This window comes from Glycine soja, chromosome 6 (genome assembly GCF_004193775.1).
Source record: "Glycine soja cultivar W05 chromosome 6, ASM419377v2, whole genome shotgun sequence".
Lineage (NCBI taxonomy): Eukaryota > Viridiplantae > Streptophyta > Magnoliopsida > Fabales > Fabaceae > Glycine > Glycine soja.
Window position 1 is genome coordinate 17,475,999 of NC_041007.1, and position 72,089 is coordinate 17,548,087.

The 72,089-nt window shown below is 32.6% G+C and overlaps 7 protein-coding genes and 1 pseudogene across 7 annotated transcripts; 4 read left to right on the top strand and 4 right to left on the bottom strand.

The window, feature by feature from the left end:
* Nucleotides 1-4,418: 4,418 nt before the first annotated feature.
* LOC114415888 lies at nucleotides 4,419-5,285 on the bottom strand. The gene is made up of 2 exons (XM_028380748.1): nucleotides 4,678-5,285; nucleotides 4,419-4,595 (listed from the first exon to the last, which is right to left on the bottom strand). Exons 1-2 carry the CDS (start codon nucleotides 4,927-4,929, stop codon nucleotides 4,419-4,421), a joined length of 429 nt encoding a protein of 142 aa, XP_028236549.1. The 5' UTR covers nucleotides 4,930-5,285.
* Nucleotides 4,949-6,501, bottom strand: LOC114415890 (protein MAIN-LIKE 1-like). Its single transcript, XM_028380749.1, has 5 exons — nucleotides 6,166-6,501; nucleotides 5,721-6,044; nucleotides 5,388-5,636; nucleotides 5,126-5,294; nucleotides 4,949-5,004 (listed from the first exon to the last, which is right to left on the bottom strand). The coding sequence occupies exons 1-5, from the start codon at nucleotides 6,499-6,501 to the stop codon at nucleotides 4,949-4,951; spliced, it is 1,134 nt and encodes a 377-aa protein (XP_028236550.1).
* Nucleotides 6,502-9,873: 3,372 nt separating this feature from the next.
* LOC114416560 (photosynthetic NDH subunit of subcomplex B 4, chloroplastic) lies at nucleotides 9,874-16,687 on the bottom strand. The gene is made up of 6 exons (XM_028381464.1): nucleotides 16,496-16,687; nucleotides 16,363-16,407; nucleotides 15,949-16,111; nucleotides 15,794-15,849; nucleotides 15,634-15,705; nucleotides 9,874-10,171 (listed from the first exon to the last, which is right to left on the bottom strand). Exons 1-6 carry the CDS (start codon nucleotides 16,592-16,594, stop codon nucleotides 10,055-10,057), a joined length of 552 nt encoding a protein of 183 aa, XP_028237265.1. The 5' UTR covers nucleotides 16,595-16,687; the 3' UTR covers nucleotides 9,874-10,054.
* Nucleotides 16,688-17,996: 1,309 nt separating this feature from the next.
* LOC114416561 (uncharacterized endoplasmic reticulum membrane protein C16E8.02-like) lies at nucleotides 17,997-20,411 on the top strand. Its single transcript, XM_028381465.1, has 4 exons — nucleotides 17,997-18,564; nucleotides 19,809-19,871; nucleotides 19,941-20,012; nucleotides 20,094-20,411. The coding sequence occupies exons 1-4, from the start codon at nucleotides 18,235-18,237 to the stop codon at nucleotides 20,205-20,207; spliced, it is 579 nt and encodes a 192-aa protein (XP_028237266.1). The 5' UTR covers nucleotides 17,997-18,234; the 3' UTR covers nucleotides 20,208-20,411.
* A 2,430-nt stretch (nucleotides 20,412-22,841) lies between these two features.
* Nucleotides 22,842-25,720, bottom strand: LOC114415891 (annotated as a pseudogene).
* A 1,956-nt stretch (nucleotides 25,721-27,676) lies between these two features.
* Nucleotides 27,677-29,830, top strand: LOC114416562 (NAC domain-containing protein 100-like). The gene is made up of 3 exons (XM_028381466.1): nucleotides 27,677-28,284; nucleotides 28,454-28,731; nucleotides 28,875-29,830. Exons 1-3 carry the CDS (start codon nucleotides 28,092-28,094, stop codon nucleotides 29,475-29,477), a joined length of 1,074 nt encoding a protein of 357 aa, XP_028237267.1. The 5' UTR covers nucleotides 27,677-28,091; the 3' UTR covers nucleotides 29,478-29,830.
* A 30,957-nt stretch (nucleotides 29,831-60,787) lies between these two features.
* Nucleotides 60,788-63,428, top strand: LOC114416563 (transcription factor MYB51-like). The gene is made up of 3 exons (XM_028381468.1): nucleotides 60,788-61,184; nucleotides 61,679-61,808; nucleotides 62,297-63,428. Exons 1-3 carry the CDS (start codon nucleotides 61,052-61,054, stop codon nucleotides 63,219-63,221), a joined length of 1,188 nt encoding a protein of 395 aa, XP_028237269.1. The 5' UTR covers nucleotides 60,788-61,051; the 3' UTR covers nucleotides 63,222-63,428.
* Nucleotides 63,429-65,652: 2,224 nt separating this feature from the next.
* Nucleotides 65,653-66,198, top strand: LOC114415892. The gene has a single exon (XM_028380750.1). It carries the CDS (start codon nucleotides 65,653-65,655, stop codon nucleotides 66,196-66,198), a length of 546 nt encoding a protein of 181 aa, XP_028236551.1.
* The last annotated feature ends 5,891 nt before the right edge of the window (nucleotides 66,199-72,089 follow it).

Below are 72,089 nucleotides of genomic sequence, written 5' to 3' on the forward strand. Positions count from 1 at the left end.
AAAATTAGATCCAATTGATTACTTAGTATTTTTTTAACCTTTATAGTGCTTGGATTTGTTAGTTTGGTCCCTATTTAATTGTATTTTTTTTCATTTTAAGGCCATTGATAAATTATTATTATAATTGTAATATCAGATATGGTTTAATTTTTAACTTCAAATTAAACATATTCATATTAGCCTAGTAGTTTAAAATAGTTTAAAATAAATATATTAAATTACATACTATTAGACTTATTTTCCTTTTTTATTTTTTATTATTTTAATAATAAATCTGATGATTTGATTTCATTCAATCAAAATCGAATTGATTGGGGGCAAATTATAAATTTAAATAAGCAAAATAAGATCCAAACGAATTAAAAATAATTGGATTAAAAAATTCTACAAATCCGGTCCAGTCCAACCGGTGCCCACTCCCAAATTATCTATCTCGCTAGGGCAGAGGCTAATAACTTGCTTATAGATGATGAACCACTTTTATTTCTAAGTCTCATTATTTTTTTACTTGGTAAGTGTCATTAGATACACACAGAAATAAGATGTTTTTTTTTGTCTTTCTCAAAATTAAATTTACATGTAGAGTACGCAACTTTTAGCATTTTTAAAAATAAAATAATCTTCCTTTAATTTACTTATTTAAGTGGAGTATTTTATTTCGAAAAGAAAATATCAGGAACTTATCTTATGAGTAACATTATCCACTTTGGTCTTTGGTATATAAAATCTGCTTTGAGTGACATCACTTGGAGATCTTTTAGAAGGTGAGAGTGGCAATGTGTTTGACAAAAAAGGGTGTCAGAGCACATGAAGGACTTTTCTAGTTAAGTTGTTGTGCATGCAGCATTCTGTTCTGTACAATTCAATCCAATCGTTATACTTATGAGATTCTGTGCAATCTATTTTTGTTGGATAAGATAGGATATGCATGTATTGTTTGTGGGGTGGGGCTGATCAGTTATGAGATGACGCCTTACTTACTGATCGGAATGGAGAGAAGCACAACTTCACAAGCTTTGGTTTAGGTAAGGTAAGATAGCCCACCGGATAACGGTTGCATGCCAATGAAAATGAAATTGACAGGACATCTCTCATCTTCTTTACGTTCCAATTGGACTAGGATCAAGGATTCTTTTTTTTTTTTTAGGTATCATTTAATGTGAGTTTGATGTTCTCGATAACACAAAGATAAATTTTAATAGTTGTAAATAAAATATGATAATATTATCTTACTTATCTTATCGTGTTAGTCTAAAGTATTTTTTTTTTAATTGAGAGAATATAGTTGGATTATAAAACATTAAGGACATAAGTTACTTACCTTGGGTTGAGTTTGGGACAATTTAATTAAGATTCAATCAAACGAGTTTATTATTTTTTGTTAAGCAATGTTTTCACTCAATCCAACTTGACCTTAATTGGATTATGTTGAGTTGATTGATTAAAATAATAATTTATTTTAAGAATTATAAAAAGATAAAATTAAAGAAAAAAAATCAATCTTTATAAATGATCTAGGAAGATCTCAAAGTTAACAACAAGGGGTAAATATAATCATAAGTTTCAATTTAATATGTAGCATAATTATTGTTATTTTTTTTTTTTTGCTGAAAGTTATAAGTAGCATAATGATTAGCTTTGTTAGTAGAAATTGAGTTTGTACATGATTAATATGAACATCGTTATAAGAAAGCCAAACATCTTACGTTATTGGAAAACAAATGGAGAAAGTCACACATTAGAAAAATACCAATGTATGCATATAAAGCCAATTCAAAACATATGAATAACATCAATTAAATTACACGTATATTTCAATCTAATGCTAAATGTCAATGTGTGACACTATAATAGAATTTATTAATATTGTTAATGTAATTGTGACCTAATTCAATTATAATTAGCTCAACTAATTTAAATTCAACTAAACTCAATATATTAAAATGTAATTAGGTTAAATTGGTTTGATCGGATTCCTGAGTCAATACAATCTACCCTTATTAAGACAAGACACGATCTTTATAAATATTACATACATAACATATATTAATATATGATATTATTATGTGTAATATATATATATATATATATATATATATATATATATATATATATATATATATATATATATATATAATAAGTATAATATTTCTACTCAACAATAAAAGTATATCAATTATTTTTTATGTTTTCTATTAACTTTATTATGGTTTTAGTCCATATGAAATTTTAGATTTCTATTTTCAATCCTTATAATTTTTTTGACTATCTTTAGTTCTTGATTCCTTTTTATTCATCAATATTAAGTATATATAAATAGTGGTGGCAATGTCAATAACAATGACGATAATCATGTTGATGGTGACAGAACAATCATGGTTGGGGTAACGATGGTAGTCATGATGGTGGTGGTGGTGATCGTGATAGTGATGATAGGTTTGATATATTTTAGGACACAATAAATTAGATATTTGATTTTTTATTTAATGAGTATTTTAAAAATTTTGTAGTTACATGAGATTTTAATTTTAATTTAAAATATTTTAATATAAAATTTTTATTTTAATTTAATAATTGATGTTAGTATTCTCATTCTTATATAAGAAAGTCACTCTTATCATGGACCTGAGAATTTTGGTGCCTTTGACGAATAGAAAAAATGATGCCCTCATAATTATTTGAATATTATTGATCTTTTTGTATTTTTATTACAAAATCATCAATAATTCATTCAGAATCAAGATTCTTTAAAAAATTATTTTCAATAGCAATTAAAACAAGATTATTTAATCTACCTTGTGACATAGTAGATCACAAACATAATTTTATCAATTTTAAATTTGAAAACTTCCCTCAGCAAGTGCAACAATAATAGAAATAGTTAATATTATTCTATAAGCTATACCCAAATTAGTAAAACAATTAATTAAATGCCTTTGAAGAACTCAATATAAAAAAAATTGATTTGATTCATTTGTTAAAACCTCTCTAATGACTTATCTTTCTTCAAATAATTCTTAATTACCAAAATGGTTTGACTCTTTCAACACTAAACAAAAATCTAAAAATATTCTCATATGTGTTATAATGCTCAAATCTTCTTTTAAGCGAATCAATTATTTGATCTACGAAATATAAAAAATAATAGATCCTAAAAGACTCTTTAAGGGATTCAAGGTTTGATTGTGAGCTTTCAGAGTTTTTTTTAAGTATTCAACTTTTCATTTGTCTATTACCTGTTAATTTTTCTAAAATTATGAGTAAATTTATTTATTTATTTTTTGAAATAAGGTAAAATTGAGTTGAGAAGTGAAAACATCACTCATTAATAATGAATTGACTAATGATCAATGGTTGTTTTATTTTAATATTTATGAATAGACTTATGAATTCAACTTCACATTCATGCAACTAACTTTTACAATCTAGCTACTAATTTTAATTCCAACTATTAACTTTTACATTTCAATTACTAACTTTTGTATTTTTGTTACTAACTTGTAATTTTTGCAATTAGATTTTATATTTTCGCAATTAATACTTATGTTACTTATTATTGTTGTTTTTGAGTTGCTGGGTTAGCAAGAAGCATGAACTTTGGGCTTGGGTTTTAGTTGGGGTGGATGGCAGTGTTGCTAGGTGCACCCAGCATTATTGCTGGTGCACCCAGCATTCTTATAAAATGTCAAAATTGCCCTTGCTTAGTTTTCCACTTACGGATCAAGCTGATCCGGAAGTCTCTTACGGATCAACTTGATCCGTAAGAGGAAAAATAATTATAATATACTTTTAAATACAACATATTTATTTATAATATAATTAAATCTATTTTTTATTTTATTAAGTATAATATATTTATAAATATTGATTTATCATAAATAATTAATTTTTTAATATATTTTTTAGAATAAATTTGTTTAGAAGATGATATTAAAATACTTACTCTATCCCATTATAATTATTGTTTAAGGTTATTTTATACATATTAATAAAAATCAATAAATACATAAAAGATAATATTATAAAGAATTAATCATATCATTATTAATATTATAAAGAATATAAAAAAAAAATTAGTATTATATAAAAAATTAAAATACTAACTACTTTATAATACATTTTTTACATGATCATTAGTATAAGTGGGAAAATTGTAATTATAAGAGAATTTAAAAATATTAGTACGTTATATAAGATCTTAGATAACGAATGATGTCCATTTTTTGGTTAATTATTTTTTTACACCCTTTTCAACTTCTTTATTTCAATTATATTTAAAGTTATATTTTAAATTATTTTTTTATTTCAATTATATTTAAAGTTATAACACGCGTGTATATAGACACAAATGGAATACACAATCAATGAAAATAAATAAAACTAACATTAGTAATGAAAATAAATAAAACCAACAATACTCATGAAATGAGTTCATGTACAATGCGTCTACACCTAACGTATACTAGATGGTCCTGTGTCACACTCCTGGCCAATCTGAGGCATTCTTCGATCACCTCATGTGTCGATGAGCCAGGCGTGACCACCCCTAGACTCAGATTGCTCTCCAACCTCTCAGCAATGTCATCACAAACTTCCTGTTACATACAAAACAAACTAATTACACAAATTATTATGCAAATATTGAGGTAAATGACATAAATTATTAGTATTACTTACCACTACATGTCTGGGCTCCTCCGCAGATGTCGACGATGCTCCTGGCTCCGGCACGCGAGGGATGTCCGTCTGAGGGGCCTGAGGGACGACTCGGGGCTGCGGGGCGTGACCATGAGGCAGAGGATCTACTGCGTTGCCTGGTGTCAAGAAAGGATGGGAGATGCGGAAGAACCAGTCGATGTAGTCACTGGAACACGCCCCTAGCACAACGCACACCTCACCTGCAGGTACGATATGATCCTCGTAGTGCATCCACCTGTCGTGTATATCATCATATGAGACCCATGAATCGACAGGAGGAGCAAGAATGGTCTGCGTGTAACCAAACTGCCGCACGACCCTCTCCGGTCGGTAATAAACAGCAACAGGCCCCCAGCGCAAGAGATCGGAGTAGCATGATCTGACGTGGAAGTCCCGGACCTCTCGATGCTCCTATACGGGGTCCAACAGACATCTGGAATCCGGAGTCGGTCCAGGCGCTCCCTGTACGACGGCGTGCGAATGCTCTTGACGGTCTTCTTTGTCGCAATCCACTTGCACGCACGCGGAGAAGCCTCGTCGTAGTCCTGATCAGCAGTGGACTCCGGAACTGAGGGAAAGTGCTCGTAAATCCAGCACTACAGATGTAACATTCAAATTATAAACATTAATAATGAAAGTGTAACAAAATTTAAAGTTTAGCCTGAATGAATGAAAAACATATTTGTTACCTGCAGCAGTGTGATGTAACCGCCAAGTTGTCGACTGTGGCTCATGGATGCATCGTTCAGCTGGTCGTACATATGAACCAAAGCAGCCACTCCCCAAGCGTACCTCTCTGTCATACTGAGGTCACGAAGGGCCTCCAAGTAGACAACATGGACATTGGTTGCACTCTTGTTAGCAAACAGAGTGCAACCCAGTAGGTGAAGAAGATATGCACGAGCCGCAGCTGTCCAATGACCTGCCTGGCATTGGCGCTGATATATATCACGTACCCATTGTAGGCGTATATACGATCCGTGACACTAGACTGTCTCAGCCCTAGCAGACTTTGGAGACACCATCAACAAGTCCACCAGCATCTGAACCGCATCATCCACGTGCAAGGGCTCAAATGCGTGAAAGTCGCCTATAACGGGAAGATGGAGAAGAGAGGAGACGTCGTCCAATGTGATGGTAAGCTCACCCACCGGGAGATGGAAACTAGACGTCTCCCGATGCCACCGCTCCACAAACACAGACAAAAGTCCTCGATCGCCGGTGTCTACGAAACACGCGATCAAAGGACTTAGTCCTGTACCAACGATAAGTCCCTCAATGGCAGGGACAGACCTGCCTAAACTATGGACCTTCCTCCCATGCGAGGATAACTTCAATTCAGGACGCTTTTGAATTGAAGTATAAAAGGAAGGCAAAATTCGTTAAAATTATCATTTAAAGGAAAACTAATAGTATAATTTACAAGTAACTAAAAACAAATAGTATAAATACCTCTCCCGTTCATACGCTGCGAGCAACGTGATCCGCATATGTTGTTAGCACAGATGGGCCGCTCGGACCACCCGGAAATCCCTGAGGCTGATCCTCAGCCGCCTCTGCGCCTGCGTCCGCAAGAATGCCCTCCACAACAGCTGGTGCCTCCATCGGATCATCCTGAACATCTGGGTCAGGGATGACTGGGTCATCGACGTGATCCGCAGTCACAGCGACTCGCTGCCTCCGTGCGGATGCAGTAGGTCGTCGACGTTGTGGAGCATCATCGGAATCATCATGATCTCCTCTGCCCACACCTCTGCGAGTGACCTGACCTAAGGCACGACCTAATCCTCTGGTCCTAACCATGATCTGCAAATGAGTACCGCAAAATCCATGACTCATTTCATTTTCTCAAATTTCATGCGTCTAACGCATATAGGACATTGATTTGGAACAACATGGTTTTGGTTGTGTTCGTCTCATTGAGACTAACATCAGTAGAGTATGGACAATTTACTTCAGGCCAAAGAAGGCATAGAATTCAATGGATCAAAGAATTTAGGACTTTGTTACGAGAATTAAGGGTAAAATTTTCCTTATGAGGATTAAATGGATTGTTTTATAAATGTCTCCATGCATTAAATGGATTGAATGGACTGTTTATCTCTTCATTAAATTTTCCTTTTCGTCTATAACATTAATTATATTTGTGTATCAAGACTTTGATTGGCCAATGTTGAGCCAATCAGGAAGAGAGAATTGACATGTAGAATGATTTATTCCATAGGTGTTGAATGAATTCACACATGGGAAGCAGGAATGGTTCAGGTTATGAAGCTAAAATGGTATCCATATTCTCTCAAATTGAGTCCCCTGACAGATCACTTCATGACCATATAATTGAAGCTCTTGGCAAGCTCACTGTTGAACAAGGAATTCCTTATGTTACCAAAAAAGTCATGAGAAATTAAAACAAGTTTTCATTTGTTGCTAAGAATGTTTAGTGTAGCCCAAAGTCAATTCAAGGATCTCGAGGTTGTGATTAAATTTAAAGTCCCTTTTATTAATTGAGAATTTGTGTTTTGTTTCTCTACCTTTTATGTTTTCAGTTTTTGAAATTTAATTGATGATTATGATAGGGTTTTGGGAATTGAATTAGTATTAGCATTAGGTGATAGAATGGCTGCTTAATTGTTGACCAAAATGCTTATTGCTCTAAAGTTTGATATAAAACCATTTGTATGGAATAGTTGGTTCATCATTTGTGATATTATATTATAGCCGACCATGTGGCTTAGAGTTCTAAATAACTTAAGGTTTTGGGATAGTTGGTTCATGATTCCAAATGCATTTCTTCACATACAGGCTCAGAGGTTCTAAGCAAACTACCATCATGCCAAATTCCCAGTTCTATCATGTCAAATTCCTATTTCCTAGTTTAATCCATTAATTGCAAGTATTTGCATCTATCTAAGGTATGAATTTAGGTAGAAGAAGCTGCAGATTGTTATTCATTGTTGTTCTCCTCTAATTTGGATTTAGGTACAAGAAGCTGCACATTGTTATTCATTGTTGTTCTCCTCTAATTTGGATTTAGGTACAAGAAGCTGCACATTGTTATTCATTGTTGTTCTCCTCTAATTTAGGTACAAGAAGCTGCAAATTGTTATCTAAGGTATGAATTTAGGTACAAGAAGCTGCAGATTGTTACTCACAAGTATTTGCATCAATCATATTGGTCATAACTTAGTTAAAGGAAGTACATGGAAGTTGGCTTATATGGAAGCACATGGAAGTTAGCTTATAGGGATATCAATCATTAGCATACATTCATGGCAATTTGTATGAAACAGTAGATATTCATGACACTATTTATCAAATATTTAGCTTACATTCAGAGGTATCAAATAATATTTGGCAATTTTTGAATTAAAATCAAACTGTGAGTTTCACGAATCAGGTGATCCGTAAAGTATGTTGAGTATTTTACGGATCAAGTGATCCGTAAACTACTCAACATACCTTACGGATCACTTGATCCGTAAAGCTCCCAACGATTTCCGACAGCGTTTTCCGCCATCGCCGACAACATTGGAGCAAAAAAAGTCAAGTTCACGGGCCTGACCTCGACGGTGGACGCACAAACGACCGTTGCTCTTCGCGGAAGCTTCCTCGCAGCACCACCGCACCTCCTCAACGAAGAAGAAGAAGAGCCACAAAGAAGACGCACAACCAATGAAGAAGAAGCAGCAAGAAGAAGCAGGAAGAAGAAGCAGGAAGATGAAGCAGGAAGATGAAGAAGCAGGAAGAAGAAGGAGAGAGCTGATCCGAAAGAAGAAGAACAGAAGCGCAAACGCGGGGAGGGAGAGAGAGAGCTTACGTTTTTTTTTAAATTAATGAAGGGCATTTTTGCCTTTTCACACTAATTGCTGGGTGCACCAGCAAAACTGTTGGGTGCACCTAGCAGCACTCGGTGGATGGCGGGGTGATAGAGAAGCTTTAAGATGGATAGTCAATTGTTGGCAATTGTTATTTGGTCAAATGATCGACCTATTTAGTTGGTCCTTTATCTTCTTTTATATATTGACGGTGTTAATAAGATAAAATATTAACTACTAAAAATCACCACAAAGTATAAACTTCTTCCTTTTCCCTCCTCCCTCCTTACCACAGTCACCCAACACCACCACCATCCACAACCACTGTACACCCAACCACCACAATCTTTTGATCCATGCAACTAGGCCAAACACCACTACCATCATCGCCACCATTTCTTTTCAAAATGTTAACATGCACCCAACAACCACTATAGTCACTCAAACATAAGCGACCCCAAGCGCCATCCAAACCATTACATCGCGTGCACTACTACTATCAACCTTAGTTACCTAGATCTGGCCAAAACAGTTTAGATTTGCAACCTTCAAGCCAATGTGTCACCTTCATCAAGCCCAACACCTCTAACCATAATCCAATAGATAAAATGATCATTTTGAATTAATTTTAAAAGATAAAAAATCAAAATAAACTTTCTAAAAGATAAAGGTCTAAACTGAATAAAAAAAAGATAAATAATTGAATAAGTCATTTAATCTTGTTATTTTTACCACTCCTTTTTAATTATATGTCTTTTTTTCTTCTATTTTCCCCCTAATTTATCCATATCTCTGTTTCTGTCTGATAATTCTCTCCATTTTTATTTTTTCTTCATAAACAACAAACATGTCCATCTCTTTGGTGGAATGGAATTAATGATATGAATTTCAGCAAACAACATACCCCTTTCTTCATAAATATTTGTTGAGAATTTTTCATGATAATTTTATATAATTTTAAAACTATATAATTCTTTATTTTAATATGCATATAGACAAAATAAGAAAAAGTTTGGTGCTCCTCTTAAACTGGGGTCCTGGGCGGTTATCTATCTCGACCGCGCTGAAGACCACCACTGAACGAGATTCATATCTAGTTCAATACACTTATAATACTCGTGATGACAGGACAAAAAAATACTTGTACTACATGAAGCATATTTTATTTTTAAAAAAAGTCAAAGTTGTGAAACGATTGAATATTAAATTTGCACCCTCATCCTAGTTTAGGCTTTCCCTATCATTTCTGCATTATCTTGCATAACTGTATTTTTTAAGTATATAATAAATCCCGGCCAATTAATTATTTATGAAGTTGCCTAGTAATTACTAGTTAAATTGGTTATCCTTGAATAAAGTATTCAAATAACAATAGGATTAAAATCCACCCATTGATTTATATTGCGACCCCATAGATATTAATTCGAAGTACTATCTGTGGTTCAGCATTGCATTTTGAAGCATAAGAAATTACTCTTTGTATATACAATAACAGAGAATCGCTTGGTCAATGGGTGGAAGCAAAGGTATGAATCAGTTGACTAGTTCTTCTTGCCAGCTTCTTCAAGTTCTCTCAACCCTTCAACCTTTTGTTCTATCTCCTCAATCAACTCCTCCCGCCACAGAGCTTCTCTGGCTTCTGCTTCCATAGCATCTTGCTGCATCATAGCCATAATAATACTCAAATTTCAATGTTTTTCTTTCTGGACTCTACTCTACAGGAAGGTGCTATTTTGCTTTTAGAATGTGGCATACAGCATATCCTATATATATTGCTGTCATATTTAAGTACTGCATATTTATATAGAAACTTTGATATTGTAAATGGTAATTAAGTTCCAATTTAGCTAATAGTTTGGCCCCTTCTGATCTTAATACATTGGGTAAGCTTATTCAAAAGTATATTTATGAAAATAAAATTTGAAGAAAAAATAAACTTATATAAAATTTTATCACATTTTTTTCTTAAAAATATTTCTGAATAAACTTACCCAAATATAAATGTGGATACCGTAATTTTTCACCGTACTGAATGGTTTGAAACTATAAAGCCTCTTGGCTGGAGTATGAAGAGGAAGTTACATATGTGAATTTAATTAGAATGTAATTACAGTGTAATATTTTTTTAATTTTTATAATAATAATTACATAAATTAAACTTTACATATATATAACAATGATGGTATCTAGTTCCAAAGTGAGAAGCATAAAACTCCACGAATTCAAACCTAACAGTGGAGGCAGGGCATGCTTGATCATTCAAGGGACGTAATGGAATAAAATATCTTCCCATATAAGTGCAAACCATCACATTCATGTACTTTTGTCTAATATATTTTTAGTTTACTTTTTTATGTAAAGATTTTTATACTACTAATTATTTAAAAATTAAATATAACTTTCAAGTAATAATTATAAAAATTAATAACTTTATCATACTACGATAATTTATGATTAAATGAGATAGTTAAAATAAAGAACGGTGCACTATTAATATATTTTAATTAAATTTGTTACTTTTTGGTATGTAGCATTATTCTAGTGCTTTTTGCTTTGGGGTTTGGTTTGCACTCCCCTGTTTGAGGTTATAAGTGTAATATTAAAAGGGTAATTCAATACATGTTGTAATAGGAATAACTTTTCAATAATAATTTCATATATTCCTATTTTTTAGCTTTATCTTTCCTCGGGTTCTAACATTTGGTATCAGAGCAAGGAATTCCAGGGAGACTCTGTTGCAAGAATGACTCTTAACACTGGAAGCTTTGTCATTGTCCTCCCCATCCTCGATGGCAACAATTGAGAAAGATGGTGCATCCAGATGAAGGCGATCCTCGACTATCAAGATGTCATGGACATCGTGGAAGAATGCTACCCAAGCCTTCCTAAAGGGGCCACGAAGGCGTAGAAAGCTATCCACAAGGAGAACAAGATGAGAGATTGCAAGGCAATGTGCCTTCTTCACCAGTGTGTGGATATTCACCATTTTGAGAAGATTGCAGGAGCTGCAACTTCCAAAGAAGCATGGGACATTCTAGAAAAGGGAAATACCAGTGCAAATCAATTGAAGAAAGTAAGGTTGCAAACCATGAGGCGTCAGTACGAGCTAATGCAAATGGAGGATACAAAAAAGATTTGCAAATTTCTTCAATCGAACTATCAAGCTGATGAATTCGATGAAATCGTGTGGCGAAATGATCACAGAATCCACGGTTGTTGAAAAAATATCGCGAACTCTTACCCCAAGATTCGATCATATCGTTGTAGTGATGGAGGAATCCGAAAAGATAGAGTCTCTGAAGATCAAAGAACTTTAAGGATCCCTTGAAGCCCATGAGCAACGACTCAATGAAAGAACCACTGAGAGGCACACAGAGCAGGCGTTGCAAGCACAAACTCACAGAAGAGGAGGAAGCAGTGGTAGAAGCTACAACAAAACTCGAGGTAGGGGTAGAGATCCAAGATCAAATGCTGGAAAGGCTCCTCAACAGCAAGAACCTGAAAAACATAACTCAGAACAACCTGAATCGTCCAATGGTAGAGGAAGGTACAAGTAGTATAGAGGAGGAAAGAAAAGATTTGATAGAAAGAGGCTTAAATGCTTCAATTATGGTAAAATTGGACATTTCTCTGCAGAATGCCAGTCACCAACTCAGAATCAGTCCAAGGGGAGACAAGATCCAGAAGCAAACTTGGCAAAAGGTGAAGATCTTGATGTAGAAGACAACACCTTGTTATTGATGAAGACAACAAATACAAAGACTGGAAACGATGATACTTGGTATCTTGACTCAGGATGCTCCAATCATATGACTGGACATAAAGAGTGGTTGGTGAATTTTGATATGAAGAAGAAAAGCAAGGTCAAATTCGCAGACAATAGAGTTATTGAAGCAGAAGGAACTGGTGATGTGCTTATCCAAAGGAAAGATGGAGGTCAGGCCTTAATAACATAGGTTTTGTATGTTCCCACAATGAAGAACAATCTGCTAAGCATTGGTCAGTTACTGTAGAAAGGATTCAACATGAACCTCCATGATGGCACAATGGAGATCTTTGACAGAATGCAGAAGAAAATACTGAAGGCCAAAATCTCAGAGAACAGGACCTTCCAAGTGAAGCTAGAAGCATTTGATTCTTAGTGCCTAAATGCAAAAACCAAATCAGATGAGTCTTGGCTTTGGCACATGAGGTATGGACATCTCAATTTCAAAGATTTAAACCTTCTACATGCAAAAGATATGGTGACTGGTTTGCCACAATTTAGAATCTTCAAATATATTTGTGACCATTGCATGATTAACAAACAAACAAGAGCATCCTTTAGCAACTACACATCCACTAGAGCCAATGATTTACTACATGTAGTGTACTATGATATTTATGGACCATTTGAGGTTCCCTCTTAAGGTGGGAGTAGGCTCTTTGTGTCTTTTGTTGATGAATTTAGCAGGAAAATTTGGACATACTTACTCAAGGTTAAGAGTGAAGTATTTGAGAACCTGAAGAAATTCACAGCCATGACTGAAAAACAATCAGGGAAGAAGTTGAAGATCCTTAGAATAGATGGAGGAGGAGAGTTCAACTCTAGAGAAATCGAAGCCTTTTGCACAGACAAAGGCATCCTACATGAAGTAACAACTCCCTACACACCACAACACAATGGTGTGGTTGAGAGAAGAAACAGGACCATCATGAACATGGTGAGGAGCATGTTGAGAGGAAAAAACCTACCTAAAGCCCTATGGGGAGAAGCAGTTGTCACAACAACATATGTACTGAATAGGTGCCCCACACAACAACTTAAAAATCAAGTACTAGAAGCTGTATGGTCAAGGAAAACACCATTTATGAAGCATATGAGAGTTTTTGGCTCAACATGTTACATACATATTCCTGATCAAACAAGGAATAAATTGGATGACAAGAGTGAATACATGATCTTTGTTGGCCATAATCCCACAGGGTCATACAAACTCTTAAATCCAAGAACGAATCAAATAGTTTTCAATAGGGATGTGCAATTTGATGAGTTGAACACATGGATGAAGGACAAGCATGATCCAAGCAAGAAGCCAATGATGCAGATCAACACAAACATTGAGTGAACTAGAACCTGATGATGTTACAGGTGAAGTTCAAGCTAAATCTACAAGTGCAGTTCAAGAAGTAGAGGGAAGAAGATCCACAAGGACTAGAAGCTTTCCAACAAGACTAGAAGACTATGAGATGTTTCCTGATAGTGCAATAGATGATGATGATGAATTGGTTCATCTAGCACTAATGGGAAAAGCAGAACCTGTCACCTTCCAAGAAGCAATTAAAAAGGAAGTATGGTTAGAAGCTATGAGAGAAGAGTTGAAAGCCATAAAGAGGAACAAGACATGGGAGATGACTAGTCTACCAAATGGCAAAACAGCTACAAAGGTCAAATAGGTTTTCAAGAACAAGCTCAAACCAGATGGAAGTATTGCTAAACACAAAGCCAAGCTAGTGGCAAAGGGATTTATGCAGAAAGAAGACTATGATTACAAAGAAGTCTTTGCACCAGTGACTAGGTTTGAGACTGTAAGGTTGATAGTTGCTTTGGCAAGTTGGAAATGGTGGAAACTATGCCAAATGGATGTAAAGTCTGCCTTCCTAAATGGACCCCTAGAAGAAGAAGAAGTATATGTACAACAACCTCTTGGGTTTGAGACTACAGGACAAGAAGATAAAGTGCTGAAGTTGAAGAAAGCACTCTATGGACTCAAACAAGCACCTAGAGCATGGAATAAGAGAATTGACTCATTCCTAACTGATAGTGGATTCAAGAGATGCATTGTAGAGCATGGTGTCTATGTGAAATTTCTCAAGAATGATGAAGCTCTGCTGCTATGCCTTTATGTAGATGACTTGGTAATTACAGGAAGCAACACGAGGGAAATTAAGAACTTGAAGACACAATTAGGGTCAGAATTTGAGATGACTGACCTTGGAGAACTTTCTTACTTCCTGGGCATTGAGTTCATGAAGACTAGCAGAGGCATTATAATGCATAAGAGGAAATACATCACTAAAACTTTGAGGAGGTTTCACATGTAAAACTGCAGCTCAGTAGCAGTTCCAGTAGAGGCCAATTTGAAGATTGACAACTCAAAAAGTGAACAAAATGTACATGCAACTTTGTATAGACAAATTGTTGGGTGTTTGAGGTTCATTTGTCACAGTAGACCAGAGATTTCTTAAGGTGTTGGAGTGATTAGCAGATTTATGACTCGTCCAAAGCAATCTCATCTAGCAACAGCCAAGAGGATCATGAGGTACCTAAAGGGGACAGAAAATTGTGGTATTTTGTTTCCAAATCAAAAAGAGAAGGGTGATCTACATCTCGTGGGCTATACAGAAGAAGCACTTCTGGTGTGGAGATAAAGTAGATAGAAGAAGCACTTCTGGTTTTGTGTTCTTGTTATCAGGTGCTCCAATATCCTGGAGCTCGAGGAAGCAAAATGTTGTTGCTTTGTCAACCTGTGAGGCTGAGTATGTAACTGCTTGCAATGCATCGTGTCAAGGTCTCTGGCTATTGTCCTTACTAGTTGAGTTGAAGTGTGACAATTTTGAGAAAATTAGGCTGCAAATTGGCAATAAATTTGCCATAGATTTGGCCAAGAATCCTGTGAGCCATGGGAGAAGCAAACATATAGAGACTAAGTTTCATTTTCTCAGGGATCAAGTGTGCAGAGGAAGGATAGGTTTGCATCATTGTCCAACAGAAGTTCAAGTGGTTGATATTTTGACCAAAGGATTGAAGACTGAGAGGTTTTTGATGCTGAGAAAGATGTTGAACATTGTGTGTTTCTGATGTTTTTTTAGCAGTGTTCAATGTTGTATAAGTCTAGAGCTTTTGAATTATAGGGGGGGGGGAGGGTGTTAAAAGGGTAATTCAATACCTTTATTCGGTAACCAAGAGGTTTACTGGTTAACCTTGTAAATATGCATAGTTACTATTGCTTATAAATAGACTCAATACATTTTGTAATTGGAATAACTTCTCAATAGTACATTTCATATATTCTTATTTTTTAGCTCTACCTTTCCTCGGGTTCTAACATGCAAGAATGATAAGACAAAAAAATAATACCTTTTCATAAATCCAGTTGCCAGTTCCATCTCCTCCATCTCCCCTGTATGTTTCAGAGTCGTAATATGGATCCTAGATCATATCAAACCAAAAAATAAATAAATTAAAATATTCACACACAATTGCTAAACATGAATAAAATGAGAAGTCCCTTAATTACCTTCATGGCACCAAAGAATAAGCACCCCCAAACGGTGAACATTATGTACCAAGAGTCTGCCACAGAAAAGGTACCAAAAAGTAATCAAATTAACATCTCTAGTTCAAAAAAAAAAAAGGAAATTAAAGGAACAGAGTTTGAACATTGAGACTTACAAACATTCTTTATTGCCCGATCACTAAGATGGGAAACTGTTTTCTCAGTGATCAAATCTCTTTGCCCCTCCATTTGCTCTACTATAATTGCCATCAGTGGCCAATCTGGCAAGCCATTCACTTTGCACAAAGATCCTCTTTTTTCGCTCTTGCCCTCTAAGACCTTGTTTACAAATACGCATAATAATGCAATATGCTATCAATCAAGGTTTAAGCCTTATACTAAGCTCTTGTTTGTTTGAAGTGAAAAGGAACTAAAGGAGTAAAATGAACACTAAAACGAGGTGAGACTACGATTTTACACTTTATTTTAATTTAAAATTTCATCTTAATTCACTCTCATCCAATTCCATTCCACTGTACCAAAAACACTCTATAAACCTGGCTTCCACTTTCAATATGAACTATACATACCTGCCACGGTCTGTTGAAAAGGGTAGACTTTGAATGCTGCTTTGGCTGCAAAAGAAAGAAACACCTTCATTTTTTTTTCCATCTTTGAATTACTAGCATGAGATGAAATGGATATATCGAAAAACCATTTTACCAATCTTGAAGAATGGTTCACTTGAAACTTTTTTGTTTGTAGACATGAACTAAGAGTGTGTGATTTGAAAAGGGTGAAACCTAAAATTGATTCAGCCATGGCTATGGGCAAAAAGGTGCAATATTGCTGGAAAGTGCGGTTGCTACGCTGGTCCTTACATATATGCGATAGAGTGGATAAGAGTACAACGAAGAACTACCCTTCAACTTCAAGCACATAATTCCAATAAATTGTATCTGGGTGGAATTCTTCTAAACAATTCATCAAATTGACCCTCATGTCCTCGTTTATAAACATCACATCCTTGCGCATTTTTTCAGCTTTACAAGCCAAAAATTAACGTTGAGTAATCTTTGTTCAGTGTTGAAACATTTCACTATCCAAATTTGTTAATCTAAATCCCACGTTTACTTCTGCTTGCTTATTTTTTTTAAAAGAAAATGCCACAACTACTACTTTGAATGAAACATTAACTTAACGACCAACTTGTGATATTATCCACTAATTTAATTTTCAATATTTTTTTTTTTGAAAAAATCTAGATCGACCATAACTTTGACCATTGTCTTTCAATTTAATTCTTAATTAGTCATAACTTTTTAGTAATTTTATTGTGCCAAATGACCTATTTAATCTTTTATCTTATTTTTTTGGTTCAATTTGATCCCTTATATTTTAAAAAGTTCATTTTGGTACTTTGATTTTTTAAATTGATTCAAAATGATCATTTCATTTACTAAAGTTAATACCATTAATGAAATAAAGATATTGATTGTTAAAAACCGCTATAAAATGTGAGTTTTTTTTTCTTCATCTTCCTTCTCTTTCCTCCTCTTTTTCCTTCTTCCTTTGCAACCCCAGGACCCTAATAATATTTTTTGTGCCTCTTAAATCTCAAAGCTTTATATATGATCCACCACATGTCATCTATTGCAAATTCAAAATCAGATAATTTCTCGTTTCTAAAACACATCAAACTTAATGACAACCACAACAACTCAAGTATAGCATTTCAAATTACGTACCTATAAGCTATAATAATATGTGCACATATATACCCTTTAACAAATCCACAAAAAATGATAGTTCAAAATCAAAATAGGTTATTTGGCCTCTTATTTTATTCAATCTACACGATGATAGTCTCCTTATATAAAAAATAGAGATCTAGTCTTCCTTTTTCAAAAAATTTACAATTTTTTTAATCCTCAATTGATTTCTTTTATTTAATATTAAATTTTAATTAATTAAATACTTTTTTAATAATACCTTAAATGAATATAATAGGTTTATAGTTCAATCAGACTAAAACAAAAAAAATAAAACATTACCAAAATTACAGTGTTTTTTTAAAAAAACAAAATGACTAAAAATGGCTTTAAAATAGATGAACAAAAATTACAAATTAAACAAAATAATAAATACAAAATTATATGTCATTGTTTGTTGTTGTCTTATCTCTACGTATGCTGTATCTGTACGCTTATCTTAATTCAACTTGTTTTTACGTGTGTGCCCATATCAGCAACGGCATCTTCTCACACGCCCGTGAAGAAACACATTGCGCCACCAACCACCAATCCAATCTTCTCCAACGCATCATTTCACACTCCAATCATCCTAAGTTGTTGATCCCATAACAGAACAAAAGAAAAACACCAATTAATAAATCCCAAAACCCAAAACCATTTATTTTGCCTTGTTCCATTTCGTCTGGTCCAAAAAAATCAGGAACAACAATGGGTTTGTTGGATCTGGAGAAGCACTTCGCGTTCTACGGCGCGTACCACAGCAACCCCATGAACGTGGCGATCCACACGCTCTTCGTGTGGCCTATCCTCTTCACGGGCCAAATGATCCTATACTTCACCCCACCCCTCTTGACCACCGTAGGGTTCCTTCCCACGGTGTTGGTCCTCAACTGGGGCTTCTTCTCCACCCTCTTCTACGCCCTCTTCTACGTCGCCTTGGATTACAAGGCCGGCTCCCTCGCCGCCTTCCTCACCTTCTTCTGCTGGCTCACTTCCAGCTTCATCGCTAATTCCCTCGCCTGGACGCTCAGCTGGAAGGTACTAATACCAATTTTCGGATTCCATCTTCTCTGCTAACAAAAACTAATGTTTTAAAAGATTAGCCTTTATTGATAAAAAAAACTCATACTAATTCACCTCTTTCTTTATCCGTACAATGTAGTCTTTTCATTTAATTTAACATGATGGCACTGAAATTAGAACCTACGACTTTATGCATACTAGGTTATTTGGACATGACATCAGAAGTCATTTGTGTGGCTCTTTTTAACTGGTTCTGTTGTGTGTTATGTTTTGTTGTGCGAATTTATTTCTGTTAGGTGTCTTCTTTAGTACGAATTTTTTGCTTTGTGAATTAAATGCTTTTTTCGTCTGGATGGAGCCCAGATAATTACATGTTTGTCGGACTTTGGCAAATGTTTTTGACGATTGTGTTGTGTTTGAACTCTGAGTGTCTCTGACTTGTTTGCTCAGGTGAGTAAATGCTTCTGTAGTTTTGTTTTACGTCACTTTATGGTCTCAATACTTGAATGTTTTGCTTCTGTTGTTATGAATTGGTTTTGCACGTTGCCAACTCTTGCAAACTTGGCAGGAACATTAGAGTCAAGAGGCACGGTTTCAGTTCTTTTTTCTTTTGTTTTGTTCTAATCTTTTTTTGATTCATATGTTGAGAAGTGCAAAAAAATTAATTTCATCTCTTCTACCTGCGGAATAGATGGACGAAGATTTGGGTCATTTGATGAAAGTTATTTCAGTTCAATGTTTCTTTCTCATTTTTTCATCAGCTAGAGATTCAGATTGCAAAAATAAAAAATAAAAAAATCTCTCTTTAAGTAATGGAACACAGAATGAGATTCAGATTGCTAGACCTAGTTTGCTAACAACGAAAATCATATGTTGTCAGTTGGGAGGCCCCAACATCCATTCAAAAAGTAAAACTGAAAAGGCTTCTTGTTTGGTTTTCCGATTGGAAACTGAGATTTTGTCTTAATCTTGCCTTGAAAGTCAGTTTGAAATGGAAGCAAAGGGAGAGTTGCTTTTGCAAACTCAGTTTATGAAATGAATTCATTCAAACTTAGGTTTGTAGACTTTATTCCAACCATACTCTAAATTCAGTTAAATGCTCTTCAAGACTGTTAACTACTTTCCCATATCTTGACATGATTAAGCATCAATTCTTCAATCTTCATGTGCGTGCTTCTGCTTTTTTGTTAGAGACAAGAAAAGCATGTGATATTGTACATTGAACAAAATTGTAACTTGTTTGTGATGACAATCTTCAGGTTGTGTTGGCTGCTCAGTTGTTTTGTTGGACTGGACAGTTTATTGGTCATGGCGTGTTTGAGGTAAGGGATTTATTCCATTACTAATATGCATATTCCAATTATGTTTTAACCATTGTTTGTCTCTGTTAGAAACGTGCACCAGCTCTGTTGGACAACCTTGCCCAAGCTTTTCTGATGGCTCCTTTCTTCGTGTTGCTAGAGGTAAATGTTTGTCATGTATATTTGTACTTGGCCTCTTTGACAATTGAAACAAGGTGGATTTGATATTATTGGGTTTTGCAGGTCCTCCAATTTGTTGGATATGAACCATATCCAGGATTCAATACAAGGGTGAAGGCAAGGATAGATGCTGATATCAAACAATGGCAGGCCAAGAAACAAAAGAAACATTCTTAACCTGAACATGTTAGTTACAAATGTAATGCTATAGATCACTTCAACAGACACAAAATGAAAAACCATACGTATTCTACAGACACACTCTTTAGTTATTGTTCCAACTCTGATGGCCAAGATCCTCATCTCCTTTAAATTTGTTAACATAAATATGATCTCAGTCATGACTTTAGTCTCAAAATACATCATTTCTACCTTCATCTACTGTCAATCTGCTTAAGAAATATGGTGTGATCTCCAATATCAATTTCAACAAATGGTCCAAAAGTTACTCCACTAAATAGAGTAATGACGATTCTAAATCAAATGCAAGTACTTTCAACAAAAATAAAGTTTCACTATGATGCCAATTTTTTGAGAAGCTGAATGATTAGTTACCGACCTCTGAAATTTGGGACGATGTGGATTTGAACTTTTTCTTAAACATTTTCTGACAGAATGGTTTGTCCAAATTATTCATGAGACTCGATGATTTATTAATGCTTGATATTCCTCTTATCAAATATCAACCATGTTTTCCCTTTAATAATTCGAAAGGATAAACAAAGAACAATTGGTTTTCCAACAACTCTCATAATTAAATGTTGCTAACTCCGTGGATATCCTATTTATAAATTGAAGCCCAAGTAGAACACATAGTTTACTAGTCTTTACAAGGTTAATTAAAATATGTAGCTGCCAACATTCAACACCCAACCACACTATCAACAGTTGATGGCCACGCTTTCCACTTTCCACTAGCTCCTAAACCAAATGTTGCGTCTCTGAGGTTTAGTCACGTCCTTCTAATTTCACCTTTCTTGCACAATCCACATCACTGGATCTTAGTTTCAGCTTAGTCAACTTGTAAAAGTTGCAAAATGGATAACTTTATCACTCACCAACTAGTTAATTAGTTAATTATTTAGTCAAGTTAATTATCAACATGGTATGACATGATTAACAGGTAATCTTGTCTCTTAAACATGTGGTCAGAGATTTATTTTTTAGGTTCGTGGGAATGAAAAAATATTTATTGAAAAAGTTTTACTCCTTAGAAGAATTTTGGTTCCTTAAGAATCTTGGTTTCAAACTAAAAGATTCCCTAGGCTCACCAAAAAAAAAAACATTTAAGCTAGATGGTTGGAAAATAAGAAGGAAGGCCAAGAGAGATCTTGTTGTTGAGAAATGATTAAGCTTTAGGAAGTGAGGAGATGTCAAGATCTGTTGAATATCTTGGATATTACTATAATTCATTTTTGTCTCTATTCCCGATAGTTGTACAAGGAATAATATGCATTTTGTCATTTTTAGGAAATTAGCTAGTATTAATAAAATATTAATTATTGTGTGTTTGGTAAGAATTTTAAGAAACTTAGAGCATTTTTAAGGAGAGTTATTCGGTGAGTTCTTGTGTGTTCACCAAATCTATCACTATTCTTTCTTAAGAGTTCAGTTGTTTCTTAAAAGATAAAATTTAGCATCAGCAAGAAAATTGTTAACAGATAGAAAAATGTTTCTGCTGGAATGGCAGGCTGACCTCTTACATTAATAGAATGTCCAGGATTCAAGACTAGGGTGAATGCAAGGATATGAGCTAACATTTGTTGATAAAAAAAAAAAAAGTGCTTATATCAAGCAATGGCAGGACAAGAAGCAAAAGAAACATTCTTAGCCTGAACACGTTATTTACTAATGTGTTGTTATGAATCACTCCAAAAGAAACAAAAGGAAAATGATTTGTATTATTCTTAAAACTATTGGTTATGCACCATCAAAAGTCTGCTGTCAATGTCATCGAAGTGTTAAATGAAATATTGCTTGGAGGTTCCTAATTATCTCCTTTAAACTTGTAACATAAATATGATCTTAACCATGAATTTAGTCCCAAAATACTCCATTTCTGACTTCATCTACTATCAATCTGCTTAAGAAATATGGTGTGATCTCCCGTATTAATTTCAACATGTTTTACAAAATTTCATTTGAGACATGGATCACTGTCCATCCACCACCATACAACCTTGTTGTTAAAGTTTAAGTATGTTAATCCAAAGTGCAGAGTAAAAATAAAATGCAACAACCCCCAAGGCCGTAAAAGTCCATAATAAAGTATTCATGATTTTCATATATCAGACAGCCCACGTATAAAGCTCAAGTTCGGTAAATATGAAAGTTTCTCCATAGATTATGCAGATAAATAAAATCTGGACAAAGGAAGAAAAAACAAGAATTGAAAGATTAACAAGTTCTATTGAAACTATCATTTATGCACCTAGGGATATCATGAAAATATATATGACAAAAGGCTTATCAACATCAATATGAGGAACAAATTAAACCAACGACATGCAAGAAAACTTCAATCACAATTTAAATATTCATGTTGAATAGAAATGGTGAATGTAATGAACTGCGAACACATAAATGGAATTATTCTTGTAGTCTGTTATTGTAGTTCATCTTCTCTTGGTTAATTTCTCAAAGTCGCACCCGGGAGTGACAGCAAACTCTCTCTATGCACACCATAGTACAGTAAATATTTGCGATCAGGGACGGATCCAGACAATAAATATCAGTGTGGCTAAAATATAAAAGAAATTATGGATTAAAATATATTGAAAATAAGAAATAATGTTGTTTAAGGAAATGTATTTACAATAAAAATTGTCTACTATCCATTTTTTGAAAATGAGCTAAAATAACATCATTGTTGATTGTTCTAAGAACATCTCTTTCTATAAAAGTTACAAGACGATCATTTAACCATTGATCATCCATTTTGTTACATAGCTGACTCTTCACAAACTTCATAGTTGAAAAAACACGTTTCACACTTGCAGTTGCTACCGGCAAGACTAAAGCCAACTTCAGAAGCCTATAAACTATATCAAATGTGTTGCACTTTTTTGTTTTCACAAGCTTTGCACAAAGGTCTGAAAGTCCTTTTAACTTTACAAATTTTGGATCACATCGAACATTTCTAACATAATTCTGAAGCTGATGTCGCACCACCACTTCCCACACATCTACAAAATCATTTGGATAAAGTTCAACCATCCTCAACAATTTTTTCACATCAAAAGCTTCAAATGATGATGAGAGACTCAAACATGAAACACATTGTAAAAGTTCAATATTATCTTCATCAAACCTATCATTGAGCTCATGCAACTACAAATCTAAAACACTAAATAAATAATCATGCTTATAATGATGCAAATCAGAAACACTAGAAGTGGTAGCATGTCGTCTAGGTTTCTTCCCTTGCACATATAGTGCATCCAAATCAGGCACATCAATATCATGCTTATTGCAAATTTCCATAACCTTAGATATAAGTTCTTCCCATCCATCATTTCTCATTTCTTGTAATTCTTCCTTGGTGGCTTTGACAAGTGATAAAACATTCAAAAGATCTTGATCACGCTTTTGTAGCATTACACTTAAATCATTTGTAAATCCTAAAATCTCAACCATCAGGTATAACATGAAAATAAAATCAAAGGACTAAAGCACATCTAGCAAAAGCATAGTTTCACCATATTTTTCAAATGATGTATCTTTCCCGACTTCTTCAAGTACCTCAATAATGGCACCATATATAGTCATCAAACTAGTGAAAGTCCTAAAGTGGGAACCCCAACGAGTGTCACCCGCTTTAGTAATAGATGATTCTTGATTTAATCCACTACCAGTCTCTATCTGATCCTCTTCAATCAATTTAGCAAATTGAGATACTTGTTTGTCCCGAAGTACAACCTATTACATTAGCTATCTCTCGGTTATATATTTATTTCATTAAAATTTTATTTTAATACTATATGTTTATTATTTTAATATCATAACTTAGTGTTGATTTATAACTACAAACATGTAGCCTTTGTAAAAAAAAAACAAACTAAAAACGTGTAATTATAAAAAAAACATTATTTTTAACATTATATTATTTAACATTAGTAAATATTTAATATTTAAACAAAAATAATAAGTATACAAAATTATCTTAAAAATTAAAACTAATGATTTTTGTTATAATTACATGTTCTTTAGGTTATTTTTTTATTTATCAATTAGCATAATAGTTAATTTTACTAAATATCTTTAATTTAATAAACTAATTTAAAAAGTTTTAAGTTAAAATTATAATTTAAAAAATTCTGGTCTGCCTCAACATGCGTCCGCCCCTATCTGCGATCATCGTGGAACAGAGGCAACACACCTTTTTCATTCAGTCTTACACTCTTACTAACATTTCCGTGTAATCATGTGCCAAGGTTTCACCATTTTTGAAGTATAGTGGGACAAAGTGATCAAAAGTGTTAGAGTAATCAACAGAGAAAACAAATGACTTGGCCCAAGATGATTGCACTTTGTAGGGATTTTGCCTCAACATTCTTCCCTTTTTTTATGATGACAAACACTCGCATAAACAAGTTCCTGACTTAGGAATAGAGATAAAGGAAATAAAATTTAACTTACCCTCAATAGGTGGAAGTTATCCTTATGAATATATCAGTTTAAGACTTCCCATGAATATATTTTCCCTTCCCCTTAGGTGAACATGATTACTCATCAAGCAGCAAAAGTAGGAATCCTAAAATGATAACCATGGATTTTTATAGACGTAAACAAGTTTACAACAATGATAGCATTCCATGATACAGTTAAAACAAATTTCCTACTACTCAAGAAAGACCATCATTATACTAAACTTCAAAAAGACAATCATCTACATGCTTTTATCTAACTCCTAAACACATAACAAACACATCCTAAGTCCTAATTCTATCACTTCTTCTCCCCCTTTTGTCATCAGCAAAAAAGCATGGCGGGATGGAAGAGATATTGCAGGCACTACACCGAGGAGACTGAACCAGATGGGGACAGCAGTGGTTGGACATTTTGTAAGAAGTGAAGGAAAATGAAGCTTATGGAGCAAGAGAAGGAAGCATTTTGTAGTTGAACCAATGAAGAAATTGATCATGTTTTTCTGCTGTTTGTTGGATAGATGCATGCAAAGTAGTAGAGTTTCTTAACTCCTTTTTCTGATCATGTCTGGTCTTGTTTCTTAGATATTTCAAGGAATAAATCTCTGAAAATAATTTAGCAAGGGAGTTATCAGGATTTTCCTCACTGGTTACCATTGAAAGCTCAGGAATTTTAGGATGATGTGATTGATCTTCTTGGGTAGGTTCAAGTTCTTCTAATATAGGGCAAGGTGACTCAAAAACTGGAGAAATATCAGGTGGGGGAGCTTGGATAGGTTCTATTTGGGGTAGATCTCCAAGAAGTTGAGGTGAAGCTAAGAACCTATTGATACTTTTTGTGCCAAAGGTGGCATCAGAAGCTGCTACTTGAGGAGTTAGGATAGGAGTAACTTTCACGGAGATTTCCATCTCCATAAGGACATGGAACCTGATATTTGAGGTCACATGCAGATTCAGGATGTTGATTTCTTTATCTTGAGCAATCTGGTCCACCTGACCTTGCTCAACAACTTTTTTTGGCTGTGGATCAACATTTTGTGCCATGTTTAACATCAATCCTTCTAGAAAAGTTTGCTCTTCCTTTGAGAGCTTCATTCTATCTTCTTCTGCTCCTCTTTCATCATATGGTCTCAATAGTCAATAGTATATTTTTATTTAGAAGACAATTATTAGAAACAAGATTAAGGTCAGGGATGTTAGGTTTACCTCCTTCAATTTTCTTCCTCTGATCCTTTACTTCTGCGGAGCCAAACAACTGTCAGAGGCTTTTGAAAGAATATTGGGATTGAATTAAATCGCAGATGTTAAAAAATCTCTTACAATTGACTAGGTTGTACTTACAATATACTCCAAAAGCACTAATCCGTTTAAAAAAAAAAAAAAACCAATTTAGAACTTAATTCAATTCGATGATCCAATTAAAAAAAATTAGGGACCCAATTAAAAAAAATAAAGTTCAAGAACTTCATTCAAACTTAAACATGCCGCAGCAAATTAGAAACAACCATAATAACAAAATCTTAATAACGTGCAAAATACCTTCAACAGATAAAAGAACTAAAGACTTGGTTAAACATAATTTCTTAAAGATAAGAATAAATAGATAGGAAATAATTTTTATCTTTAGAAAAAAATATATTTACTTTAAATTTTAAATTATAAAAAATATTTTTATCTTTAGATAAGAATACTTTAATTTTTATGCTAGATAGAATGTCATTTTAGATAGAGGTATTTAGTAAATATGTTTATTTTATTAGTTTATAGTTTAGTAAAACAAAAAAAAAAATCATTAGTTTATGGTAGTATTTCTTTGGATGCTATATTTCTTTCTTATTTTTATCCTCTATAAGTAAAATAAATTTTTTCCATTTACCGTCTCATTTAATATTACATTGTTTATTTTAATGATTACATTATTTTATTTTTAATAAAATTTTTGACATCTAAAGTATGAAGTGAAGTATAAAACTTACCAAAAAAAATGCTCTTAAGCAACTTAATAAACAATTATGCATTACAAATACTCAAAGTTAGGCTAAAAAAAAGTTAAAACAATAAGAGTTAAGAATAAATTAAAAGTAAAGTTAATCAGCTCGCAAAGCCATAAAAAAGCCAAAATAATATATTAAAAAATGCTTTCTTTAAATGCTGAAATACCGGATTAAATTATGGGTTAACGGTGATATATGTGTCGATGTTGGATTTGCCACTCAAAATTTCACTTCAAGTTGATGTAAAAAGAAAAAATAATAATAACTTCAAGTTATCGCAGATATTGTCCAAGTGTCTATATTTTTCAAGAGCTACGTGCTTCATTTATCTTCGCTTATTTGCTCTTCATCACCCAGCACTAAGTGCAGAAAAAAGAAAGAAAAAGAATTAATTAATTTGCTCGGTCCTGCAAGTATCCATTTTCTGTTTTCAACTTTAATGGTTTGAAATATCTTTTGCCATGTCAGTTTCGGAAACTTTAACAAAAAAGCCACTTATTATTCTCATATCTTTTCTTTGTCGTTTTCCTCCAATGAACCCTGAAGGCCAATTTGTAATTTAATTATAATAAAGTGGTGTAACGGATTCTCGAAAGCAAGATGCTGGGTTTTGTATGATCAACATAAATTCTTTGCATCAACACCACCACCTGATCCTAATTTTCTCTTTCTTTCACATTGAGATAATTTAATATATATATATATATATATATATATATATATATATATTATTAAATTGTTTGTTAAGTTGAGAAGAACTAATGAACATCGATGTCTTGTTTGATGATTGGTGTTGAATACTTAAAAACTCTCAAGTGGGTTATTTTTAGCATTAATTAATCTTACACAAAACAGTGAATTTAAGAAGCACTTGAGAATATCATAATTACATGCATGGTACTTGGGCACAGTGTGTTGCGTCATAATAACAGAATTAGGATGATAAAATTATGATTGCATAAATGTTTACAGGTGTGTGCTATTAAACAAACTAAAATAGGTTGCCTTACTTTCCACGTTTCTCTTTCTCTCCAACTCACCTGTATTTAGGGGCTTCCTTTTTACCCTCACCCTCAGTTACCACCACCACCACCACAATTTTCAGTTCCATGTCTTCCCATGATTTTCACCCTTTTTCTCTCTCTCACTTTCTGTGGACTTTTCTGTGGTTTCCTTTTCAGTGAAATAAAAAAAAACCACTCTGGCTTATTACTGTCTATATAGATTCTTCTGAATCCAGTTCTTTCTAAACCAAACCAAAAAAACATTCCCTCTCCAACCAAGTTTTGTTTTTTTTTTTTTTCATGTGAAAATTGAAATCGCAACCGCAATTTAAAACCTTGGTGTATGTTCTTATATTGAAATTGAAATTCTTGGCTAGGGAAGCAAAAGGGTAGTAATTGGTTTTAGAGTAAGTGAGAATGGAAAACGTTTCGGTTCTTTTGTGTAATAAGGAAAAGGATCAGATGGATTTGCCTCCTGGGTTTAGGTTTCACCCAACAGATGAAGAGCTTATTAGTCATTACCTTTACAGAAAGGTCACTGACACCAACTTCTCAGCTAGAGCCATTGGAGAGGTGGACTTGAACAGGTCTGAGCCTTGGGATTTGCCATGTAAGTTCAAAACAAAATTAAAAAATTCAGCCCCACTTTGGTTTTGGTTTATTTGGCTTCTAAATATATTTTTGTCTTACAACGAGACCATACAGACTCAAATATATTAATTGTGTAAGTTTATTATAACATTATGTTGTGTGCATGTTTTTTATTTTTTGGGTTACAGGGAAGGCCAAAATGGGAGAGAAAGAGTGGTACTTTTTCTGTGTGAGGGACAGAAAATACCCAACTGGTTTGAGGACTAATAGAGCCACTGAATCAGGATACTGGAAGGCTACAGGGAAAGACAAAGAGATTTTCAGAGGGAAATCTCTTGTGGGTATGAAGAAAACTTTGGTTTTCTACAAAGGAAGGGCTCCCAAGGGAGAGAAAACTGATTGGGTCATGCATGAGTATAGGCTTGATGGTAAATTCTCTGTTCACAACCTCCCCAAAACTGCAAAGGTAATAATAATAATAACTAATAACAACTTTGATTTTGGCTTGATCATGTTGCTTCCTATGTTCCACTTTTTATTCTCTTATTAGTATTAGTACTTTGTTTGCTTTGTTTGATTTTCAGTGCTGTGTTTATTATTGTGTTGCAGAATGAGTGGGTGATTTGCAGGGTTTTTCAGAAGAGTTCAGGTGTGAAAAGGACTCATATTTCTGGGATGATGATGTTGGACTCTTATGGAAACGAAATGGTTTATTCTTCTTCTGCTTTGCCACCTCTCACTGATTCCTCACCTTCCATTGGCAACAACACCAAAGCACTGAGTGTGACTGATTCTGCTTACGTGCCCTGCTTCTCCAATCCAATTGATGTTCCTAGAGGAATCTTTGATTCCTTGAACAACATCAATATCAGCATCAACAGCAACACCCTTTATGGAGTTTCTTCAAACCATTCATTTTACAATACTCAGGGGGTTCAACTTCAGGCTCCACCAACTTTGCCATTACCTAGTTCTTCAAACCATTACCTTAGAGCCTTTCTTGAAAACCAAGGAAATGGATCGAACATGAGCAACAATGGTTTTGAGCCAGAGAGGGAAATGGTCAGTGTCTCACAGAAAACAAGTCTTTCTACTGATGTGAAGGCTGAAATCTCTTCATTGGGTAAAAGGCACTTTGAGAATCAAAACAACCCAATTGCTTCAGCAGCTGCAGTTGCACCAATGGACCTTGCTACCTTGTGGAACTACTGATCTCAAATAAAGAATTGCCATTGGAAAAAAAAAGGCCAACTTTTTCAGCTGAAAAAGTATAGCCTCATAATTTACAATATTTACTGTCTGATTTTGATTTTTATGTTGTCCTTCTTGTTGTTATTGTTGTTTGTTTGTTTGTCTGTATAGATTTCAACTAAAAGATTTGCTGAATAATAGTGAAGCATGTATTTTGTACTGTTAAGTGTTAAGTTATGCTGTTTTGGTCCTTTGATACTCTAGGCTTGTTATTGTTATGGTTTGGTATGTATGATATGAACATGATTACTATGTATCAGCTTTTATTAAAATTATTAATACTAGAATGAGACATGATTGGTCATTTTTACTTATTTATCTGGAATCTATCGGCAAATCTTTAGAGAATGACATTTATTCTCGCAATATTTGAATTGCAAATTTAATTCTTGATTGTGGGGACTGAATCAAGTATTACAGCCATTAAAAAAATGAAAAATTTCTTGATTCTCTCTCTTGGAAACTCGTGCACGCGCTTCCTTTGACATGGACAAATTATTAGTATTAACAAACTTATCTGCATTTACCTTCTGTGATGCTCCTTGTAGAAAATCAGGACCCTTAAGAGTTTTCCTCTCTCTCCCCTTTCTCCTTCTGTTCTTGTGCGCGAGTGTGGATGACAAGACAGAATGTTTAAGTCAAACGCAGAGATTCAAACATTTTTTTACCTAATCAATTTGAGGACATTCTCTATTTGACTCATACACAGTATTTGGCAGAGAGAAAGGAAATAGAAAAAAAGCAAAATATTCAAGTAAAGAAGAGAAGAAAAATAGATAAAAGTAGAGTAGAAAATCCTGATCGATTGTTTGATTTAAGAGAAATAAAAAAAATAAGGTAAAAAATAAAATAACAAGATTGTTTGGTTTAGAATAAAGAAAAGATAAAAGTGAGATTATTAAAAAAAATATGACTTTATACTATATATATATATATATATATATATATATATATATATATATATATATATATATATATATAATCATTATTTTTTTACCCATAACCCCCACATGCTCCATATAATCACTTATACTATCAACAGAGAAAACAGTGCAACTAAACGATTATTGATTAAATGCACATAAAAATTCATTATAGGTTACTTTTGATAAAGTGAAAAAGAAAAAGAATTCAACATCTATAATATTTTATTGTATTTTACAGTCGTGAGAGTGAAAATAAAAACACAGGTGTCACATTTTTTTAAAATCTCCACCCTATTTTTGGGTACCTGGGAACTTTCTTACCTAAACCCCATTTCTTCGCCCTTCCTCTTGGTTCCTATGTATTTCACTCCTCCTAGCAAACACATTAATTTCTCAATTAATTTTTTCTTAATTATATATTTGAAAATATTTGATGTATTTTTAAATTAATGCATGTGGAATATATTCTCTGGACGGTAGTTTTTTTATATAATATTTTTTATTATTATTATGTTATTGATCCGAAGTCTCTATCAATTCTATTGATAATTAATTTTTATTAAAAAATCTAATTAAACATCTTGCAGTGAGTTTTTTTTTTCTTTTTAACTACATTTTTAAGTGTGATACTATATATGTATTCTTTACATTGAACAATTTTATTCAAAGATAAAATTATTATAGACAATAAAATAAAATTATGAACATTTAATGTATTTATATTTTCAAGATTTAAATTTGAGATTATTCATTAAACTGAAATAACAATTTATCAGTTGATAGATGTATTTGGTGACCTAGTTGCTTCTCATTATTAATTTTTAGCACGAAGAAAAAAGTTTTTCAGAATAAATGTATCAGTTTTGCTTTTGAAATCAAGAACTCAAGAGAATTTGTGTAAGTACACAGACATAATGAATGTGACATACAACGAAATCAATGTAGGGCCAGTTGTAAGCCATCATCGACAGAGATAAATAAAGAAACAGAATATGGTCTCAGTTATTTCCCTTTACTCGGTCGGTTACCTGTGATATTTTTTTTGGTACAAGGATGTTTTCGATTTTTAATATAATTTCATCCCATTGAGCTAAATTACATGTCAGCTAATGATAAAAAAATTACATGTCAGTTGTTCACTGAATCTTTCGTGAGATATACTTATGCATGAGAAACAATTAAATAATGAAAACATCTAAAAAATAATAATTTTGTTTTGTTGGTTCTAATGTTTTATTACTAAATAAAGAAACACTCAAGGGGATTTGTCTGTATATGTGACTATTGATTATTGATTTTAACGTTTCATTCATCCATTCGCAAAGTACAATCATTCATTTCCCGTTTCATGATGCTTGAATTGCGTTTTGAAGCTGCAATGCCATGACATGAGAACATCAATGCCCTTTTTTTTTCTTCTTATTTTGTCCAAAAATATAATATACGTGTCTACTTTGTACCATGTGGTACTTTTATTTATGGCACATGATAAACCCTCGATCTTCAAAAGTACTAAATCAATTTGAATTCTACACGGCTTGATCGTTAACTATGTGAAATCACTGCCAATATGCCTTTTACAAAGTGTTGATGCTCAACTCATTTTCATCAGTTTGATGGCAATGAAATGTATAGAATATATATAAACCCCAGTGGTAATATCTTTGTTTCTTTCATTCGCATATTTATCCTAAGAGGGTGTTTCGGACAGATTACTTATGTCCGTTTTCATTATTTTTGAGGAACATTTGTTTAAAAATTATTGTTATGTTTGGAATATCAATTGAAATTTGATAAAAAAAATTATTTAAAAAAAAGTTTTTTAATAATCTATATAGTTTACACACACACAATTGTCCCTTTTTAGTTTGATTTGAAAGAATCAAAATACAAAGCCGAATGAAATTCTTCATAATTCAAAGGTTATATATACTTTTGGTCCCTATATTTCCTATTTTTTGTTTTAGTTATTATAAAACTATGTTTTAAATTGTCCTTGTGAAAATTATTTTTACATTTTCGCCTTAATTTATTATTTTGTTTTAAACCTTGTAATATATCTAAATTTTTAGTTCCTTTAATATTTTATTTATTTTGAGTTAGTCCGGACAAAAATGCATGGTAGGGACTAAACAAATTATTCACATGTTATAAGGGCAAAACGGAAAAAATGACTATTTTACAAGGACTAAAGTAAAATGACAAGAACAAAAAAAAAAAAAGAAACAAATTCTGCAAGGATTATTTTTAGAAAATAATTTTATAAAGACTAAAAATAAAATTATATATATCATAAAAATATTATAAAAAGACAAAATATTTTAAGTTTTCCCCCCAAAAAAAGAAGTATATTTAAGCTTAATTCAAACTTATATTATGAACATATATACGAAGATCACTACATGCGTCACGAGAGGGTGGTGAAGGGGAATGGAAACAAAAGTTATGGTAAATTTTGTGGTTAATAAATTAATTGTATGATCAAGTTGATTACATCACAAATAGTTTGTGTTTCGGTAAGTTGTTAATAATAGGTCTCATTTTATGAATTTCATTAAAGTTATATCGCAGTCTTGGTGTTTTCCTTCCCATTTAGATAGTTAACTTTCATGTTGGGTTTCAATTTTCATATTTGTTTTGTATGCCTTTTGGATGGTAGTGTTTACGGATTGGTTTAGTTCAGAGAAAATAAAATCTAAAATAATTGATTTTAATTGGTTTAATTTAGTTTGAATTTATAATTTTTTTTGTCTGACTCAAATCAAGCTAACCAGTATTGAGCAGATTGGTTTAGAGTAGATCATCGGTTATCCAATTATTATTTTTTTAAAAATAATAATTTAAAAAATAAATAAAATAACATGATTTTGTATCAATTTTGACAAATAATGATTTCATAATATAATATAAATAACATGTTAAATTTTATGGACTTATAATTAAAAACTAAATAATAGCATAAATTATAAAAAAAATAACACATAATTAATAATCATAAAATCTCATCTATATATAATAATTAAAAGAAAATAAATTAAATTATCCCACATAAACTTTGATTTTGAAGGCAAACTAAAGTAAAATATAATGAAAAGATTTAAAAGAACACAATAATAGATAAATTAAGCATTAAAAAATAATAATAATTGATATAATTTGTTTGGTTTGGGTTAATTAAGATTTGGAAAGTATGAATCCCATATCACAACAAATCAAAATAGGATTTCAATTGGTTTGGTTTAGTTTGAATTCAATTTTAACAAGAAAAAATATTGAACCAATTTATTAATTTATTCAATTTGGATTATCAAATTCGTCGGATAAATTGTTCTGAATCGATGAACATCCCTACTTTTGAAATAAATTGAACAATTATTTAATTTTAACTTATTTTGGAAAAGTTAAATCTGGATAGATTCCATTACGTAAAGTATTTATCCTTTATACTCTGTTATTATACTCTATTTTTAATATAAAAAATTATTTTTAGAAATATTTTAGAAGAATAACAAGGTTGAATACTTTGTTCAAACTTTGACCCATAATTGTCTATCCGAGCACTTGGCTTTTTCTCAAGAACAATTGATACTTCGCCACCGATCACCAACAAATCATGTAGTCTTCAATTAACTCTTACCCACATAGATCTCACGTGTGAAAGACATCCATTGACACATTTTGAAAGGATGTGGCATGCTCATTATGAAAAAAACCACCAAACATCTTGACACATTCCTTTAACAATATCAATGATACGAAGTTATAACGTTGATGTAATAGTAAAAGAAGATGAAAGATGTTGTGGGTTCATATCTTTCCACTAATTCCATTCATAAAAATTAACAACTGACAAGTTAACATTTAATTTATCGATAAAAAAAAATAATCTCAGTCAAGCTCTCATACACACAAAAACATAGGTCAAAAGAAGACATATGCTATGCTTGGATCAAACTTTAAAAGTAAGGTTACCAATTACAGTGTAAAATTATAAATTTAATGCACAAATAAAGTGTTTGTTTGAGTTACCGTTGGAAATCTTTGAATGAATGTTGAAAGTATGTTGGGAAAAGCATATGTCAATGTGTGTGTTTAGATTTAAGTTGGAAATGTGTTGCGCATAGTTTTATGTAAATCAACAGATAAAAGTAAGTTGAAAGTAGAAACAAAGATAATGATACTTCTGCAAATGTACGTTTACAAATTTCTATCCAAACAGAACCTATCTTTGCTCCAAAAGTATGTTCAAGAGTTTTCAAGCGGTACCTCAAACATATCTAAAGAAACTGACCGAAAAAAATGTTGTTTGGAATTAAAAGTACTTTTAAGTTTTTTTTAAACTTTAATCTAAACATGCTCTTAATTTTAAATACAGGAGAGAAAAACTATTCTAGTTCTTTTGGAACAAAAATTATGACCACAAATTATATAGATGAGCATACTTCAAATGAATTGAGTGATGATGACAGCCATCATATGTCCTTTCTTTTTCTCAATGATTTTGGTAATTATTGTGTTCTAAATGATTTAGCACAAAAGATCACAACTTTCATCCAAAAGTTGTTCAATACCAATGGTTTAGAAATTAATAACGAGGGCATTCAACAATATACATCGATCAACTTTTGCGGAGTACACTATTCCCACTTACTTATTGACATGCTTTCTAAACCGTGTGGGTTTCTCTTCAATGTAAAGACTCCAATATGTATAAAAGAATAATGAACAAATTGTGAACATAAATTGTAAGATCACTAAATGCGTCATGGGGGTGGTGATGAAGGGAACAAATTAAAAGCAAAGTTATGGTAAACTTTGTGATTAATAACTTAATGGTATGGTCTATTTTATTACATCACAAATAGGCCGTGTTTTGATAAAAAAAAAAAAAAGTTGTTGATAAGTTTCATTTTATGAATTTCATTAAAATTATATTGCAGTCTTGATATTTTTCTTCACAATTAGATGGCTTTCATCTTGGGTTACAGTTATTCAGAAAAAAAAATAATCTTAGATTACTGTTCGCATATTTGGTATGTATATCTTTTGGAATAAATTGGCATTGTACTTAACTTTTACTTATTTGTGCGGAAGTTAAATCTTCATGCATAGAAGTATTTATCCTTTATATTCTATATATAATTATACTCTCTTTTTAATAAATTTCTTTATTTATAATAGAAGAATAACAAGATTGAACACTCAACTGGAACTTTGATCAATCTATCAACTTGTCTTCTCTCTCGCCAATATGAGCACGTATCTCTTTCGGTTATGACGCGTGGTGGCAGACTCCTGTCGTTGAATAACAACATCGATTGAAGAACCGTCTTAGAATTGTGCACATTCTATATCGGTTCTGAAGGTACAAACGATGTAGATATCAATATTTAGGCATCACATTTGAAAAATATTTAGACGTCATGAAAAGATGTGACAAATAAACTCATAATGAAAAATCACTAAACCTTTTACACACCATCTATAAATACTTCTTTAACCATTTTAGTCAGGTACACACATTTTATATATACTATTAGTATGTCAAATTATAATATGAGTGTTACGATCCGTTTGGTAAAGGCAAAATAAGGTAAAGAAAAGAGTGAATTGAATACTAAAATTTCGTGAGACCCACATTTTTATTCTCCTTTAATTCAAGACTTTCATCTTTATAAACATAGACTTAGAGTCTCCGAAAGTATATACATGCTCCTCACTACAAGTCTGGGCACTGGTGTGATGTAACAAGCTCCAATACGCGCACAAAAACAAAGATCCAAAAAAGACTTAACTGTGGAATGCTGTGGTGAAACACTGTTCTAGCTCATTAACAACAAAAGTTATGACCATAATTATATAAAGCATATTTCAAATAAATTGAGTACTGGCAGCCATGATATGTCTTTTCTTTTTCTCAATAAAGAATTTGAAAGATACACTTCGGAAATTATTTTAGCTGACTTTTTAGTACAAAAAGATCACAACTTTCAACCAAAAGTTGTTCGATATCAACGAGGGTATTTGGATCTGTCAACTTTTTGTGGACTACTATTCCCACTGACTCATTATTGATAATTTTTCTGAACCATGTTGGTTAGTTTCTCTTCAATATATGACTCCATGATGTATTTAAAAAATGGTGAATAAATTATATTCTTTTAAATTAATGGAGGAACTACAAGAAAGCACGAGGAGAGTCTAACACTCTTAGTCCAGGTTTTTTAAGAAAAAATAACACAAAATAATGGATGAGTAAAACTATATTTAAAACCATCACTATTTCTCTCTCTCCCTCTCTCTCTCTCTCTATATATATATATATATGCATATATACAATTATTTACTTTTAAATTAATTATAATAAGATGTAATTTTGTCTTTGTGATTACGTGACTATATATGTACTATTTCATAACAGGTTGAAATAGAAAAATCATAGAACTCTTAATATACACCGAATACAAACCTAGCTATCTCAAACATTTGATATAGCTACACTATTCAAGGATCATTATGTGTGATTTAGTTGACATTTTTATGGGCTTTTTCCCGCAATAAAATATTCCGTCGTAGATAAATCAAGATGCCACAAATAGATGTCAGATATTTTTTAATATGATTTTAATATGAAATAATCTCTTTCATACATAATAATTAATCAGATTCCCTAAAACTATTTAATTAAAAGATATAAATCATAATTACTTGTCTCAGGTTATCAATAAATGTGAGACATTCTAGGTAGGTAAATGCATGTGTGGCACACTATAGGGTTTACATGATGCAAATTAATTAAAAAAGACTTTAAATAATATCGGGTTGCCGTGAAATTTTCTAACTTTGCATGTAAGTATATATAAAGAGGGAAATGCATGCAAGTATATTAATATGATACAAATCATTCACTTAATATTTTTGTCCCCTAAAAATTCGGGTCAAATTGTGACTATATTCAAAAGTTTGTTTATTTATTTATTTATTTATTTATTTATTAAGCCTATATTCAAAAGTTTGCGGTCATTAAACTATGTCTTTTTTTTTTTACATGGTGACAATGAAATTTAAATTTAAAATATCAAATAAATTATTCAAATTTCTCACCATTAGACCAACTCTAACAGGCCGTTTATTATACGACGTTCTCATGGTCATATTTTACAATATATACATTTTACCAGCTTGTCTGAATTAGGATTAGTCAATTAAATTCATGTTGCTTTAAATTAGAAATTGGATACACGTACGGTCACGGGACGCATTTTAGCTTTTTTTTAATATAAAATCTTACAATAATTCTATATATAAAAAATGAAACACAATTAATTTAACGGTACAATCACATATAACTAAATTATATAAAGCATTACAATTATAATTAAAAATTGTACATAAGTAAAAGTAATTAGCTAGTTTTTCCTTTGAGACTAATCATAATATATTTGTAATTAAATAACAATATAAAATATATATTTTTTTTCTCATACTAGGGTACCAGACTTTAAAAGAAAACTTAATTTAAGGATATTGAGGTAATCTGTGATTCTATCTGTTTGTTTTTGGGTCCTATGGTGTGTCCCACAAGAGAAGGTGACATCAGAGTTAGGCCTAATTTAACGGTTGACACCTACGAATGATGAAAGGGCCCACACGCTTCTGCTTTTGCTTAGCGTCATCGACTCCCCAACACAACCAACGTCACTCACTCTTTGTCGCGCCGCCGATCCCACGTGTCTCCACCTCTGCGCCAGCTGTCTCCTTCTTGTCTACTCAACATGCTCACAATTTTTAAGGGCCTACGTGGGCCCCTAAAAGTTCACATTTCAACTTTTTAATGAAAACATAATTTTGATGTATTATTATATAATAAAATTATGATTTTATTGTTTTTTCCCTCCTTCCATATTTTTTACCCCTTTCATAAATAACAGAAACATAATTTGATTTTATAGATAAAATAAAATTTAAAACTACTCGGTAAGAATTAATAGTAATGGTGTCAGGACCAATTATAATTTCCTAATTTCTATAGGGTCAAATTTTTAACTAATTATTATTGGGATAAATTATGTTTAAAGTCAATATAAAATTACTAATGTTTGTTTGATTTAGTCTCTAAGTTTTTGTATTATTTTTGTCCCTTTAATTTCAAAAATATATTTTTTTCATTCCTCTAAATTTGGAATGTATTAGTTTTAGTTTTTTAAGTGTTTTATACATGATTAAAATTTGTTTAATTAGAAGGTTCCTAAAATGAAAAAAAATATATGCATTTCAACACTTTAGCAAATTAGTAATTAGGAAAACCTAAAACATAATTTACCTTTATTACTATAGTTTCATTAGGTTCTGTAAAAAAAAAAAAGGTTTTATTCTTGTAGAACACTTAAGCCCAAAATAAGTATGATTTTTATCATTGTCTCAAAAGATTAAATTTTGTAACAATATTTTGTGGAGTATCACTGGGAAACCAAATACCTAACTACAGAAGTGTACAAAAACAAGAACCAATTTTATTAAATAGTAATTTATCTTGACATTATAAATTATATTATATACTTTGAAAAGTGAGACTCTTAGTATCTTTGCTCTCTTAATTAGACATTCTCTTATTTTGCTTTGTTAAATGTGTATTTCATTTACTGTTCTACAAATTGTAAAAGCAAATCTCCTTCAATCACCACAATTTGCACTCATATTATCTTTATCTAAATACACCACCATCTTCTTAGTTGACTATCTCTTTCAATATACAATTTTATCAATAGTTTTTTTAGAAGAAAATTTATCAATTGTTAAAAATAACATTATATCATAATTTAAATTAATTAATTAAAAACTAAATATAATTTATATATTTAAAGATATTTATTTGTTATGAATTTTGGCGATCATATAATTATATAATATCAGAGAAGCAAAGGAAGAAGGGGAGAATTTCGAGTCCATGATAATTCTACATGTCTCAAGTATGATTGTTTCTCATAAAAAATACATGATATATATATATATTATATAATACCAGAGAAGCAAAGGAAGAAGGAAAGAATTTCGAGTCCATGATAATTCTACATGTCTCAAATATGATTGTTTCTATATATATATATATATATATAAGGAATATATATAGGACAATAATCACAAGAGGTTTTATCATTATGACTATTTTTAAAAAAAAAAAAAGGTATTCTCATAGTCAAAAGTCATGAGATCAACCATTAAGATATAGAGATCATCAAAATACATTTTATCTATTCCTACAAAATTTTCTCGGTACGCACGGTCAAAGAATCAAACACATGTCAACATGTTTAGGAAATTTAATTATCTATCACTATGGTGGACCTGGTTGGTTATTACTATAACTATTAATGACAAAGGATGTAATCTTTTGTTTCCTAATTATGTATCTAATTATGTTTTCTTAATAAAAACCGTGAATATATATATATTGTGCTGTAAAAAGAATCCATGAATTAAATATAATACTTCCTCAGTCTTAAAATAAGTGTCACTCTATGTTGTTTTATAGAGGCTAAAAAAAGTTAACAAATAAATGAAAAAGGATAGTATTTTTATAAAACTACCATTACTATTAGTATTACATTGAAAAACTAAAATATCAATTATTAGGAGCATTAGTAGAAAAAAGAATATTACATTAAAAAATTAATATGATATTTATTTTGAGATTTTTTTTAATGTGACGTCTATTTTGTGGGGGAATGAGTACTAGATTAAGTGGAAAAATATTATTTGTATAATAAATTATATAATACATTTTACAACTAAAAAAAGAAAAAAAAAATATATGAAATATAATAAAATTGTGATGATTGTAGATAAACACAGAAAATAATCGTACTGGAAATTTGTATATGAATGTGGAGAGAAATATATATACAATTTTCAAACCCTAGGTAGATGCTACGTACGTCGGTCTTGGCACTTGGCCGAGGACAATACTGAATTACTGATTCCCACTATGATTAATTAAGTAATGTCAATAATTTGATTTGTTTCACAGCCTTGAAAGTTGATCGAGACCACTAAATAGGTTTGTTACATAACATCCAAGAACTATTCCTAAAAGGTAGAAAATGAAATATTGAAAAAGAACGAAAAAAGACAAACAAACAACAAGGATTTAGATACCATTGAAGATTTTTCTTTTTTGCGTATAACATGATCAAAATCAATTAATCCAAGCCAGAGTATGTGAAAGGTCAACCAGAAAATTATTGTCCTGGACTTTTGAGAGTGAAATATATTTTAGTTTTTGAGCAATTTAAGAGAAATTTAAAAATTATTCATAAAAATAAAAAAATTATTGATTTCGGATAGTTTTTATCCTATGACAATTTTTCATTATTTTATTAGTACTTGTGACATATTTTCTCTTTATGACAAGCAAAACATATTTAAATTTAAATATTTAATTTACTACAAAACACAATATATATCATGCATGATTTGTCACAACAAGAGACGAAATATGTAAGACGTGTCATGCGTGTTTGTGGTCAATGATTGGAAAAAGAAAGACAAGTATTAGCTTCATATAATGAAACCAAGTATTCCACCAATTAGTTAAGCAAAACATTGTTGTTTCATTGAGTGAGAGCAACTATCCACTCCTCTCCCCTTCTCACCCCAAAAAAAATCACTCACGGTCATTTCATTCTCTAGTTAATTAACTCACTATAGTTTTACTTTTAGTGTACTTATATTGCTCTATTGAAATTATTTATGTTTTTTTAATGTATATGGGTGTTAATATTACATAATAATTAACATGTTGGGTTGATAATTAATGTATGCGAGTTTACTAGATATATATTATTATTGTAAAATATTTTATTTTACATTGTTATTCGATTAAAAAATAACTTTGGTGTGAGTAAAATTAACAAATTTATTCTACGTAATGATTTGTGATTGGATAACAGTAATATAAATTAAAAAAAAAAACTTTACATTGTAATACACAATTATCCAAAAACAAAAACATACTCCTTTAGTCCAAAAATTGATTTCACACTTATTAAAAGAAATTAATTAATTTCATTAAATTGTATCATTTCCGATTAAAAAATAATTTTTTTTTTAAATTATTCTTCCTTGAAACTTGATATTAAACACAAATTTTCTATTAAATGAAAGATATTTTAAATATAATCCAGTTAAATAATGCAAAAGTAGTTGGATTTTACTTACATTTGAGAACATAAAAATTGATTTTCTTAACTTATTAAAGAGAATGAAGAGAGTGGAATTTATTAGAATAAATGGCGTGCTTTCTCTCAAAGAATGCAACCAACTACAATGTAGGACCAAGAAAGTAAAAAATTGTTAATCCTCTCAATACACCATTGTCCTTGAAGCCCCTCTCAATGAAGTCACAACTTAAGACTAATGCTCAACACATCCTCGGCCTCAATCAAAGAAGTTGTTTGATAGCCTACGAAGATCTTTAATATCATACTAAAAGATTTATTAAGGAGAAGCCAAAGATAACCATGTTATATACTAATGAGTTCAACTTGGAAGCTTTCTACTTATTTGAGGAAAAAGATTATGTAAATACATAAGATTTATCGCAAAAGGACCTTCGTTAATGATATTACTTTGCATAAGTTTGATGAAGAAGTAGAGGTTTACACCAAAAGTAAAGAAAGCTTATCATCGGTCCACATCAAGGTCACACCCATGAGCACTGACTGTTACTTAGATAAAGATGAATCTGGTCAGTCTATAGACATGAAACAATATCAAGATATGATTGAATCTCTTCTCTATTTATTATACCAGATATCATGTTTAGTGTATGCATGTGTGCTAGATTCCAATCCAATCCCAAACAATCACACTTAAGTGTAGTAAAAAGGATTATCAGATATCTCTTAGGAACTATTAACCTAGGATTATGGTATCCTAAAAATTTTACATGTAACTTAATAGGTTATTTTGATTCGGATTTTGCCGGATCCAAAACCAATAGAAAAAGGACTAGTGGAACTTGCCAATTTATAGGGTTTGCTCTTGTCTCATGGCACAACAAGAAGCAAAATAGTGTTGCTTTATCCACTGCCGAAACAGAATATATTTCTACTGGTAGTTGTTGTGCATGAATCTTATGGATGAAGCAACAATTGTCTGATTATGGAATTATTCTTGATCGCATACCCATTAAGTGTGACAATACCAGTGCCATTAATCTATCCAAAAACCCAGTACTACATTCTAGAACAAAGCATATAGAGATTAGGCATCACTTTTTAAGGGATCATGTTCTTAAAGGCGACTGTGTTTTACAATTTGTAGATACTAAAAATCAACTTGTTGACATCTTCACCAAACTTCTCCCAAAGGAAACATTCTTTGCCATTAGAAGAGAACTTGGTCTTTTAGATGCTAGTGACTTAGATAAATAGGTGTTCATTGTGTTTTTGTCTTGTTGCTATGTTTGATAGCATATGATATATGTTTTGTATGTTTTAAAATTATTTATGTATGATTTTATTTTTTCACGCACTTTGACTTTTTGATGTTGCCAAAGGGGGAGAGAAAAATGGGTATTTTAGAAATCAAGAACATAATTTAAATTTAAGCATGAATTCAAAAAGAAAGGGGGAGAGAGAGATGAGTGAACGATAGAACAAATCTTGCATGTATTCTCTTGATTTCAGGTTTGTCATCATCAAAAAGGGGGAGATTGTAGAAGCAAAGCTTCCAAGATTATTTTGATGATGCCAAAGATTTTTCAAACAAGATTAAAGAAATCAAGAAGATTCAAGTGAAGATTCAAGAGAAGACTCAAGATATGCAAGAACCTCAAGAAAAACATCAAGATAAGTATAAAAAGAATTTTTCAAAGAAAAGATTGAATAACACAATTTGTCCAAAAGAATTTTTCAAAGAAAAATCTTTTACCAGAGTTTTTACTCTCTGGTAATTGGTAATCGATTACCAGAAGCCCAAAACAGTTTTATAACTATTTTACAAAGTAGTAATCAATTACCATGGGCATGTAATTGATTACCAATGTTTTTGAATGTTGAATTTCAAATTTCAAGAGTCACAACTTGTGATAAAACATTTTCAAACTTGTGTAATCGATTACACAACATTTGTAATCGATTACTAGTGTTTCTAAACGTTGGTTTTCAAATCTAAACATGAAGAGTCACAAATGTTGATGTGTAATCGATTGTACTATAATAGTAATCGATTACCAGTGACTGATTTTGAAAAATAAATTGTCAAGAGTCACAATTTTTAAAGTGATTGGTTTTTGAAGAATTTGCCAAGAGTCATAACTTTTAAAGTGACTAGTTTTGAAGAAATTGTCAAGAGTCACAACTTTTAAAGTGATTAGTTTTGAAGAAATTGTCAAGAGTCACAACTTTTAACATGGTTTATTCAAGAGCCATCAAATGGCTATAAATATGTGAACATGGCACGAATTTTAAGAACTGGATTTCATTCGTTCATTCTAAACATCTTTCTAAAAGTTTTTGTTCAACACTTGCTTTGTAAAGAAAAGTTCATTGGGCAAAAACTTGTACTATTCTATTTTCTTCCTCTCCTCCATTCTTACAAAAAGCTTTTCAAGAGACCTACTCTTGGTGACTGTTTTTAAGAGAAGGTCTTCTTGGTTACAAACACTGGACACAAGGGACCAACGTTCCTTAGGTTCATTGCAAGAAACAGGATTTGTTTCTTGGTTGATCACTGGACACAAAAGACCAACGTCTTTTGGGTTCATTGCAAGAAGTGGGTACAACTTCTTGGTTGTTATCACTGGACACAAGGGACCAACGTTCCTTGGGGTTCATTGCAAGAAGTGGGAATAACTTCTTGGTTGTAATCACTGAACACAAAGGAGGGGATTCCTTTGTGGTTCATTGCTGATAAAGGATTTTTCAAGGATAGTGAAAATCTCAAGCGGGTTGTTTGGGGACTGGACGTAGGCATGAGTTGTGGCTGAACCAATATAAATCCGGTTTTGCATTCTCTCTTCCCTTAATCTCTTTTACTTTTTGTTGTGTTTATATTTCTTTAAGTTATTTTCCTTCATTTATTATTTCAGTAACTTGTTAACAAAGAAGTAATTGAATCTAGGGAATAATAAAGAAAGGGAAATTTTCAATTAGGAATAGTCAACGAAATCTTAATTCAACCCCCCCTTCTTAATATTTTTGAGGCCGCTTGTTCAACAATCATCGATCCACATCAAGGTCAACCTCCACAAAACCCTAATTTGTCAATTTGAGCTCAACAAGAAGGTCTACAAAGTTGAATACAAGGGTGTTCACCTTGTTCAGTTTAGCTTTATGAGACTAATGTGTCAGATTCATACATAACTCCTATGACATCAATTAGGATGGTGATAGTAATGGTAACATAACGATGATGAAGGGCCAACAATCTATCATTTTTAACTTGGATAACTTTGGACCATGGATGGTCATCTCTAGAGACACCAACAAAAGACATTTTGGCCCCACAAACAAGGTGATGACAAATAAGTTAGAAAAACTAACACCAACATGAGATCTCGCTTAGAACATGCTTTCATTGTGAAAAAACAAGGCATTTGAAGAGAAATTGTCCAAAGCACTCAGAGAAGGTTAAAAAGAAGAAAAGAAGCGAGACTTCCATTTTAGATATTTTTGTTATAGTAGACAACTTATCTACTTTTGCATCTTAGGTATTAACCCACTTTGTCTCTCCTAGTATTGAGGGAAATGATACCAAGAATGATCAATTTATATTGTTGCTTATCAAAATTAAAATATATATGAATTATTATTTTAATTTGCAATAAAAGTAAATTTAAATAGAAGTATTAAAATTTGAGGTCTATTCTAAGACCTACTAAAAATAAGTTAAGAACTCAAGTTGAATTTTATCATTGAAGTGAAAATTAGGAGGATCTTAAATTTTATAGGATTAAGGACTCACTTAAAAAGAGTTAAGAACTCAATTAACTCAAATTGAGTTCTTGCATTAGATATGGTCTTAGGCCTTCTTTTTTTTTTTTTTTGTTTCCTATAGATATTTTTTTTTTTGCAAGCCATCATATTTGAAATACAATCAAACATTAAATATAAACATATATTTTAGCGAATATTCAAGCCTTAGTTCACCACGTGAGAAATTAATTCTTCCACTCTAATAAGTCTGTTGTTCGCCCAAGTTGAATGTACCATTAATTATTGAATGATCACTTTAATATTGTAAAAATGAGGGGACTGAACTGGCAAAATTAAAAGTGAGAAACCAAAATCACTAATCACAAATTATAAGGTGAACAAATGTACAATTAAACATCTTAATTACATGAAACGAGACAAAGAGATCTCTCCAGTAAATGGACGGTGTTCTCACACACACATAGTGTAACGGTACCTTCATTTAGAAAACACCATATAACCAGGCTTAGTGAAATCCAAATGGGGTTCGAATTGAACAGCATATGCTGGAATTTTCCTTTGGGAAGGGAATGCTACATGATTAGTGAAATCTTTTCATTGTGATTATTGTTCACAAACTTCCAAACCCATTTTGACAAATCCTTGATGCTAACAACTTGATATGGCTAGAATTGTGAATTGTCCATAATCCTCCAAAATTAGTGCCGAACATCTTGATTATCTTCCACTAGGATACTATATGGTCAATTGTAAAGAGAATTGGATCCATCGCCATCCATAAGATTATCGCCTAAAAAGTTTTGATATGCTACGGTAAGCTAAGCCTAATGCACGATTTTATCTGCATGCGTGATTTCATTTGATCCAAAGTACATTTGGATTTTACTGCATTAATATGAGGTATAATTTGTTTAAACAATTATTTTCCCACGATTATGTATTATTTAACTTTAAATTAGTTTCTTAGTAAATTATGCGAGTTTAACCTTTCAAAGATTGGAATCAATTTCAGCCGGGTTTAACCATATTTTCTTCCCCGTATTTTAGTTTGTGAGTTTTTAAACCTAACCTTTTCTTTGCTAACTAAAGTACATTGATAAATTTGAATGCAAATACGCTTAACAATATTCATAACTACTTTTTTGGAACGGAAATGAACCCCTACTTTGTCTTTTTTACAACTTTTTGCAAACATGTTGAATCCAAGTAATTGCTATTCTCATATCCATATTTTGCTATTTTCACCCTCTGAACGAAAATACTCTTTTGACGGTTCGTTGTACAAATTGTATAATGGAATCATATTTTCTTTTCATACTTGCACCCCTTCGTTACTATAACATAAATGTGTTTTTGTTTTGTACTTTTTGCATCCCATAATTAATATAATAAAAATGTGTTTTTGTTGGGTGTCTAATAAAAGTGCATAACAAAAATATGTTTCCATGATATATTTCAGTGAAATATGTAACATTTTAAAAATAATTCAATAATTATTTAGATAAGGATATTTAAATATATGTTTTTTAGTAAAGGAAAAGATAGATTAAATTATTCTAATATATTATATTTTTATTTTTATTTTAAAAAAATGTCGGTATAATAATATATTAGATTAGTTACAGATAATTATAATTAAAGATAATAAAAATAATAGATAAAAAAATCGATTAAACAAATTTCAAATTACGTATCATTCTTATGAATGAATAAATAGTTTGTTTTTTTAGAATCAACACATAAACGGTCGCTCTTGATATTAGTGGGTTGTTCAAGGACTGAGTGGAGAGGAGAAGAAAAATAACAAAAAACACCAACTTCTTGCTTCAAGAGATAAGTAAAATAATCATTTTCAAACTTTTCATGATATGACTCTTAAAGAATAATATATTTGTATTTTTTATATAAATCTGAGTATTTTAATAAACTTCATCGAGAATTCGTTAGGCATAACTCCAATGTCTAATTTATTTTAACTATACAGATCTGTTGCGGTGATTTTTAATTGACAGTATAATCGCAAATTGTGGGACGATGCTTATTACTTTTTCTTGTTCACGAGTTGATAACATGGGAGAAAAATATGGTGTTGAGTTTCTTGATTTTATATGTAGTGGCGTTAATTCCTTTTGAGATTGGCTAAAAAAATTTTAATCGTAATTACACGCAACGAAGTTCGTTTCCTCTGAAGTTGTTACATGGGTCTGTGTCTTGCATTTAAGTTATCATCTATGTATACTTATATGTTTAATTATAAATAGGTGTTATGCATTGCTAAGTTGTGTTATTAATTGATGTTAACAATATTATAAGGTTTTAGATGTTATTTTGTAATTATGTGTGTTGGTCATTATCTTGGAAAAGGAATGATGATATATATTTTATTTTGAGAAATTAATGAGATATCTTTATTTGGGATAATGATGAGATTTATTATAAATATCTCTATTTGAGATGAGAAAGATATTCAAGATACCTTCATATATGATGGGAAAGGTAGTAAGACGTCATTGTATGGAGTATAAATTCATAGATCCTTTGAAGAATCTGAGTTCATAGATACTTTGAAGAATTTGAGATTTAACACTAATTCCAAAAATCAAAGAATGAGTCTTGTGATTTTGAGAATCACTAAATTGTGTTATTATATTTATTTGGATGCATTGGAGTATTGTCATTTATTTAAATATTTTATTTATTCAGAATGTCATAAATTGTGATTGTTTTAATATAATTTTATTGGAGTGTATATATATACATATATAATATTATTTTAAATTCATTGCGGATATCATGATTGATTTTCCAAATTATCACACTGGCCGAGAACAACACTATTTGTAAACTCATTTTAGTTATTTTATTCACCAGGATTATCATCTTATTATAAGTATTGTTTTCAGAGCACGAGGAAGAAATTATTAGAATTAGAAAGATTTGAAAACATAGTTTTCTTAGTTACATTTATTTTATCTTGTTAGTATTTCAAAATAAGGCGTTGAATGTCATTACTTTTGTTATATTTTTTGTGTTCATTTAGTTTAAATGCTCATGTTTTGAGGATCATGTTTTCTTTTTGTAAAAACTCGTTTATTTGACTCATTTTATTATACATGAAGTATTTTTAGACTATTATAATTTTGAGATTTCATATTCTTTTTGGAATATTTTATAATAGGTTGTTATTGTAATGAAGAGCATTACAAGATACACGACAAAAATGTGTTTCTATTATGCAATTTTATTATACACCCAACAAAAATTTGATTGCATTATGTATCTCAATGACATATACTATAGAAACGCATTTTCATTGTGCACTTTTATCAAAAATACAATAAAAATGTGATTTCGTTGTATATTAACATATAGCAGAATCAAATTTATGTTGAACAAACACACCTAAAAAAATGTACTTCTCACATAGGCTAAGAAGACAAAAAAAAAAGGTAGTGAGAGCAAAAGAAGGGTCAAGGAAGTGAAGAGATGGGGGTGTGAAGAAAATGGAGGAGAAAGAGAAGAAGATGACAGTGGGTGGGAAGAGAAGGAGGAGGGACGAGGGTGTAGGGAAACTTCCAACAGGGGTAGTTCTGTCAATATCAAAGAATCTGAAAAAGTAGGGGTGAATAGTAATTTGAGGTGAGGATAGCAACTGTATGCTCTTGATTGGCCCAAGCCTCTTAATCTTTGTTGCAGTCCACGCTCTTTTAGAGGCATTAGCCACATTTTTATTTGAAGAAATTAGGTTCCTTAAAATCATCTCTCCAGAAGCGCATGCACATGCAGTATGTTACACGCTCAGCATGCTTTTAATTTAGTGGATCTTTTATTGATCTAACGGTGGAAATAAATGCCTCTCCCAAACCATGCCATCTCGATACCATTAATTATCCTCACGAGAAAGGTCACTAACACTCTTTCTATCAGAGAGTGATAAAAAAGCCTCTCCCAAACCATGCCATCTCTTGTTATTTTGGAAAATTGAAAATTTGAAGCAACTATTTATTGTTTTTGACCTTTATGGGGAATTTTGGAATTAATTTTGGTAGAATTAAAAGTTCATGCAAATACACACTAACTGATAATATATACTATTATTGTCATTTAATTAATACAGTAGAGAGTATAAAATGTGAGAGCATTTTTTTAAGAGAGAGTGCAATACAATTATCAATACAAAAAATAATCACATATACTTAAAGTATTGATTTTCGTTCTTTCAAATATTTGAACTCAACAATAATGAATCAAATTGAATCAAAACTAGAGTTTTTAGTTAGTTATTTCTTTTTCAATGATGATCATATTTTTTATGGAAAATCTATCTTTGATCCTATTACATAACTTTATTTTAATGATTTTATTGTTGAAAATTTTCCCTTTATTGTAGCTGTGGAAGTATGGAATATGTGCTATATATGAATATGAATAGAGGTGAAATGAGAGTATTGCCAACTGCGAAACACACTTTTGGCAACACTCGAAATGAGGGGAGTTTGTATGACAATTATATGATCATTGTGGAAACAACATAATGATATTTTGTTTAATAATGCCAAGTTAAATGTCTAGGTGTCAGGGGTGCGAAAAAAACCAAATCAAACTTATTCAAAACTGAATCCAACCGCTTTGAAAAAAATCAAACTATTTTGAAGAAAAAATTGAACCAAATCACTTTATATATGAAAATAGTTCGATTAACCAAATCATTTCTAAAACGAGATTCGGTTTAGTTCAAGTCTTTAGAAGAATCAATTCACATATGGATACCAAGGGTTCATTATTAAAACATGAGAGGGAGAGAGACTAAGAGAGCAACAGTGATAGAGAGGGATAGGGAGGGAGAGTGGACCATCGTGAGGCGAGGGAGAGGCAAACAGAGGGAGGGTGAGAGACCGAGAGAGGATCCCAAAACTTACTATGCCGCCAAAAGGAAAGGACAAATTCAAAAAGGTATCAACATGCAAACTGGAGGGAAAAAACAAACATCACTATGTTCTACTTCACAAGGTTCCCTGACCACATAACAGAGAAGGATCTCTAGGCTCAGTTTAAGAGATGAGGGGACGTAAGGGAGATCTTCATCCCCAACCATAGGAATAAAGGAGGAAGAAGATATGGCTTCGTAAGGTATTTAGGGGTCTTAGATGAAAGAAAACTAGAAAGACAGCTTGATAACATTATACTTGGGGAACTCAAGCTGTGTGTCAATGTCCCAAAGTGTGGGAGGGGCAAGATGAGGCTCGAGGAGCAAACTGTCAAACACGGCACAAAGCTGGAAGGGCACAACACTGAAGTGGTAGATAGGAGACACACTGGAACGCGTTACAGGAATCCTTCCATGACCTATGCGAAGGTGGTGTCCACCAACAAAACAAATGCAGGACTGAGAAGAAACTTTCAACCTTCACACCCCAGAATTGTTGAGTCCCACTCCTCGGTCCACCTTGAAGTATCAGAAGGGGAGAGGAGGAAGTACAAAGACACATGGGTAGGCCGTTTAAAAAATTGTGCCGAAATACATCGGTGACGATATGGTACTCCTTCTTGGGCTACAGGACTCCAAAGCGAAGGAGATCATGTCGGAAGAACTCCAACATGGCACATCTCCATTTTATTCGCTACAGAAATGGAACCCAATGATGAGGCCCGGCCATAGACTCATATGGGTCCAATGCTGGTGTGTTCCTCTTGAAGTCTGGGACATAGGGAACTTTCAAAAATTGGTGGCTGCAGTCGAAGACCTCATTGAGGTTGACGACGATGTTGAAGAACTAAGGAGAATGGATAGAGCCTGAATCCTCATCAGAACGCCATGGAGACCACTACTCCACCACTCAATTGCAGTCTATATCGGAGGGGAGACACACACGGTGCAGATCGTCGAAGAAGGGTCGAGCGACGTTGGAATACGTGCCCCTCGCCATCGAGGTGCCATAGAATCTATAGAGGAGATCGACTCTGATGATAATGACAGTGACATATCGCGCGCGGTGATGGCGCCAACCCCCAACTTTCGGCACCTGTTGAAAGGCTTCGACGGAGACCAGAATGCCGACAACGACGACCACTGGTCCCAGCCGTTACTCGATGGTCCGAGCCTTATGGATTATCCAGTGGATAATAACCAGGACAACTGGCTCCACCTACCTAGCATCGACATCCGCGCGAGGCCAGAAATGAAGAAAGGAAAGAAATAGGATCTTAGGGCGCACTCCGAGGTAGACCCAGGGGCTCATGATGGGGGAGGCAGCGCGTGAGAGTCTTCAAACAGCAAAGGAAGGGTGAGCAATGTAAAGCCAACAGCAACCAGGGGGGCACAACATGCATGGATAAGGAAAGACCCATTGCACAAAGGGGAGATGACCCTGACAGCCCCAATGGGGCAGTTATGACCCCAATAGGGCCTAGTAATATACATAATTTTGAAAGTGGCCCAATTATGGAGGTGGGCTTATCTAACCACACCATAACCATATCTCCACAAACCCCTAAGAACAGCCCAACACAACCTGGAACCCCCATTATGCCTCCGTTATCACCCAAAAAATCAAGGGACATTCAAATCAATGAGGCAGGGCAAGATATCAAACTGGGCCTTACTAACCACACCTTAGCCACTAAATCAATACACCTCATTGACAGCCCAACACATCAAAAAGAAGAAAAAGAAAGAGAGTGGAAAGTGTATGTTAGGTCCAAGGGGTGCAAATAGAAGGAGGCCCATCAAATTAAAAAGCACAAATTTCTAGATGATTTTAATCCTCCTCCCCACCACCAGCCCATATCAGGAGTCAGCACACCTCCAAATGAATCGGGATACCAATACATGGACATTCACTCAACAAATCAGGGCATGCAAAATAATCCAGGGTTGTCTTCAATAGTGGAGGGACCCAATGAAGACCATATCAAAGAGGCATCATCCCAATGGAAGCTTGCAAAGATAATGGGGGTATATAGTGATTCAGACCACGCAACAATTATCAACAAAATTACAGCTATGGAGGTCAGAGACAGGCAGTAGGCTGAAGAGCTGGGAGACAGAAACCCATCATCATGAATATTATTTCCTACAATGTCAGAGGGCTTGGGAGGGGGGTTAAATGGGCTACAATTAGGAGGCTGGTCAAAAAATATCAACTGGACATGTTATGCATCCAAGAAACAAAGAAGGAACAAGTTGATAAGACTATGTGACAGGCCTTGTGGGGAGATTTGGCTGTTGGATGAGATTTCCAGCCAACAATAAACACAACTGGTGGACTATTATGTATGCGGAATGAGCAATCTTTCAAAGTTGATCATAGAGCAAGTGGCAGGGGCTACATCCTACTGGATGGAGTGTGGATCAGCGAAAACCAGAAAGTAACCATAGTAAACATATATTCCCCATGTGATAATTTGAACAAGAGGGAATTATGGGAATCACTAAGCCAGCTGAGACATCAAGATCCTGAGGGATTATGGTGCTTCCTGAGAGATTTTAACAGCATTAGACACCAGTCCGAGAGAGAGGGGGTGGCTCACAGGGGTATGGAAGCAAACAATATAACTGAATTTAATGAATGGCTAGCTGACCTAGAGGTTGAAGAAATACCTAGTGTGGGGAGAAAATTCACATGATTCAAACCAAACGAGACTGCAAAGAGTAAACTAGATAGATTTTTTGTCTCTCATGAATGGCTTAACAAATGGCCAGGCTGCACCCAATTCATCTTGGATCGGAACTTCTCAAACCATTGTCCCATACTGATGAGAGCTAAAAACATTGATTGGGGCCCAAAACCGTTTAGAGTGTTCGATTGTTGGCTGAAAGATAAATCCTTTGATCGAATAGTCAAGGAGTGTTGGACAAATACGCAACCAAGAGGTTGGGGGGTTACGCGCTCAAAGTAAAAATAAAAAAACTAAAGGAGGTACTAAAGGTGTGGAACAAGGAGCAATATGGAGACAAACTTAAGAAGGTATAGAGGATAGAGGCAGATCTAAATAACCTTCAAGATGCAAGCACAAACAGACAGTTGACTTCTCATGAACTGCTAACCCGCAGAAAATTACAGGAGGACCTTTGGTTAGCAGAACAGTCACATGAATCATTAATGAAACAAAAGGCGAGAGTAAAATGGATTAAAGAGGGGGACTGCAACACATGCTATTTCCATTTGCTGATGAATTCTAAACGCATAAATAATGAAGTTAAAGGTGTTCTCATTGATGGCTCATGGGTAGAAGATCCCATAAGAGTAAAAGAGGAGGTCCGCAGATTTTTCAATAACAGATTTATTGAACCTGAACATTGCAGACCAGTTTTGAATGACACTAGATTTCACGGTATTGGACTGCATCATAATGAAATGTCGGTGACAAATTTCCTTGAGGATGAAATAAGGGCGGCTGTTTGGGAATGTGGCAGTGAAAAAAGCCCAGGTCCAGATGGTTTGAACTTTAAATTCATTAAACAGTTCTGGATGCTCATGAAGCCTGACATCAGCAGATTCATCGCTGAATTCCATGCAAATGGGGTCTTCCTGAGGGGCAGCAACACGTCCTTCATTGCCTTGATCCCAAAGAAGAGAGATCCACAAAATCTTAATGAATATAGGCCAATCTCACTAATAGGTTGTGTTTATAAGATAGTGGCTAAGCTCCTAACAAATAGATTGAAGAAGGTGCTACCAGAGATAATTGATGAGAGACAATCAGCATTCATAAGTGGAAGACAACTGCTACACAGTGTGGTGATAGCCAATGAGGCGGTGGAAGAAGCAAAGAGAAGCCATAAACCATGCTTGGTGTTCAAAGTGGACTACGAAAGGGCATATGACTCCATATCATGGGAGTTCCTATCATACATGATGAAGAGATTAGGTTTCTGTCAAAAGTGGATCTCCTAAATCGAGGGCTGCCTTAAATCTGCCACAGTTTCTGTTTTAGTAAATGGAAGTCCCACTAATGAATTCATTCCTTATAGAGGCCTTAGACAAGGCGATCCATTAGCGCCTCTACTTTTCAATATTGTTGCAGAAGGATTAATCAGCCTAATGAGAGAAGCATTGGACAAGAATCTCTTTAGCAGCTTCCTTGTGGGAAAAAAAAGTGAACCAATTAACATTCTACAGTACGCTGATGACACCATCTTTCTTGGTGAAGCCACAATGAAGAATGTGAAGACAATCAAGTCCATGTTGAGAAGTTTCGAACTCGCATCCGGCTTAAAGATAAATTTTTCAAAGAACAGCTTTGGGGCAATTGGGAAATTTGTTCAATGGACGAAGGAGGCAGCTGAATACCTAAATTGTAGAATTTTGTCCTTGCCTTTTCTATATATGGGTATCCCCATTGGGGCTAACCTAAGACATAGTGAGTTTTGGGACCCTATAATCAGAAAATGTGAGAGAAAACTAGCCGAATGGAAACACAGACACATATCCTTCGGGGGGAGAGTAATTCTAATTAATGCAGTCCTAACAACACTTCCTATCTATTTTTTCTCCTTTTCCAGGGTACCATAACAAATAATAGCCAAACTGGAAAGCATTCATCGAAGATTTCTATGGGGGAGGGGAATCAGAGCGTAGGAAGATCGTATGGGTCAACTGGAAAACTGTATGCTTGCCAAAAGACAAAGGTAGCCTTGGTATCAAAGATCTTAGAACCTTTAATGCAGCATTGTTGGGCAAATGGAGATTGGATCTCTTTCACAGCCAAAAGGAACCATGGGCCAGAATACTGCACTCTAAGTATGGCGGCTGGAGGGCATTGGAGGAAGGGAGCAGAGGATGCAATGATTCCACATGGTGGAAGGACCTAATTACAACACAACAACTGTAACAGAACATCCCACTCAAAAGGGAAACATAATGGAAGGTGGGCGGGGGTGATAAGTTTAGATTTTGGGAGGACCATTGGACAAACACTGATCTACCACTAAGGGATAAATTCCCGAGGCTATACCAGATTTCATGTCAACAACAACAAACCATACAACAGTTGGGGACAAACACAAATACTGGTTGGGAATGACAGCTCACTTGGAGGAGACCTCTCTTCGACTCTGAAATAGCAATGGCGGATAGCTTTCTTGGGGAGATATCTCAGCAATAAATACACTCTCAAAGGGAAGATAAATGGATTTGGAAACCTGATTCAGGAGGACATTACTCAACAAAAACTGGATATGACCTGTTATGGGGGGAATTGATGGAGGAAAGTCAGGATACTGATTTTGGGGAAATATGGAAACTAAAAATACCAACCAAGTCAGCAGTGTTTGCATGGAGACTAATCAGGGACATATTACCAACTAAGACAAACCTTAGAAGGAGACAAGTACTGGTAGATGACAAGCTCTGTCCATTCTGCAAAAATAATCAAGAGGTGGCTGCTCACTTGTTCTTCAACTGTAGCAAAACCCTCCCTCTATGGCGGGACTCACTGTCTTGGGCTAACCTTATGACAACAATGCCACAAAACCCTAGAGATCATTTCCTATAGCATGCAACCGAGATAGCTGATGGAGCGAAATTCAAAAGATGGAAATGTTGGTGGATTGCCTTAACATGGATAATTTGGCGACATAGAAATAAGGTGGTCTTCCAAAATGTAACTTTCCATGGAAGCAATGTGCTGGAGGATGCCTTACTCTTATAATGGTTGTGGATCAAAGCCATGGAGAAGGATTTCACACTACATTTTAACCAATGGTCTTCTAGCCTGAAGGATGAATTTTGTAACTAGGGGGACTAGGTAATGGTGGTTCTATGTAACACATCAAAGTGTATCTAGCTTGTCCCAACCAAATCACTGGAAAAGCTGGATCCATCTCTATCCATATGTAAATTTAGTACCACTGGTACTATTCTATATATATATATAATACATCTACTTTTGCTGAGAAAAAAAAAACATATGGATAAAAATGGACAATGTGAACCGAAACAACCGAACCTGAAAAACTCAAACTATTTTTAAGAAAAAATCAAACCAATCCACTATAAAAATGGTTGAGTTAACCGAAGGGCTTTTATAAAGTGAAATGAAAATAGACCGGTTTGAATTTATTTATTTTTTTTAAAAACAAAACAAATTTGCATAACCTTATGTCCAACAGATTTGTGATTTAAATTCATGAGTGGACTATAGAACTAATGCTCAGTCTATTGCGGTTATAATTATCTACATAAATATGATTCTATCGCGCAGGGAAGGGGAATTCGGCCTGTTAGGAAAACAGCTATAGAATCAATTGATGCTGACACTATGAGAAGGAATCAGTTCGGTTATAGGATCCGCTATGTTGATTGAAGGAATGCACGATACTGAGCTTATACCAAAAAATCTGGTTTGTTGGGTAAATGGGGTCCTTCGTATAGAAGCCTTATAAGCTATAGGGGTGGGGATTTGTCTCGTGAATAATTTGAAGTGTGGAATATGACCAACATCAAATGTATGTGTCAAAGGGCGGATACAAGGGTTGCAAGGTTTTATACTTCTTGTTATACTGTATTTTGTTTTCTTCTTTTTCTTTTTATACATCTTGTGCCATAACTTCATACTAGTTACTAATATATATTTCCTCTAATTATTATGATTATCATCATCTTTTTTATTATCATGATCGTCATTGTTATTGTTATCATCATTATTGTTACATTCTATTTATAGATGTTTGGTCAAGGAAAATTTTTAATTTCTTGAAAGTGTGAAATTGAAAATATTTATTTCTCATGTTTGATTTATTTAAAAAAAAATGTTATTCTCAAGGAATAATATTTATCGAAAATATTTTTTTTAATCTTTGTCTACCTCAAAATTATTATTGTGGGGAGGTAGAAACTTCTTGTATTTATAAATTAAATATGACATTAATTATTTGTCACCAATTTGTCAATAAATATGATAAAATATTCTAATTATCTTTCTTGATGAGTATACCAAATATCGTGTCAAAAGATAAATCACTTTTATACCTTCATGTACACAATTATTGCTTTTAGGCATTTTTTTTTATAGAATATGTAGTTTTATCATTTGACTTTTCTCTTTTTCTTTGTTCTTGAAGATCATATAAAGAGTAAATGACCATTTTTTACACAAAGGCTCAAAAGAACATAACATTAAATTGTTCATAAATGTTAGGTACAAATTCAACGTCTATCTATTAACATTTGTTCCATCATATGCAATACAAACTCATTCCACATTCGTCTATATGCTATCAAACATAAACTTTAAAATTTTATTTACATCAAATTAAAATAATTAAGATTCTTTATTCATTATTTTATGACTCAACACACCTTATCAACAAAAATCTAACTTTTAATTAAATGCATTAAGTTTGAGAATGAGTTAAGCCAGATATTAATGTTCATAAAGGGATACATGCTTGACCTCATATCATATACATTCCTAACTATAAGGAAAGAGAAAATCCTTCCGAGATCTCCCAATAGTAATGGATCAGGGATGTTCTAGTCATGACCAACATAAGGAGTGAGTTAAAATGTTGCTTTATAATATATCTTTTGCTCAATGTTAGTTAAAATGAGATACTCTTTGTATATAAAAACAAAAAATTAACTCATATTTTCATAAAAGAAAACTAATAATAGTTTTTATTAGAATCGAACTAGCCCAAGATTCATTTAGTTGGGAGGGCCGAAACCAATTTGTCGAAACATCCATCAACAATGACAGCAAGTCCAAGTTTTGGACCGCGCCACCGCCACCAACAAGGAAAAGGCCACCAGATTACTGGAATTCTTTGTGAAAACATGTTTGGTGCATTGTTTTTCTTGCTTGGCCATGGAGAATGACTCTGGTTAGATCTTGGCTATGTTTTTGTGTTCGTAAAAACATGTTATTCTTGATGTAACTCAATTTATTAATTTATTTGTATTTCCCTTTATTTGGACTACATTGAACAAGTATGTGTGTCAGTAAGATAAAAAATAAAAGCCCCCACACACAATGCAAAGCGGAAGAATATGAGGTAACAAAAGAGGGCTGTTTTAGAAGAGAAGACAAAGGCAAAGACTTGAGAAAGAGAAAAAGAAAAAACTAAAAGTTGAGACTTGAGAGAGAGCGAGAGCCGAGGGCAGATGGAAAGAGACAGCAGAAGACAATAAAGTAAAGAGGGTAAATTTGAAATATTTTTCTTAAAAAAAAGTTAAACTCTCTCTTAAAGAAATTGGCAGATGACCAAATTTTAATGGGTAGGAGGATGCTACGACAAATTGGTTTGGCCAAAATAGCATTTCTCTTTTAGTTGGTGTAAGTAGCAGCAGCAAGTCAAGCATCTAATAAGTCTCTCTTTCCATTATCCATAAAGACCCCTTTTAAGAATAAAAGACTGAAATACCCATATAACTAGAGTCAAAACAAATATTAGGTGTATGTTTAGTTTTTAGGTAAAAGAATCCTTTTGAGATAAGTAATTTTGTTAAAGGATCAAAACCCTTTTATTTTTCTTTTGATTTTATTCATTAGATTTATATTACAACACGTGCATAATATTTTTAAGTTTAATCCAAACATGTTTTACTTTGGATATAGTAAACCTAGCGAGGTAGAAAAGTTACAACAACTCAACTTATTGAGGTCTAACCCACGTACTAGATATCTTATACAATAAATTAACATAAAATGGTTTACATTGTTATTTTTTTATTGTCGAAAAATGGTCTTGATAAAATATTGAAAACTAGGTTTTTAATAGACTATTTTTACTAAGTGTCAAAATATAATATTTTGACTAATTATATGATAATAGAAAAAATGAAATTTTGGAAAGCATCAAAACAATAAAAGATATCAACAATAGAGATAGAAGATATAAGTCATCAAGGATACGAAGATTAAATATAAATGTCATGGACGATAATTACTAAAAATTATTTGAAAAGTTATGAATAATTAAGAATTATTGTCTATAAATACTAATTTATATCATTGTGATAATGTTAGAATATGTAACATCTTCATATTCTCTTAAGTTCATGCGACCCTCATTCAAGGGACATATACAAATTGATGGATTAGGATAATATTTTCAGCCATCATTCTAATTAGAACATTTTACTTTTTTTTTATCAAGTAATTTTATTTACTTTCATTTATCTTTATTGTACATTTTCTTCTCATGCCTTTCTCATTTTTATATTATTTTTTCCTTTTTGGACAACATTTTCTTTTACTTAATTCATATTCATTTTATTTGATTCTACTTGTAATCATATATTTAAATCCAACTAAATATAAAAAATTGCATACATAAATGGATGACAAAGGATAGGAAGATAAAAAGTCTCTAAAGAAAAAATTATCATTTTTGTCAAATATACTTATAACAAATATACTTATAGGATTATATTTATTACCGAAAATAAACACAAACTTTAATAAAAACTAATGGCATATCTGTTCTGGTGTACCGTGCTCGTACTCCACAAGACAGAACAACAGTATTGATCTGTAATAGTAATATCACAAAGATCAACGCAACTCATTGAGCGATGTGGATAACTTAAGACGTTTCATTCTATTTATGCTTCAAATGCATAGAGCAAGCTAGGAACCAATTAACCGTACCCATTTACTTGGTATAAAATTACAAGATCATATATAGTCCAATCGCTATTGCATACATCACAATTTAAATTTATTGTCGACAACCACATTTGGTCCCCATTTGGAAAGGATGTGTATATATTTGTCATGTGCGTGTATTCTATAATAAGATAATATAAGATATATGATTGCAGTTGCTTATGATCTAAATTTCTTATGGACTAAATGGTCAGACTCCAATCCTCCGCGAGGTAAGCGTGGGTGAACATAAGGGCCATTTCTTAACTATATTTATACTATTGTCCAAAGTTATGAAGCATGGTCTCCGGGTAGTGATCTAGTTGAGATAGTAAATTGGGGGTAAGTAATTTAACGGGTTGATCAATAATTGGTTTCGTTTGACTTAATATATATTAAAAAATTTAAAATTATATATATATATATATATATAAGTATATAACAAATATTATTTGATTAAAAAATATTCATTTATACTCTAAAATTTAAAATAACAATTAAAGTATTAAAGTTGATAACAGAGTCCACAAATAATAATTCAATAACACAATTACACAAGTTTTGGTTTTTTTTTTTTAGTGTTTTGAAGCTTCTTTTTGTTTTTTTTTTATGCGAAACGAGTTTTAGAAACCGATTCGGATCATTGGGTTTATCTCAAACTAGCAGTAGCAGGGTTTGACTGAGTCATCCCAAACCAGATGCATGTTCAGTCCAATAATCAAGCCAGCTCGTTTATGCCATTGGACCAGGTTTTTTAACTATGTTTGTCACATAGTGAAATAGTATCTCCATAAGTCCAGCCATATTTTCGCCCCCACATGCCATCAATGTTCAAAGTGGTCGTGCCAAAGAGGCTTATTGAACACTTGCAGCAGCTAGAGCCACAATTTCAATGCCCCTGATTAGTTTGTCTGTCCATCACAGTACATAGTATAATAATCATAAACCCTTTTTCTCAGCGAGGCACACAGTATCATTACTACACTTTTTTTTTCACTATTGTTTTGGCAAGTCCTCAACCCCAACAACATAGAGAGCCATAATACCCTTCTTAGGCACAACAATATGGCTTTGTAAAATGGGAAGGAGTCCTTGCTGTAGTCATGAGGAATTGAGGAAAGGGGCATGGACGGTTCAAGAAGATCAGAAACTCATTGCTTACATTCAGAAACATGGCACAGGAAGCTGGCGTACCTTGCCACAAAAAGCAGGTCAATTTTTTTTTAATTAAACCCTTCATATATTATCTTAGTCTTGAATGGTTCAAATTTAAGTAGTACATCATTGGTTTAATTTGATTCTCTCTTTCTAGGATATACATTTGCGGATCTCACTTAGTAGGACAAAATTAGTTTTTTATTTGATCAGGACAAGACTAGTTTTTGGTGAATCTTAGTAGGATAAGACTATTGTTATATTATTGTTGTTGTTTTTGATGTAACCAAAAAATTGTTGTTGTTTTAGATTATGTATTTGGGTAAATAATTTACTTATTTATATTCTTATTGGAGGTTTAGGATCATGGGTCATTTCCTTTGATTGCTATAGGTTAGAGACAGAGTTGCTTAGGAATTAGTTTGGCTATAACATCTTTGAGTAGCTTTGCTCTTGGATATGGCTAAATTAACTAGTAATTAAGTGGGGAATAACATTTTCCATTACAATAAAATGAGGGTAAGTTTTTGAGTTCTTGTGTATTGTGCAGGTCTTCAAAGATGTGGCAAGAGTTGCAGGCTGAGATGGTTTAACTACCTTAGACCTGACATTAAGAGAGGAAAATTAAGCCAAGAAGAAGAGCAGACAATTATAAAACTTCAGGCGGTTCTTGGCAACAGGTGAAAGATCTAGCTGCTAGTAGAAGAAGTTTTGCATTATGAATGTTTGTAATTAGGTACCCTGCAGAAATTTTTCATTTAATTTGGTTTTTATGATTTAAGAAATTTTTGTTAGAATAACACTGTAGTTTCACATCAATCATATTTTGGTCTTTCCAATGGATAATACTATAATGCACCTCTGCAGCTTTATGAATAAGTTTCCATGTAAACACTTGTAGAAGAAGAAAATAAGAAGGAAAAATAAAATAAGTTTTCTATAAAATGTAGTTAACTTATGCATAAGTTAAAAATAAACTTTTGTGGAAGTTAATATGAGAGAACTTTTACAAAATTAGTTTATGTCTAAATTAATGTTAGCTTATGAAGAAGTTTATTTTATTTTTCGTGCTTATTTTCTTCTCCAATTAGTGTTAAGTTCTTACTAGATGAAAACGGTGGACAAATTTTTAATACATTGAATTGCTTTCTTATTCTTTTCCTGCTAGGTGGTCAAGTATTGCAAAGCACTTACCAAAGCGAACTGATAACGAAATCAAGAACTATTGGAACTCATATCTGAGAAAGCAGTTTGAAAAGAATGCCGGGGATTCCTCAAGTCCAAAACCAATTAGTTCTGACAGTTCCCCAGAATCAAAATCCAATGACATGTGCATGGTTCCATTAGAGAAAACTGATTGCCATGAACCAAACACCAACCAGTCTCATCAGCACAAATTATCAAAGTCAACCTCATCTTCAACTCATCTACTCAACAAAGTTGCTAGTAAAATTCTGGCATCAGGGTACCTTGAAGCAATCAAATCATGCCAACCTGTTGTTGCTGGGAACAGCAAAAGTGAAGGCGTAGTTAAAAGTGGAATTGGGCCACAAAAGGACAATATTAGAGACCCCCTTGTGCCTAATTTGACCTCACCAAGTCATTCAGTAACTTCTGCTAAGTTACTGAACAAGATGGCTACTTCACTCCCTCATAAAGTTTATGGCCTTGAAGCTGTAAAAGCTGTATTCTCAAAACTGATGGAAAGCAGTGAAAAAGGTGGCATTGCTACTAGTGATGGTAGTAGCTTTGTTGGCAGTGATCAAGTTGGAAGTTGTTTAAATGCTTTAAGCCCTTTTGAGGATGGACCACACATATCAAAAATAATTGACTCCCCTTCTAGTCCTACACTAATGTTCAACCAAGTGACCACACCCTCATGCTTTTCAGAAGATAATGAAGATAACTGGCAATGTGTTTCATCTAACTATGTTTCCTTCAGAAATTGTGCTGCAAGTGGTGGTGGTGGTGACTGCAGTGTCTCTGAGATCAACTTGGGTGAGTCTTCTAGTTCCACATCATGCTTCCTGTTTGAGAATGCTGACCTGGGAACATGTGATGATGAGATAAGGAAGTACATTCAGTATCTGTAGGAAAAAATAAAATTAGTGGACACCCTCTACTAATCAGAGAGAAATATAGGTATTACAAGTGATATGGTGTAACATGAAACGATCTAAAAAGAAATAATATATATGAAGACTGTTTGGTATATAGAGATGTTTATATAGAGGTGTTTGAAAGAGGAGTCTATGTATCATCAGTCTATTTTGTAATAAGAAAAGTATATTCTTTCTTTATACATTTTTTACTTAATTTTGGTTTCCTTCCATTCATGTCATTTTAGTTCTTATTTTTTCACGATTTTAGTAAATTTGTAATTTTATTTTAATTCTTAAGTTTGCAAACGTTTATTGTTTAACCTCATGGTAGACTTGGTTAACTAATAATGTGTAGTATAGTGGTAAGGTGAAAGTTATTATTTAACAATTAAATAATATTTTAATAATAATATATAAAAAGTAAAAGAAATACACGCATGCACAACAAGGATTAGATTAAAATTATAGATTTTTAAAATATTAAGATTAAAGTCATGAAAAAGAAAAAGAGTTAAACTAGCAGAAATATGTTTTTATACTAGCAGAAAAAGAGTCAAAATTGAAAAAAAAAATTAATGGGACTAAACTTATAATATAGTCTAAATTTTTATACAAGATAAAAAAAAAACAAAAACAAAAACTAGCAGATACGACAAAAAGAGTTAAAAAATTATAATATAAAATAAAAGTGACTTGTATGTAATTAGGACCCACTATACCTCAGTGAATAATGCGACCTCACATCTCTGAAATTATTGTCTCTGTACAGAATGGTGGACCCAAAAAAATAATAAATATACAAAAATGATTGATGCCACACCATATAGAAAAATAATATATAAATATAATAAACACAATAAAGCCACACAAAAAAAAGATAAATAGTGAGATAATAACTCTTAATGAAGTGTTTATTGTTAGAAATTTTACAATTCTTAATTAATTAATTAGTTTGAGCTACATATTATATTTATCATTTATATTAGTTATTTATATATATGGGCTCAATAAAAGTGATATAATTTGGTGAGTCTATTGAATTATCATGGGAACTCTAACAGGTTAAAACCTAAAGTAAGGTTGTAGTCCCCAATACACTCAAATTAGAAATTGTATTCTTTTCTCCCCATCTAACGAGAAACCTAGAGTCTCAAAAGGAAAACGGTGATTTGGTTGAGGAAAAACACAAAACCAACCGTTCCTTAGACTCATCAATTTCGTTGCTTATCGTGGATCCAAGTATTTTTCACAACCCTTCTTGATAATCTAACGTAATGTGTTTCCGATGATTATTGGTATTTTATTAAGATCCCTAAAATACCAAACAAGTGATATCAGAGCCACCATTATTGTTAAATTATTGGGAATTAAAGTTATTTGGTTTGTGTTATACCTATATTATTTTGTTACATGAACCCTAATTTTATTTTGGGATTTTATCTTTGCAATTATAATTATGATTGTAAGTTTGAAATTTTTTTTCTTGATCACGATATAATAATCATCATATGCGCATTCATGTTTTGCGTTCGGATTCCATGAGAAAAACGATTTTTTTTCTCGCTCCAGAATAGTCATCCTTTTTTGTTTCTTGTTCACGTATTTTTTTTATGGTTGTTGGTTTTGTTTCCTTATGCATGCCATGAATCCATGCCATACATGTCATGACATGATATACATAATCTTTGGCTTTATTATATCATCATAAGAAAACCCTTGTTGCATATCGTTAAATGCAATTTGGCTTTTGCATTTTATTTTTGTTTTCCTTATTTTTATTTGTGAATTATGTGTATTAATTGGTGATTCCCATTATGTTTTGGTGTAAATTTAGAAATTACAAACCCTCAAAATTATTCCTTTTTTATGTCTAGTAATTTTGATTGAGTTGATTGAAACAATATATTGTCAAAGCAATCTATATTGCGTAAATTAATTTAATTAAAATTGCATAGATATTAGTATAAAATTATTTATGCGAATTGTGCTCAGTCCAAAGGAAGACACAATTTGGCCAAATAATTTTGTACCTGTGTCATGATAAATGTGTCAAAATTATTTTTCATGTGAATTATAGTTGGTCCAAAGAAAGACTATGATTTGACAGAATTTATTGTCAATATTCGATCATTGCATTGAGAGTACCAATTACAAATTAATTTCTTTGTCCAAAGACTATGAATTAATGTTGTGTTGGGTATCTTGTGATAGGTTTGTTATGTGAACTATTTTGCGCATGTCTTGTTATATATATATATATATATATATATATATATATATATATATATATATATATATATATATATATATATTATATAACTTATTGGCTTATTTGTGAGCATGTAATTATTTTTATTTTTATTATTATTCAGTTTCTGATGTTAGTGCTGCAAATGTATCTACTCAAGTGAACAATATCTCTATGCTAAATGGGACAAATTTTAAGGTCTGGAAGAAAGCCGTAGAAATTGTTCTCGACTGTATGGATTTGGATTTGACACTGAGAACGGAACGATCCACTTCCACTCTGGAAGCCTCCAATGAGGTAAAAATTGAGAAATGGGATTGTTCCAATCGAATGTGCATTATGATCATGAAACACTCTATTCCAGAAGCGTTTCAGAGCTCTATTTCTCAGGGTGAAAATGCAAAGAAATTTATTGATGAAATTGAACAATACTTTGCCAAAAATGAGAAGGCGGAGACGAGTAACCTTTTGGCTAAACTCATTTCCATGAAGTATAAGGGCAAAAGTAATATAAGGGAGTACATAATGGAAATGTCTAACTTGGCATCTAAACTGAAAACACTTAAGTTAGAGCTTGGTGAAGACCTGCTTGAGCATATAGTTTTGATCTCACTTCTTGCACACTTTGGGCAATTCAAAGTGAGTTATAACACTCAGAAGGACAAATGGTCCCTTAATGAGCTTATATCTCATTGTATGCAAGAGGAAGAGAGGCTGTAGAGAGACAGATCTGAAAGTGCTCATTTAAACTCCACCTCTCAGAATAAGAAAAGAAAGAAAACTAAGGGTGCTACTGTGAAGGGTGTTCTCAACAAAAGAAACCAAAAAAGGATGAGGAATTTACCTGCTACTTCTACAAGAAGTCTGGACACATGAAGAAAGAGTGTCCCAAGTACGCCACATGGCGTGTAAAGAAAGGTAAATATCTTGCTCTTGTTTGTTCTGAAGTTAATTTAGCTTTTGTACCTAAAGATACTTGATGGGTAGATTCTGGTGCTACTACTCACATAAGTGTAACCATGCAAGGTTGTTTGTGGAATCGACTACCAAGTGATGATGAAAGCTTCATATTTGTTGGCGATGGCAAAAAAGTTGCGGTGGAGGCTATAAGAACTTTTAGATTGCAGTTAAAGACTGGATTTTATTTGGATTTGTTTGAGACTTTTGTTGTACCGTCTTTTAGACGAAATTTAATTTCTATTTCTAGTTTGGACAAATTTGGTTTTCTTGTTCATTTGGAAATAATAAAGTTAGTCTCTTTCAGAATTCGAATTTGATTGGCTTCGGTTCCTTAATTGATAATCTATATATGTTGGATGTTAATTGTTCCTATAATGAAATATTGCAAACAAATTCACGTGGCACAAAAAGGAAATTAAAAGAGAATTCAGCCACTTTATGGCACAAACGCTTAGGTCATATCTCTAAACAAAGAATTCAGAGACTTGTGTCAGATGAAATTCTTGAACCTTTATATTTATCAGACTTTGAAGTCTGTGTTGAATGCATAAAGGGAAAACGAACAAACATAAGGAAATTAGGTGCTGAAAGAGCTAAAAACATCTTAGAATTGGTACATACTGACATTTGTGGTCCTTTTCCAACACCTTCTTGGAATAGGCAACAACATTTTATCTTGTTCATAGATGACTACTCTAGATACGGTTACCTTTATTTGATACATGAGAAGTCTCAATCCCTAGACGTTTTTAAGAGTTTCAAGGCTGAAGTTAAACTTCAACTTGGAAACAAAATTAAGGTTATCAAATCTGACTGTGGTGGTGAGTACTATGGTAGATATGATGGATCAGGAGAACAATGTCCAGGGCCTTTAGTGCTTTTTCTCAAAGAGTATGGAATTGTTTCGCAATACACTATGCCAGGCAAACCTAGCATGAATGGTATTGTAGAACGACAAAACCGAACTCTTAAGGATATGGTGAGAAGTATGGTTAGCCATTCTTCCTTGCCAAAGTCACTTTGGGGAGAAGCCTTAAAGACTGCAGCTTACATCCTTAATAGGGTTCCAAGTAAAGCAGTTAATAAAACTCCTTATGAAATTTGGACTGGCAAAAAGCCAAGCATTAAGCATTTTCATACTTGGGGTTGTCCGGCTGAGGTGCAGCCTTATAGGCCACATGAAAGAAAGTTGGATTCAAGAACAATTAACTGCTATTTTGTTGGCTTTGTTGAACGCTCTCGGGGCTATAAGTTTTATGATCCCACTTTAAGATCAATATTTGAAACGGGAAATGCAAAATTTCTTGAGAAAGTTGAGTTTGGGAAGGAAGAGAACACAAGGAAAATTATCTTTGAGGAAGAACCTTTTATTGATAATGCTCAAGTCCTCATACCTATTGTTGTTCAAGAAACAACTCCAATAATAGAAAACAATGTTCAAACTATTGTTGATGACATTGTTCAAGAACAAGACAACGATGAGGTTCTTCCTCAAATATCTATACAGCAACCTCAACAACCTCAAGAAATGTCATTAAGGAGATCTGATAGAGAGAGGAGAAGTGCAATCCCTGATGATTATATTATCTTTCTCCAAGAACATGAGGATGACATTGGTTTAGCAGAGGATGATCCGATTAACTTCTATCAAGCCATGTGTAGCTCTAACTCTCAAAACTGGATCAATGCCATGAAGGATGAGATGAAATCTATGCAAGACAATGATGTTTGGGATCTCGTTGAATTGTCTGAAAGTGTGAAACCTATTGATTGCAAATGGATATTTAAAACCAAAAGGGATTCAAAGGGCAATGTCGAGAGATATAAGGCTCGTCTAGTCGCTAATGGATTTACCCAAAAGGAAGGCATTGACTATAAAGAAACATTTTTCTCCAGTATCTTCAAAGGATTTCTTTAGAACAATAATGGCACTGGTAGCTCATTTTGATTTAAAGCTAAATCAGATGGATGTTAAGACTGTGTTTTTAAATGGTGACATTGAAGAAACAATTTATTTTGTTTGCACACCATAGACTTTGAGTCACCTGATACAAAGTTTTCTGGTTGCATCATATAAATTGTTTTGAGGCAAATGTAGTTGATGATTGTGTATACCACAAGTTTAGTGGGAGTAAATACTCATTTTTGGTGTTATATGTCGATGATATACTATTTGCTAGCAACGATATAAGCTTTTTACAAGAGACTAAGAAATTTCTGACGAAAATTTTTGAGATGAAAGATCTTGAGGAAGCCTCTTTTGTATTAGGAATCAAGATACTAAGAGATCGCTCTCAAGGTATCCTAAGGTTGTCACAAGAGAGTTAGATCGATAAGGTCCTAGATAGATTTGGCATGAAAGATAGTAAACCAGGAGATACCCTGATAGCTAAAGGAGACAAATTTAGTCTCAAATAATGCCCCAATAATGACCTTGAAAGAATAGAAATGCAAAATATTCCTTATGCATCAGCAGTAGGAAGTCTAATGTACGCTCAAGTTTGCACTCGTCTCGATATAGCATTTGTAGTAGGAGTTCTGGGCAGATATTTGAGTAATCCTGGAATGCAGCATTGGAAAGCAGCAAAACATGTGATGTGTTACCTAAAGAAAACAAAATGATACATGTTCACTTATCAGAAGTCTGAGAATTTGGAGATCATTGGATACTCAGACTCTGATTTTGCTGGATGCCAAGATAGCAAACGCTCCACATCTGGATACATATTTATGTTGGCTAGAGGAGCTATCTCTTGGAAGTCTGTTAAACAGACTCTCATAGCTTCTTCAACCATGGCCACGAAGTTCATTGTTTGTTTTGAGGCATCCAACCATGGGATATGACTGAGAAATTTTGTCACTGGTTTACGTGTGGTTGACGGCATTGAAAGACCATTAAAGATTTATTGTGACAATAACTCAGCAGTTCTTTACTCCAAAAATAATAGGAGTGCAACCAAATCAAAGTTTATTGACATTAAGTTTTTGGTTGTTAAAGAAAGAGTTCAGAATAGACAGATTTCTATAGAACATTTAAGGACTAATGATATGCTAGCTGACCCACTTACAAAAGGTTTGGTACCTAAAGTTTTTCATGAGCACACTGCTCATATGGGAGTGACTCCTTATAGTACCTTAGTTTAGTGAGAATCTCAATTATGTTCTATATATGCCTTATGGTTTTCAGATATTTGTATAGATTGATTTTCTATAAAATAAAGTTGAAGGTTATCATTTCATTCTGAGCTTGTTTTGTTTGTAATATTTATATTGTGTTTGGATTGATCTCTATAAAGAATAAAGTTTGGACTAGTTGAAAATGAACATGAATGAGATCACATTGCATGTTATTTTCATGTCGCTTATCCATATTTGGTCTATGTCATCAAGTATATGTGACATTGGTGATCATTGTGGCTCAATCACGTTAGATTGTGAGAAAAACTACAATGGTTATGTGTTACTGTATAAGATGGACCAGATTGTTTAAGGAAAGTCTAAAAGTAAATAACATACAGTTGTGCGCCTAAAGACTTTTGTAATATAAATGATTAAGGTTAATATGAAGTTCAAGTGAGAAATTGTTAGGAATTTTATAATTCCTAATTAATTAATTAGTGTAGGCTACATATTATGTTTATCATTTATATTAGTTATTTACATTTATGGGCTCAATAAAAGTGATCTAATTTGGTAAGCCTATTGAACTATCATTAGTAATTAATATGGGCTTGATAAGCAAAAACCAGTTTGGCCCGTTAGGGAATAATGAGAACTAATTATATTCTCTTCTCCACATCTGATGAGAAACCTAATGTCCCAAAAGAAAAACGGTGATTTGTTTGAGGAAAAACACAAAACCAGCAGTTCCTCAGACTAATCAATTCCGTTGTTTATCATGGATCCAAGTATTTTTCACAACCCCTCTTGATAATCTAACGTAATATATTTTCGGTGATTATTGATATTTTATTAAGGTTCCTAAAATACCAAACATTTGTTTGATATGTTAGTGTGTCTATCACTCTATCTTATTAAAAAAAAAAGTGACATTTTAGTTTCCTCATTGCGACATTGCTCAAACTATCTTCTGTGCTGTTCTTTTCAGCAAAAAAAAGAAAAATGTTGGAAACGAAAGTTGGACGTGTAGATATTTCTTTATATGATGGCTACACATGGATCGATTTTAATATGAACCATCATATCTTCTTCTCTTTTTTTTTTCTTAATTGATATCTCTCCTCTAATTTTTTAAATTCATAATTTTAGATTTATTGATTTTTAATTATAATATTTAGTCTTTAATTTTATAAATTTATATTTTTACTTCTCCTGATAAATTATTAACTAATAATTATGATTATTGGAGATTTAAATTAATTATAAATTAAATAAAAAATTTAATAAAATGGTGGAGTCACATGCAACAATGGAGGTAGAAGAGGTGTTTTCGGAAAAAATGAGGAATAATAATGTTGTGGAAAATTAGGATTCATAATTTTTTCTTCAGTTTTTTAATAATTAATTATTTTTATTAATTTATAATTAACTTAATAACTCAATTAATCATAATTATTTGTTAATAATCTATCAAGAAGATCAAAATCATCAATTTATAAGACTAAGAGAACCAAATGTTATAATTAAAATAAAAAAGATCAAAATCACATATTTAAAAAATTAAGACATCAAAATTATAATTTAGTTTTTTTATTCAGAAACTATCATATCTTTTGATGCACCGGTGGACTACAAAATCATTAATATCATAATAAAATAAATTAAATGATTTAGATTAATTTTTACATTTTTAAAAAATTATAGATTTATCTTACTAAAATTAAAAGTGATTATTTATCCTTGTTCAAAAATAAATAAAATATATTTTTCATCTTTATAAAATCACCAAAATATAAATTTTGTCTTTGTAAAAAAAAATATCTATTTTTAATTTTCATAAAATTTAAATATGTTCCTTACATGTTATTTCCTTACCTAGTTATCACTACCTCCTTATAATTTTTGGAGATTAAAAATCTCATAAATTAAAAAAAAACAAGACTGCTGCAAATTTTGAAATCCTTAATTAACTTTATCATACTTTTAAGTTCTTCATTAACTCACACTTGTCTTTTATTAATACAGTGTTGATAATTACAACGCCCATAAAAGGATGTGATGACCACAATGATCATATAATTTATATAATTATACAAACAAGGTGTTAATTTTTTTTTTTCTGTCATGTTGACACATATCCACTGTTCAATCTTTGTTCAGTGTCGTTGTCCTGTTAACACTTGTCCATCTCTTTCTATTATACAAGTAAAGTGCTTGCTTTTTGCTCAAGCAAGGCCCTCTTTTATGCTTTGGGTCCACGTGTCCTCCTTCACTGTCTTCTTTTTTTTATTATATTATTGAACAATAAATGCTCTGTACCATATTACCTTCCACGCGGCTGCTCCATAACATGTTTAAGTGAACCAAGATTTATTACTGCCACTCCGGCGCGTGCACTGCAATCACGTTTCCAGATTAACCACTTTAATTCCTTTCATAAATTGAGGTCTCCAGTTTTGGCTTCACATTCAAAGGGTGATAATAATTTTGAACAGACATTTTATAAAATAAAATAAAAAATTGAACAGACA

Excerpts from the sequence above, each read along its gene's own strand:
- LOC114415888 (XM_028380748.1), bottom strand. The coding sequence starts at position 4,929 with ATGCACTACGAGGATCATATCGTACCTGCAGGTGAGGTGTGCGTTGTG. Across the intron at positions 4,596-4,677 it reads AGGAGCCCAGACATGTAGTG|GAAGTTTGTGATGACATTGC; the intron begins GTAAGTAATACT and ends TGTATGTAACAG.
- LOC114415890 (XM_028380749.1), bottom strand. The coding sequence starts at position 6,501 with ATGGTTAGGACCAGAGGATTAGGTCGTGCCTTAGGTCAGGTCACTCGC. Across the intron at positions 6,045-6,165 it reads CGGATCACGTTGCTCGCAGC|CGTCCTGAATTGAAGTTATC; the intron begins GTATGAACGGGA and ends TCAATTCAAAAG. Across the intron at positions 5,637-5,720 it reads TGCTGGTGGACTTGTTGATG|CGCCAATGCCAGGCAGGTCA; the intron begins GTGTCTCCAAAG and ends GATATATATCAG.
- LOC114416560 (XM_028381464.1), bottom strand. The coding sequence starts at position 16,594 with ATGGCTGAATCAATTTTAGGTTTCACCCTTTTCAAATCACACACTCTT. Across the intron at positions 16,408-16,495 it reads TGAACCATTCTTCAAGATTG|CCAAAGCAGCATTCAAAGTC; the intron begins GTAAAATGGTTT and ends TTTCTTTTGCAG. Across the intron at positions 16,112-16,362 it reads TTTTCAACAGACCGTGGCAG|GTCTTAGAGGGCAAGAGCGA; the intron begins GTATGTATAGTT and ends TTTGTAAACAAG.
- LOC114416561 (XM_028381465.1), top strand. The coding sequence starts at position 18,235 with ATGGGTTTGTTGGATCTGGAGAAGCACTTCGCGTTCTACGGCGCGTAC. Across the intron at positions 18,565-19,808 it reads CCTGGACGCTCAGCTGGAAG|GTTGTGTTGGCTGCTCAGTT; the intron begins GTACTAATACCA and ends GACAATCTTCAG. Across the intron at positions 19,872-19,940 it reads TTGGTCATGGCGTGTTTGAG|AAACGTGCACCAGCTCTGTT; the intron begins GTAAGGGATTTA and ends TGTCTCTGTTAG.
- LOC114416562 (XM_028381466.1), top strand. The coding sequence starts at position 28,092 with ATGGAAAACGTTTCGGTTCTTTTGTGTAATAAGGAAAAGGATCAGATG. Across the intron at positions 28,285-28,453 it reads TGAGCCTTGGGATTTGCCAT|GGAAGGCCAAAATGGGAGAG; the intron begins GTAAGTTCAAAA and ends TTTGGGTTACAG. Across the intron at positions 28,732-28,874 it reads ACCTCCCCAAAACTGCAAAG|AATGAGTGGGTGATTTGCAG; the intron begins GTAATAATAATA and ends ATTGTGTTGCAG.
- LOC114416563 (XM_028381468.1), top strand. The coding sequence starts at position 61,052 with ATGGGAAGGAGTCCTTGCTGTAGTCATGAGGAATTGAGGAAAGGGGCA. Across the intron at positions 61,185-61,678 it reads TACCTTGCCACAAAAAGCAG|GTCTTCAAAGATGTGGCAAG; the intron begins GTCAATTTTTTT and ends TGTATTGTGCAG. Across the intron at positions 61,809-62,296 it reads CAGGCGGTTCTTGGCAACAG|GTGGTCAAGTATTGCAAAGC; the intron begins GTGAAAGATCTA and ends TTTTCCTGCTAG.
- LOC114415892 (XM_028380750.1), top strand. The coding sequence starts at position 65,653 with ATGCTAAATGGGACAAATTTTAAGGTCTGGAAGAAAGCCGTAGAAATT.